Source organism: Rhinoderma darwinii, chromosome 4 (assembly GCF_050947455.1).
Source record: "Rhinoderma darwinii isolate aRhiDar2 chromosome 4, aRhiDar2.hap1, whole genome shotgun sequence".
Lineage (NCBI taxonomy): Eukaryota > Metazoa > Chordata > Amphibia > Anura > Rhinodermatidae > Rhinoderma > Rhinoderma darwinii.
In genome coordinates this window covers 142,038,023-142,110,111 of record NC_134690.1, presented here as the reverse complement: position 1 = coordinate 142,110,111, position 72,089 = coordinate 142,038,023, and positions in this window count along the sequence as shown.

Sequence of the window (72,089 nt, the reverse complement as noted above, 5' to 3'; positions counted from 1 at the left end):
GAACAAATATCCGTTGCCACTAATTTCTGAACTATTTGGCCGCATATGAGGAGCCAAGATTTTTTCTAAACTAGACCTGCGTGGAGAACACAATTTGATCCAGATCTACCAGGGTGACGAATTGAAGACGGCATTCAACACTCGAGACTATGAATACCTGGTAATGCCCTTCGGTCTGTGTTACGCTCCCGCGGTCTTCCAAGAGTTTGTCAATGATATCTTCCGAAATCTCCTCTACATCTGTGTTGTGGTCTATCTCAATGACATTTTTTTTTTCCAGATCCGACGACTCATCGGAGACATGTCCATCAAGTTCTGCTGCAATTAAGGGAGAATCATCTGTATGCCAAGCTGGAGAAATGCGTTTTTGAGAGGAATTCTCTGCCCCTCCTGGGCTACAACATCTCGGATTAAGGCCTCAAGATGGATCCTGAGAAAGTAAAGAGATCCATACAGCGTTTTTTGGAATTCGACAACTTCTACTGGCAGTTTAACCCAAACTTCTCTTCACTGGCGGCTCCCATCTCTACCCTCATCAAGAAAGGTATGAACGCCAAGGTGTGGACTCCAGAGCCCTAATCTGCAGTTAATAGCCTTTAGAGTGCCTTCACGTCAGCCTCAACCCTCCATCATCCTGACGTATCTCAACAGTTTTAATTGGAGATGGACGCCTCGCCTATTGATTCAGGTGCACTTCTGTTCCAGAGAAATGTAAAAGGGAAGGCAGTGGTATGTGGCTATTTTTCTAGACTTTTTTTTCTCCCGCAGAGCGCAATTACCCTATTGGGGATCGGGAGTTACTGGCCATCAAATTGGCTCTGGAGGAGCAGAGACATCTACTAAAGGGCGCAGCTCACCGCATCCTGATATATACCGACCACAAGAACCTCACCTACCTCCAGTTAGCCCAATGGCTGAATTCCCGTCAAGCCAGTTGGGCGCTGTTTTTCACCCGGTTCCAGTTTGTCCTCCACTACTGTCCTGCTGACAAAAATGTGAGAGCTGATGCCCTGTCCAGGTCATTTGAAACAGGGGACACCGAGGAGTCTGTGCAAATTATCATTGATCCGTCCTGTATTATTACTGTTAATCCTCTGCAAGTTAGAGACATCCCTCCGGGGAGGACTTTTGTGCGTTTGGCAGACAGGAGGAGAATCCTTCGCTGGGGGCACATCTCCAACTGGCTGGGCATGCCAGTGTTCGTAAAACCCCAGATCTGATCGTCTGTCATTTCTGGTGGCTCACGTTGCCCAAAGATATAGTGGAATTTGTCTCGTCTTGCACTGTGTGCGCTTCCAACAAACTTGCTCAATCCAAGCCTGCTTGTCTGCTCCAACCTCTGCCTGTGCCCAATGCTCCCTGGCAGCATATAGCAATGGACTTTGTCACAGACCTTCCAACCTCTGCTGGATACAATACCGTCTGGGTGGTGGTGGACCGGTTCTCAAAGATGACTCATTTTGCTCCACTGACCGGCCTACATTCTGCCTGGCTAAACCCTTCCTCCAACACATCTTTCGCTTGCATGGCTTGCCTCTTAATATCGTGTCTGATCGGGTGGTTCATTTCACCTTAACCCCTTAAGGACGCAGCCTAGTTTGGGCCTTAAGGCTCAGAGCCCATTTTTCAAATCTGACATATTTCACTTTATGTGGTAATAACGTCGGAATGCTTAAACCTATCCAAGCGATTCTGAGATTGTTTTCTCGTGACACTTTGGGCTTCATGTTCGTGGTAAAATTTGGTCGATATATTCAGTCTTTATTTGTGAAAAATTGCAAAATTTAGAGAAAATTTACAAAAAATAGCATTTTTCAGAATTTAAATGCATCTGCTTGAAAAACAGACGGTTATACCACCCAAAATAGTCACTAGTTCACATTTCCCATATGTCTACTTTAGATTGGCATCGTTTTTTGAACATTATTTTATTTTTCTTGGACGTTACAACGTTTAGAACATAAACAGCAATTTCTCATATTCTTAAGAAAATTTCAAAAGCCTTTTTTTGAAGGTGCCAGTTCAGTTCTGAAGTGGATTTGAGGGGCCTATGTATTAGAAACCCCCATAAAACACCCCATTTTAAAAACTAGACCCCTCAAAGTATTCAAAACAGCATATAGAAAGTTTTTTAACCCTTCAGGCATTTCACAGGAATTAAAGCAAAGTGGAAATGAAATTTGCAAATTTCATTTTTTCTGCTGAATTTCAATTTTATTCAATTTTTTTTTAGTAACAGAGAAGGTTTTACCAGAGAAACACTACTAAATATGTATTGTCCAGATTCTGCAGTTTTTAGAAATGTCCCACATGTGGCCCTACTGCGCTCGTGGACTAAAACACAAGCCCTAGAAGCAAAGAAGCACCTAGTGCATTTTGAGGCCTCTTTTTTATTAGAATATATTTTAGGCAGCATGCCAGGTTTGAAGAGGCGTTGAGGTATCAAAACAATGGAAACCCACCAGAAGTGACCCCATTTTGGAAATTACACCCCTCAAGGAATTCATTTATGGTTTTTGTTATCATTTTGACCGCACAGTTTTTTCACAGCACCTATTTGAATTGGGCTGTGAAATGAAAAAAATGATATTTTTTCCAATAAAATGTCATTTTTGATCAAATTTTCTTATTTTCACAGGGAACAACATACCCCATTTTGTTGCCCAATTTGTCCTTAGTGCGGCAATACCCCATTTGTGGTGATAAACTGCCGTTTGGGCCCATGGGAGGGCTCAGAAGGAAAGGAGCGCTATGTGTTTGTTGGAGTCCAGATTTTGCTGGATTGGTTTTCGGGTGCCATGTCGCATTTGCAGAGCCCCAGAGGTATCAAAGCAATGGAAACCCACCAGAAGTAACCCCATTTTGGAAACTACACCCCTCAAGGAATTCATTTATGGTTTTTGTTATCATTTTGACCGCACAGTTTTTTCACAGCACCTATTTGAATTGGGCTGTGAAATGAAAAAAATGATATTTTTTCCAATAAGATGTCATTTTTGATCAAAATTTCTTATTTTCACAAGGAACAACATACCCCATTTTGTTGCCCAATTTGTCCTTAGTGCGGCAATACCCCATTTGTGGTGATAAACTGCCCTTTGGGCCCATGGGAGGGCTCAGAAGGAAAGGACCACCATTTGGCCTACTGGAGCTTTTCTGGTGCTAAGTCATGTGTGCAGAAGCCCCTGAGGTACCAGTACAGTTGAAACCCCCGAGAAGTGACCCCATTTTAAAAACTACACCCCTTAAGACATTCATCTAGAGGTGTAGTGAGCATTTTGACCCCACAGGTACTGTGTAAAAGATAATGCGCAGCAGATGGTGCAGTGTGAGATTTGCAATTTTATATATGTATATGCCATTTCAGTGTCCAATATATTGTGCCCAGCATGCGCCACCGGAGATATACACCCCTTAAATTGTAATGTGGGTTCTCCTGGGTACGACAATACCCTACATGTGGCTGTTATCAGCTGCCTGGGCATACGGCAGGGCTCAGAAGGGAAAGATGAGGGGGGTAAGCTGTGCGGAGTGCATCAGGGTAAATTAAAAATCAAGGGATGTATGATACATTTTAAAACAATCTTTTATACAGAGCCCTGGTTTTTCGGGACACGTGTCACATTGGTATATTGTGTTCTTCCTTATCCCCCTCTTATAGCAGACTCTGCACCACTTTTGACTCTTTCCCTTTCCACCGGTTTGGGGACCTTCTCCTGGAAAGTGTTGCCCTGGTACGATGAGTGTGGCCTCGCTTCCAGAAGTACTGGGTGCCCCCCCTTCCTGGTCCCTAAAGATTAGATCTTGAAATTCCAGGAAAGTTCCCCTCTGGCCTGCACATCGACGTAGCACATACGCATTGTACAAAGCCATCTGTATGATGTGCCCGGCCAGCTTCTTCTACCACACCGCATGGCGCTGTAGGGCTTCAGGACTTGATTTGACAAGTCCATCCCTCCCATGTACCTATTGTAGTCCAGGATGCAGTCTGGTTTGGGGGTGGCCTTTCCTTCATATATCCTAAACCTGTAGGTATACCCTGATGCACTCTCGCACAGCTTATACATCTTCACGCCATACCTTGCCCTCTTACCTGGCAGGTACTGGCGGAATTGAACCCTCCCTTTAAAATGTACCAGGGACTCATCAATAGAAAAACACTTCTCGGGGGTGTATGCTTGTGAAAACCGGGCACTGGAACGGTCTAATAGGGGTCTCCGTTTATACAAACGGTCAAAACTGGGGTCATCTCGGAGTGGGCACGGCTCATTATCAGTATAATGTAAGAAGCGAAGTATTGCCTCATTTATTTATTTTTTTAGGTTCCAGTTCATTTCTGAAGTTGCTTTGAGGGGCCCATATATTAGAAACCCCTATCAAACACCCCATTTTAGAAACTAGACCCCTCAAAGTATTCACAACAGCATTTAGAAAGTTTATGAACCCTTTAGGTGTTTCACAGAAATTTAGAGCAAAGTAGAGGTGAAATTTACTCTTTTTATACCATTTTTTTTATAACACAAAAGGATTTAACAGAGAAACGCAACTCAATACTTATTGCCCAGATTCTGCATTTTTGAGAAATATCCCACATGTTGCCCTCGGGCGGTAATGGACTGAAGCACCGGCCTCCGAAGCAAAGGAGCACCTAGCGGATTTTGAGCCCTCTTTTTTATTAGGCACCATGTCCGGTTTGAAGAGGTCTTGTGGTGCCAAAACATTGGAAACCCCCCAAAAGTGACCCCAATTTGGAAACTAGACCCCTTGAGGAATCCATTGTAGTTTTCTTGGGGTGCATGCGGCTTTTTGATCAGTTTTTATTCCATTTTTAGGTGGCGTGGTGACTAATAAACAGCAATTCTACTATTGTTTTTGTATACTTTTTTTTTTTACAGCGTTCACCGTGCGCTATAAATGATATATTAACTTTATTCTGCGGGGCGATACGATCACGGCGATACCAGATGTTTATAGTTTTTTTTTATGTCTTATGGCGTTTGCACAATAAAATACGTTTTGTAAACAATCATTCACTTTTTGTGTTACCTTATTCTAAGAGCCAGAACGTTTTTATTTTTCAATCAATAAAGCCGTGCGAGGACTTATTTTTTGCGTAACGAACTGTATTTTCCATCAGTACCATTTTTAGGTACATGCGACTTTTTGATCTCTTTTTATTCCATTTTTTGGGAGGTGAAGTGACCAAACAATTGTGATTGTGGTACGGTTTATTAATATTTTTTTTTACGGCGTTCACCGTGCGGGATAAATAACAAAATAATTTTGTAGTTCAGGCCGTTACGGACGCGGCGATACCAATTATGTATAGTTTATTTGTTTGTTTATATATTTTTATTAATAATAAAGGACTGATAAGGGAAAAAGTGGGACTTTTACTTTTATTACTTTTAAAACTTTTATTTTCTTATTTTTACACATCTTTTTTTAACTTTTTTTTTACTTTATTACTTTGTCCCACTAGGGGACTTGAGGGCTGGAGGCCCTGATCGCTATTCTAATACACTGCACTACATGCGTAGTGCAGTGTATTAGAACTGTCAGCTACTCACTGACAGCAAGCATAGTGGGTCCTGACGTTGTCAGGACCCACTAGGCTTCCGTCTATGGCATAGCCGGACGCCATTGTTTGGTGTCCGGTTGCCATAGTCACCATCGCCGGCCGCTATCGCGTAGCAGGCCGGCGATGGCAGCTTAACCCCTAAAAAGCCGCGATCTCTATAGAACGCGGCTTTTAAGGGGTTAATCAGCGGGGACACAGCGATCGGTCCCCGCTGTAGGAGCTGTGACAGCTGCTGAACAAGACAGCAGCGTCACAGCTCCTGTATGTGTCGGGAGGACGGCCGAAACGGCCGTTACTCCCGAGACGTACTATTACGGCATGGAGCGCGAACGATACAGCTGCCATGACGTAATAGTACGTCAAGGAGCGGGAAGGGGTTAAAGTTCTGGAGAGCCCTCTGTAAACTCTTAGACGTGAAGTTGGACTTTTCTTCAGGCTACCATCCCCAGCCCAAAGGCCATGTCGAGAGGATTAACCAAATCATGGAGAATTATCTTCGCCATTTCATCTCAACACGGCATGATGACTAGGTACAGCTTCTTCCACGGGCCGAGTTCTCATACAACAACCACACAAGTGAGTCCACTGCTTCTACACCATTCTACATTGCTTACAGCCAACATCCACTAATTCCTCTTACTGTTCCGGCTACATCCCAGGTACCCACAGCTGACTCTTTATTTGGAGAATTTCTACAGGACTGGCAGCAAAACCGGTCCTCTATTCTGCAGGCAGTCGATCGCATGAAGCGAAAGGCGGATACTAGGAGAAGAGTGCCACCTCAGTATCTGCCGGGTACCAAAGTCTGACTGTCCTCTAGGAATATTCCTCTTATGGTGCCTTCTAACAAGTTTGCTCCCAGGTTCATCAGACCCTTTGAGATACTACAAAAATAAACCCTGTCTCCTATAAGCTTCGGCTGCCTCCTACCTTCAGAAGCCCAACTCCTTTCATGTGTCCCTCATGAAGCCTGTGATCCTGAACCGCTATAGTAAGACTCGTGGTCCCGCAGTGGACCCAGTGGTTCATTTCACGTGTTCGAGGTAAAGGAGATCGTGGACGTCAAAAAAGTAGGAGGAATAACTTTTTATTTGGTGGATTGGAAGGGGTTTGATCCAGAGGAGAGGTCCTGGGAGCCAGAAGAGAGCCTCAATGCTCCTACCCTCATTAAGAAGTTCCTCTCTCACTCTGGTCCCAAGAAGAGGGGGCGTAAGAGGGGGATAATGTAACGTCCACAGCCACAGACCGTTGTGCTTACCATCCCCCTGACAGCCACGGCCATGAACAAGTGAGTACTAGGCGGCATCTCCCTCCTTAGAGACGCCTGCAGTCACTTCCACATCGCTGCACTAGTTCCCGTAGGGTTCACGTGCTCGCGCCGGGCCTTAAAGGGTGAGTGCACACATATGAGGAAAATATGTACCTGAGCGTTGTTGTGTTTATCCATGTTAGACTTGAAAATGGTCCCTTAGTGTTTTCCTGTTCCCAGTGTTTCCTGTACTCTGCTACCTGTATCCTGTATCCCTTACTTGTACTTAGCTAAGATAAGGTAACTAGCCACTGTTTATTTAATGCGTTAAAAGTTAAGGTAAAGACGGCTACATCTATATATGTGTAGCATTATCTACAGGGGGCTATATGTCTTAGGGCTATATGTGTGAGGGACTATATGTGGAGCATTATCTACAGGGGGCTATATTCGTGAGGGCTATATATGTGAGGGGCAATATGTGTGAGGAGCTATATGTGGAGCACTATCTACAGGGGGGCCATATGTTGAGCACTATCTTCAGGGAGGCTATATGTTAAGCACGATCTACAGGGGGGCTATATGTTGTTCACTATCTGTAGGGGGGCCATCTGTGGAGCACTCTCTACAGAAGGGCTATATGTGGAGCACTATTTACAGGAGACTATATGTGGGCACTATCTACAGGGGGATCTCTGGGAGCCAATATCTAAAGGGGGCTCTATGGAAAACACTATGTATATGGGGAACTGTCTACAGGGGGCTCTATGGGGGCACTGTCTAAAGGGGGCTCTATGGGGGGCACTATCTACAGGGGCTCTTTGGGGGGCACTATCTACATGGAGCAGAAAATTGCAGAAATGGGCTGTGGCCCATGAAGCTATTGTGCCTCTAATCAGTACTGTAGTCACTGTACGATTTGCAGCGAGATAATGTATGGTATGATTTTTTTTTTGTGGAACAGCAACTCCCAGCATATCCTTACCATTGTTCAGGCCATGCTGGGAGCATTAGTTTTACGCCGTACAAACCTATACGGGAGGGGTTTTGCTAAAATGAGCTGTATTTGTGCTGGTGCTGTATATATGTACTGAACTTTGTTCTGGTGCTGTATTTATGTACTGGGCTTGGATCTGGGCTGTATATATGTACTAAGCTTTGTTCTTGTGCTGTATAAATGTACTTCGCTTTGTTCTAGTGCTGTATATATGTACTGAGCTTTGTTCTGGTGCTGAATTTATGTACTGAGCTTGGTTCTGGAGTGGTATATTTGTACTGAGCTTTGTTCTGCAGCTGTATATATGAACCACCACCTTGTAGTAATACATGACCTGACAATATTTTCAAACATTCCCTCTGAATGTTTTTTTTCAGATGCAGCAAAATCTATGAAATCAACTTTTAAACGGCGCACAATATATGCTAATTACTCTTTAAAAGGTCATGGGGTGGTGCTGCTATCCTGAAGAGTCACATAGTTCTGCCCCCGAACCCACCTTTTCATGCTTGATTGACATCCCCCTGGCTGTTATACATTAATACCAGTCTCCTCCAACTTTCTTGGATGCACCATTGCCTTGTACTCCATGGACACGCACCATGCAACGAGGTGTACCCTGCCGGCTTCATCGCTGCATCATGCATGCCAGGGGAGTACAAGGCAACTGCGCATCCGCAAGAGTTAGAGGTGGCTGCTAGTGATGTAGAACTGCCAGGGGGACGACAATCAAAATCGGGGAGGGCGCCATTTCAATTTTCGCCTCAGGGAACAGAAAAGCTAGAATATGCCCTGCTCCCATGCTCAGAAGCCACACTGTTGGCAGCTGGTGTGAACTGTATATTTGAAAACTCCACTCCCAGTCAAATATTACATAACTTCGTACCTAGTTGTTGTTTTTTTTCCCATTTGCCCCACCAAAAATTTTTATTCAATTTAATAAGTTTGTTTTTCAATATATTTCATGTACCCCAAAATGGTATCATTTAAAAATACAACTCATCCTGTTAAAACAATCCCGTATTCAGCTATGTTAATGGGAAAGTAAAAAGTTATGGCTCTTGAAGGACCAAACTGGCTGTGGTACCAAGGGGTTAAAGCAGGGGATTTATGTGTCTGAAATCTGTGTCTTTCGTAGAGAACGTTTTTTTTACTGGTAGCAATAAATCAGGACATTTTTGTACAACTGCTGCAACCCAGTATTTTGTTTACCAAACTTCACACAATCCTTACATATAATAAAACGATAAACTTTGCGTGTCTGTACATTGAAAATATTTGCGAAAAAAAATAATTGGCGGGATAGGATGAAGGATAAGTGATAGAATGCATTAAGATAAGTTTTGGAATTTTTGTCTGGCAGTTCTGTTTGTTTGTGCACGCATCACGTAAAAACTACTGACCCAATTCGGATGGAGTTTTTAGAAAAACATAGTGTAATGTCAGGGTAGGGAGATGGACAGGTGAGCCCTAATCTACCCGCCACTCAGTCCCTGCCTACTTGCACAGTCCGTCCTAGGAGACTGCGTACAACTGGGCGACGGTCCCTACGCTCACTATGTGAACGACAAACAAAACAGACAAGGGAACACAGAAGCAAGGGAAGAGGGGAAGTTGCCCACGGAAACACCGTGAGCTATAGAGTAGTGAACGAGCCGAGTCAAACCTGGAGAGTACGCGGTAACAAAAGCAGAACAGGAGAATAGTCAGTCAAGCAGGGTCAATAAGAAGCAGAGCCAGGAAACACACAAATCACAGGCAAAGGACAGACAGCAAATGAAGGTATAAATAGACCAAGGGCGGGAGCTAGAACCGTCTGGCCAGGCTGTGATAGGTTCTCCCACTCCTCAGCCTACCAGCCTGAGTGGTAGCAGATCGAGTCACTCTATCAGACCTAGGGACAGATGCAGACTGATTAACCACGGGCGTCGACACAGAAGCTATGTCTGGCAGATCCTTTACACATAGGGGTCAACTTGAAGTAACATTGAGATTATTTCATCGCAATCGGTTCACTCAATCAGAAGATATGCGAATTTAATGTTTTAAAAATTTATTTACATTGCATTAGTACAACAACAACAACAACAACAACAAACACATGGAAACCATGGCAACCAATCACATTTTTACTTTCATTTTGTATTGTCTTGGAAAAATAGACGCCAGTAGGTTGCTATGGGCAATGTCTCCAAATTTCATCTATACTGATTGTTATATAAGGGAGAGGTTGCAATCAATCATATTGCTGCAATTTTTTCAAGCTACCTCAGACAAATTACAGCTGTGATCTGATTGGTTGCTAAGGACAACAACTCCAACTTTCGTCTTTATTGCTTTTTTATGCATCGGACACATCTATAACTACCAATCAGGTTTCTGCTTTCATTGTTCAAGCTGCTTTTAGAAAAAACACAACTGTAATCTGATTGGTTGTTATGGACAACATCTCCAACATTTGTCTACATTGCTATATCTCCTTACTGTGTGTAACAATCAATCAATCAATCAATCAATCAATCAATCAATCAATCAACCAATAAATCAATCAGAATGCTGCTTTCATTCACCTGCTGCCTCACAAGAATGTAAACTACAATCTGATTGGTTGCTATGGACAAAAGTTCTAACATTTGTTTAAGAACCAAAATAAACCTAAATGCACAAGAGTTTTCAGATTTATTACAAAAAATTGATGACGGCACGTATCCGCAAGAAGAAGGGATATTTTGCCTGATAATTTATGTTGTACTGTTCCATCACTGCAAGACCTCATTTCTTCTGTGTATGGTGACCCAACGCAAATAACAAATCATGAAAACTCTTAGCTATGCAAAAGACCTATTTTGACCCCTCGCAATGACCAAGCAGCAGAAATAAACGCTGAAATATTGACGTGTGTTCTTGGGGAAAGCGCAGAATATATCTCTATCAACAGAGTCATTGAACAAGAAGACGCTACCAACAATCCGGTGGAATTTTTTAATTCCCTAAGCACACCTGGTCTTCCGTCACACAAAATTAATTTAAAAGTCGGCATCCCCATAATTCTCCTTAGAAATTAAAGCCCACCAAAACTATGTAACGTCACCCGACTAAAAATAACAAATCTACAACAAAACGTGATAGAAGCTGAGATTTTAACATAATGCGGCGCAGGTGATAGCGTTTTTATACCCAAAATCCTCCTCATTCCAAATAATTTTTCCTTCAGTTTTAAACGTGTACAGTTTCCGGTCAACTTCTGTTACGCTATGACCATTAACAAAGCGCAGGGCCAAATGCGGGCGTAGACCTCAGTCTCAACTGCTTTGCGCATGGCCAGCTCTATGTGGCTCTCTCCCGTGTAAGCAACTCCACAAATCTTTATACATCCCTGGTGGTTCTACTGCTAACATTGTTTACAGGGAAGCGTTGTCGTAGTGAACCTGACTACTGAAAGAAAACTATTTTTAATTGAATTTTTTTATTGTCTTTGGTTTTTTTTCACTTTGTTTTGAGTATGGTCCAAGGCTAGGAGTATACTTATAAAAAGCGGCATCGGTATGTTTTTCAGTAGTACGAAGTCGCGAGCACTGCTAGTTGGTAATACATTTTCTAGACTCTTCCCAGTCGGCTTTTTTTGCTCTCATTTGTGACATTTGAGTTTTGCAACATATTAAATGAAGTGGTTTATTTATTAACCCTTTAGAAACCAAGCAATTTCTTTATCTTGTCCATTGTCGTATTCAAAGACCTATACTTTTTTGTTTTTTTTTACGCCATAGCTGTTTAAGGACTTGTTTTTTTGCAGGAGGCGTTGTATTTTACAATAACATCATTTTGAGGTACATATCATTTTTTTATTAACTTTGATTAACATTTTTTTGTGGCGAAATAGAAAAAAAAAGTCCACAATTGTTCTATGTGTTTTAAATTTACACAGTGTAAATAACATGCTCCTTTATTCTATGAGTCGGTATGATACCAAATATGTATCTTTTTTTATGCTTATGTTTTTTTGCACAATAAAAACACTATGTAACTAAAATTATTTGTTTTCGCATCGATGCATTTCAAGATAACTTTTGCATTTTTCCGCCGATGTTACCATATGTGAGCTTTTTTTTTTTTTGCGAGATGAGCTGTAGTTTTGATTGGCACCATTTTGGGGTACATTGGGCTTATTGATTCACTTTTGTTAAAAATTTGTTTGGATGTAATGGAAAAAATGTAAATTCCGCTATTGCTTTTTTGAACTGAAAAAAATGTTTTTTGTTTTTTTACTGTTCACCTTTTCTAATACTTTATATTTGACATTAATTAATTAATGTTTTTTTCAGTCACACTAGGAGACTTCACCATGCGATCTTTTGATCACTGATATAATGCTTTAATATACTTAGTATACCAAAGTATTATTGTCAGTCAGTGTAAAACTGACACGAAATCTATTAGGCCATGCCTATGGCACAGCCTAATAGGCATATAGCCATGGTAGGCCTGGCGGCCATTGTTAGGACCCTGCCTGCCATGACAGCCCACTGTCGGCCATAGATCACATTTGTAAAACCTAAAACCTTAAAGAGGTTCGAAGCTCTATTTTTTTGATACAGAGATCCAAATCCCCTGCATAGACATAGGTTTCAACGATAACATGCTGGTCGCCTGCATCTACCATTAGTGGGAGCTTACTGCATACTATTGTACATAGAACTCACAGTATGCAGAAACTGCCCCTAGTGGCGACTGTAGGTAGCTAGCATGTTATCTTTAAAATCTCTGTCTGTGCGGGGGGATTTTAAGCTCCGTATCAGTAAACCAGTTGTGACTGATTCAAATATATGTGAAGACGTTAGTTTACGCTAAATTTTGAATCTAAAAACTAAATGGTTATAAATGGTGTAGATTCACTTCAAGGCATTTTCAGGTTCTTACTTCTGTAGTACTGTAGATTTGCTTAGGGATAATAACTGTGTTAAAAGTTCCTACGACATGCTGAATACTGGTAAAAATTCCAAAAAACCTAGGAAATAGCATGGTTAAAACCACAACTAGCCCTGCTATCATTCCTGAACATAGAGCATATATAAATCAGATTATTTTTAAACTGAAACTACGCATTGGTGCATATTTATCAATGCAAATACTTTATGCCTGGTGTAATTTTTTAACAAAAATAATAGTTTTTTCATTGAACTGCATATTCATCAAGCCCCTAGACATTTTCTCTGGCAATTTACAAATGTTAGTAAAAAGGAGGGAATAGCTTTCAAGTCACACATTGTGCAATTTATTTTCAAAAGGATTTCCCACAAGTAGCTTAGTAGCTGTGCGATATTCTTCACTCAGCATGCGCCATGTTGAGTAATATTATACATGCTACAATTCGATACTGGTGTACAACTTGAAGTAATGTCCCAAAGTCCTTTTGCCAATCTGTTTAAAGTTTTACAGTTCTTAAGCCCTTTAGGACGCAGCCTGTTTTGACCTTGTGGCACAGCCGAATTTTTCAAATCTGACATTTGTCACTTTATGTGGTAATAACTCCGGAATGCTTTTACCTATCCAAGCGATTCTGAAATCGTTTTCTCGTGACATATTGTACTTTATGATAGTGGAAAAAAATTGGTCGATAAATTCAATATTTATTCGTGAAAAACACCAAAATGTAGAGAAAATTTGCAAAAATGTGCATTTTTCTAAATGTAAATGTATCTCCTTGTAAAACAGATAGTAATACCACACAAAATAGTCACTAGTTACCATTTCCCATATGTCTACTTTATATTTGCATCATTTTTTGAACATCCTTTTATTTTTCTAGGACGTTACAAGGCTTAGAACTTTAGCAGCAATTTCTCACATTTTCAAGAAAAATTCAAAAGGCTATTTTTACAGGGACCAGTTTAGATCTGAAGTGGTTTTGAGGGCCATATATATTAGAATCCCCCAGTAAATCACCCCATTTTAAAAACTGCACTCCTCAAAGTATTCAAAACAGCATTCAGAAAGTTTCTTAACCCTTTAGGCGTTTCACAGGAAATTAAGCAAGTAGAGGGGAAATTTACAAATTTCTCTTTTTTTTGCCGAAATTCATTTGTAATAAAAAAAATTGTGTAACACAGAAGATTTTACCAGAGAAATACAACTCAATATTTATTGCACAGGTCCTGCAGTTTTTAGGAATATCCCACATGTGGCCCTAGTGTCCCAAAGGACCGAAACACCGGCCTCAGAAGCAAAGGAGCACCTAGTGGATTTTGTGGCCTGCTTATTTTTAGATTATATTTTAGGCACCATGTCAGGTTTGAAGGGCTCTTGCAGTGCCAAAACAGTGGAAACTCCACAAAAGTGACCCCATTTTGGAAACTAGACCCCTCAAGGAATTTATCTAGGGGTATAGTTAGCACTTTGACTCCCACAGGTATTTTGCTATATTTATTGGAGTTAGTCTGTGAAAATGAAAATCTCCTTTTTTTCTGAAAGAAACTAGAAATGTTTAATATTTACAAAGAATAAAGAAGAAAATGCCCCCCAACATTTGTGAAGCATCTTCTCCCGATTACAGAAATACCCCATATGTGGCAATAAACTGCTGGCTGGACCCAGCGCTCAGAAGTGAGGGAGCGCCATTTGGAATTTGGAGCGCAGATTTTGCTGGATTGGTTTTTAGTGCCATGTCGCGATTGCAACGCCCTGGAGGGAACAAAACATTGGAAACACCCCAAAAGTGACAACATTTGGAAAACTACACCCCTCAAGGAATTTTTCTAGGGGTATAGTAAGCATTTATACCACACAGGTTTTTTGCAGAATTTAGTGGAATTAGGCCGTGAAAATGAATATAAACATTTTTGTCCACTAAAATGTTGTTTTTTCATTTTCACAAGGGAGAAAAAGTCACCCTAAATTTGTAACGCAATCTCTCCCGAGTATGACAATACCCCACATGTAGTAATAATTAATTTTTTTAATAGAAATTAATTAACCTTTGCAGGACTGATACTTTTTTTTGCTTTTCCATTTAAATTTTTCACTCCCCGCCTTCCAAACACCATAACTTTTTTATTTTTCCATGAATTGAGTGTGAGGGCTTATTTTTGGCAGGACAAGCTGTACAATTTTTTGGTACATGTAACTTTTTGATCACTTTCTATTACATTTTATTTAGAGCTTTGGTGACCAAAAACAGTGATTTTGGTGTTTTCAATTCTTTATTTCTTACGGCGTTCATCATGCGCTATAAATGACAATTTTACTTTATTCTGCGGGTCGGTACGATTACGGCGATACCATATGTATATAGTTTTTTATGTTTTGCAGCGTTTGCACCATAAAATCACTTCTTTATAAAATAATTTATTTTCTGTGTCCCCATGTTCTGAGAGCCGTAACTTTTTTATTTTTCAGTGAAAAAAGTGGTGTAAGGGCTTGTTTTTTGTGGGATGGGTTGTAGTTTTTATTGGTACTATTTTCGGATAAATTCGAATTTCTGATCACTTTTTATTATATATTTTGGGAGGGGTGGTGACCAAAAAATAGTGATTCTGGCATTGTTTTTAGTTAGTTTTTTTTGTGGCGTTCACCGTGCGGTAAAAATAACATTATAGTTTTATAGATTGGGTCGTTACGAATGCGGTGATACCAAATATGTGTACTGTTTTTTAACGGTTTAATTTTTTCCCTATAATAGGAGACTTATTATAAAAAAAAATAATCTTTTATTTTTACACTTTTGTAAAACATTTTTATTAACTTTTTTTTAACTTTTTTCTTTATTTTTTACACTTACTTTTTTTTACCTGCAGCTTTGATCGCTGCTAGAATACATTACACTACCTAGGTATTGTAATGTATTCCAACTGTCAGTGTGACGTCACAGTCACTATATCGTTTTCCCGTTTTGCCGTTTTTTTCTATTTTTGATTGCTAATTAGATTTTTCTTTAATAAGAATAAACAGTGGATGCATTATTATCTATATTCCCTATTTTACCCTTAGCTATAAATTACGAGATCAGTACGTTTTGACTGCATGATTTCAGCGATATTGTGTTTTTAATACGGCTCACACTCCAAACACCAACTGAAATGGACTGTTTAGTAGTATCTGTTGTCTTTTTACACAATTGTCCCATATTTTAAATCCATTTTAAATTTATCACATATGTCTCTTTTATCAAATTTATATATATTGTATTCATCAAATTTGGTTGTCTTTTTAGCGGGATTTCGTCCGTTCCTCTTTGTAGGAGTTCCCCGTGTCCCCTCCCTGTCTCCTTTCTGTGATTGGTTGATATTTTATTACCTACTTGTATATATATATGATGTTTCTTTTATGTGTTCATGGCCTGATGAAGACGCAATTTCTGCATCGAAATGCGTAGCCTATCATCAACACTTCAATAAAAACCTACATTGGTTTAGCAGCGCCTTTTATTGGTCCTTTTTTTCCTATCTCCTATCTTACAATGACAGTTAGTCTACTAGGAGCAGCAGCTAGCCCTCATAGGCTTCCGTACATGGCAGACCCGGAGGCCGTTGTCTGGCCTCCGGGTGCCATCACAAGCTTCAGCAGCCCCCACAATTGCATGGGGGCTGCTGATGTGCTACAAACCCCCTACATGCGGAGATCGCAATCGAGACCCGCATGTAACAGGTTAATTGCCGAAATCAGCGGCAATGAGCCGCTGATCGGCAACAGTGGACTGTCAGCTGTCAGCTGACCTCCCGGTTCCCGATGCACACTGTCACCGACACTGTCACAGACACTGTCATCGACAGTGTGCATCGCGAACAGCACTGACGTCCTGTCACTTTGACAGGAGTCTATCAGGAGGCTGGTCCTGATAGGCTTCCGTACATGGCAGACACGGAGGCCATTACTTGGCCTCCGATCGCCATGCTAGCCATCTTGCAAACCTCACGGTTTTATTGGGAGGTCTGCCGATGTGCTAGAAACCCCTCAATTCGGTGATTGCAATCGATCACCGCAATTAAGGGGTTAATTGCCAAAATCAGCCACTGATCGGCATACAGTGGAGTGTCAGCTGTCAGGGACAGCTGACCTCCCAGTTCCCGGTGCACACTGTTGCCGACAGTGTGCACCGGGAACCACACAATAACTGTACGTCCCTGTGCGCTGACACTGGCCACATGGACGTATAGTTGCGTCGTGGTGCGCCTAGGGGTTAAAATTGAGACTGTGTCTGAATTCCAGTGAATGCCAGTAGGGAGTCAGAAAGGAACTTTCTAAACTATGGAAAATTTATCTATTTGTTGAGTGTTTTTTTGTCTTTTTTTTTGTATTAATGTAAGTATAAAGGGTTGAACTTGATGTCTTGTCCCATCATTAACTATGCAACTATTTCATACAGTTAGGCCCAGAATTATTTGGACAGTGACACAATCTTCATGGTTTGGGCGCTGCATGCCACCACATTGGATTTTAAATGAAAAAACTGAGATGAAATTGAAGTGTAGACTTTCAGGTTTAATTCAAGGGGTAAATAAAAATATCCTGTGAAACTATTAGGAATTGCAACCATTTTTCTACACAGCCTCCTCATTTCATGGTCTCAAAAGTAATTGGACAAGTTAACATTACCATGAATAAAATGTAGAATGGAATGAAGAAAAAAAAATCCTATATGTGGCGAACCCATTGGTGATATCTGCACAATCACGATAATGGAGAATGGGTTTCTTTGTTTGTTTGTTTGTTTGTTTGATTTATTAAAAAGCCTGATGAAGACCTAGGTCCTAGGTTGAAACAGGCAGCAATTCTTTTTATTAGTTTTTGTTATATCTCAAGTTCGTTCAGAATAAATAAGAAAAAAAGAAAGCCAATCTCCATTATCGTAATTGCACTTATCACCGACGGGAGCGCCCCATATAGGAGCTTTATCTCTTTCTTCATTCCATTCTACATTTGTTGGAGGCTGGGAGGATCACTATATCCAGGGAACAGACACCCAATGTCAGCTCCGGAGGCCAGCAAACCACGGTGTATAGAGGCCTTTCATGACCCGATATGTAAAAAATTTGAGTTGTGCCGACCACCCAGCACAACCCCATCACGTAAGCCTTCATGTTTCACCATTCAACAATTGTACCCATGTTTAAAACGTTAATACCCTAGGGGAGGACCGTATTTCTCTAATTTTTTGTCTCTACTAAGCAAAAATAATATGGTTTATTTTAATACTTTGTAGAGAATCCTTTGCATGCAATGACTGCCTAAAGAGCGGAACACATGGACATCACAAAAACACTGGGTTTCCTCCTTTGTGATGCTTTGCCAGGCCTTTACTGCAGCTGTCTTCAGATGTTGCTTGTTTGTGGGTCTTTCTGCCTTAAGTTTTGTCTTAAGTAAGTGAAATGCATGCTCGATCGGGTTGAGATCTGGTGATTGACTTGGCCATTGCAGAATATTTCACTTCTTTGCTTTAAAAAACTCATGGGTTGCTTTCGAAGTATGTTTTGTCCATCTGTACTGTGAAGCGACATCCAATCAACCTTGCTGCATTTGGTTTAGTCTGAGCAGAATGTATATCCTTGAACACTTCAGAATTCATCCGGCTGCTTCTGTCTTCAGTCACATCATCAATAAACACTAGTGACCCAGTGCCTTTGGCAGCCATGCATGCCCAAACCATCACACTGCCTCCACCATGTTTTACAGGGGATTTGGTGTGCTTTGGATCATGAGCCGTTCCAAGTCTTCTCCATACTTTCTTATTCCGATCATTCTGGTACAGGTTGATCTTAGTTTCATCTGTTCAAAGAATGCTGTTCCAGAACTGGGCTTGCTTCTTTAGATGTTTGGCAAAGTCTAATCTGGTCTTTCTATTTTTGAGACTGATTAATGGTTTGCACCTTGTCGTGAACCCTCTGTATTTGCTCTCATGAAGTCTTCTCTTTATGGTAAACTTAGGTACTGATACACCTACTTCCAGGAGCATGTTCTTAACTTGGGTAAATGTTGTGACGGGCTTTTTCTTTACTCTGCGATCATCCACCACTGTTGTCTTCTGATGGATTTCTACATTTTTTTCAGCCTAACGTTGGTCTGTTTCACTTGCATTGAGAGCTCCTTTGACCTCATGTTGTGGGTTCACAGCTACAGCTTTCAAATGCAAATGCCACACCTGGAATCAACTCCAGATCTTTTACCGGCTTAATTGATGATGGATTAATGAGGGAATAGCCCATGCAGCCCATTAAATAGCTTTTGAGATAATTGTCCAATTACCTTTGGTACCTTGAAAAAGAGGCAGCTACATATTAAAGAGCTGTAATTCCTAAACCTTTCCTCAAATTAGGATGTGAATACCCTCAAATAAAAGCTGAGAGTCAATATTGATTATAGAACTGTATATTCAATATGTTTTGGTAAACAGCTAAAACACCAAAACTTGTGTCACTGTCCAAATAATTCTGGACCTAACTGTATAGTCATTATTAGTAAAAGCTGCAGTTCTTCAAAACCTCTTATGCAGCCCCCAATATTCTCCATATGCTGTTATATTTTTGGTTTAAAAAGTTCCAATTCATATGGTTATCTACTCTATCTGTCTTGTTTCACATGCCTGTAAAGTAAAAAAAAAAGTCTGTTATATACATGCTCCGAATACTGGTGCTGATACAAATTAATTCTACTGTTTCATGTTATATCCTGAGATATTTAATTGGTCAAGTGCAACACCTACATACTCACTCAGAACTTTCTCATCGGGTAGAATGTAAAACTAGCAGCGAATAAATGTTATTGAAAATGTAATAAAAGATCCCAGTCAATGAGCTGTCCTTAGGTCAAAGGATACGTTCTGGATCATCAAAGCTGTTTTCAATGTCCAAAAACAAAATGTGAAAAGCAGAATAATATAGACAGTTTGTGACAAAGCTGACACCCAGTACTCCAAAAGGAATGGAATCAATTGTGACATTTTTCATTTATTTGTAAATGCCTCTTTGGCAGTACACTCACTCAAAACGACAATTGCCTCTTGCAGAATAAGGGAGGTGATGGCAAAATAGAGGAATCCTGACAGTTGTTTTAATGAGATTCTGCATTAGGGCCACTTTCTTACACTTTCCCCCGACAAGGAGCATGCCCTTCACTTTCAATCTCACATCCTAGTAATTTAAAAAACGTTAACCCTATGAAAAACTAAACTAACCTCTCTTTAATCTGCATGACGGGTCCATTTTTTCATCACATCATGCAATTATATATGAAAGTTAGGAAGCTCAATATGTTTTTTGGGCATTTGTTTGCATATACAATATGAGGAGGATGCAGTTGCCTGCAGTTTTAATCTATTGCTGGATTCACTTCCATTCTTTTAGATTTCATATTGATTCAGGAAAAGAAAAACACTTATCACAGTTGCAGTGATGTGTAAGTACACTTTTTTGTGGCATTTACCATTTGCATGGGTTTTGGAAAAGGATAAACAAATAATATGTATGCCACTTTTACATGGCAGTATTTCACATTAGTATTTATAAGCTAAAACCAGGAGTGTAACATAAACAAAAAGATATAATGGAAAGTTTTCACCTCTTTCATGTTTTGGACCTACTCTCAGTTTTGGCTTACAAATACTAATGGAAAATAGTGTAGTATTGGAGTTTAAAAAAAAAAGTTTAAAAAAGTTAACAAAGTTTATAATAAATAAGTAAAAAATCCAAGTAAAAAAAATTAAAAACCCAGTTTATCCTCTTCAAATCCTGCCTTCAAATATTTTTTATAAAAAGTGATCAAAAATTCGTATGTACTCCAAAATTGTACTAATAAAAATGCAGAAAAACTCAGGAAAAAAAGCCTTAATACAGCTATGTCAGCAGAAAATGAAAAAAGTTATAGCTCTTAAAATATGGCGACACAAAAACAAATAATAAAAAAAAAAAATGGTTTTTAACTATGTAAAAGTAGTAAAACATAAAAAATGATACAAATTTAGTATTTTTGCAATCGTAACAAACTGCTGAATAAAGTTATGCTATTTACACCACATGATAGGCGGCGTAAAATGAAAGAGGCAAAAAAAAGTATGCTGAAATTGCTGTCTTTTTTAAATTCCCCACCAAAAAGTTTTTAAAAATGAATCAATAAATTATATGTAACCCAAAATGGTGCTAGTAAAAAATAGAACTTGTCCTGCAAAAAAAAAGTCCTTATACAGCTATGTCAAAGGAAAAATAAAAAAGTTATAGCTCTTTGAATGTCATGATGGAAAAACGTTAAAAAATTGCTTGGTCATTAAAGAGGATCTGTCTCTAGTTTATTAATTCCCTATCTCCTAACTAATCTAATAGGCGTTATGATGTTGATAACTTTAGTGTGATTTGATTTAAAAAACTTTTATTATTTACAAAGTTATGAGCATTTTTCTAAATATGATAATTTGGCTATACTTGCCAAATGGGAGGTTACTCTTTCTTTTCAATCTGTGCTGTGTCATTTTTTCTGTATGACGCTGTCCAATCAGCTTAATACAATTCTCCTCTTCCCAGCCCAGCGACACAGTGTAATGATATAGTATACAGCTTCCATTCCCGACTGTTTTCATCTGGTGATATCTCCGGTTGTTTCAAAGCTAGATCCTGGTGTCATATGAAAGATTAGAATCTCCTCTTTCATATGCCACAACCGCTGTTCTAGGTGGTCCACAGCCGGAGAAATGGTTATTTGAAGTGATCCCCTTCCCTCCAGCATCAGTCTCTCAGACTGTGTGAAGCAGCTTCATGCTGATAGGACAGCGTCAGATGTAGCTCCACCTCAGGAGAATCACTGCTGTTACTTGTCTAATAAAGGCTCATTTAAATATTTTGAAAAAAGCTCATAACTTTTAAAATAATAAACGTTTTGGGACATCACTAGCATTATCTGTGTGACAGCGCCTATTAGATTAGCTAGGAGATTGGACATTACTAAACTAGTGACAGACCCACTTTAAAGCCTAAAATAGGCTGGTCGCTAAGGGGTTAAAAGACATATTCCAGGTAAAGCAAATATAAATTATATTAAGCAGCACCCATGAGACCTACCTAACCAACTCTCCTTATTTATGTCAGTTGCATTACTTCTATTTTTAACTTGCAAGGCTATGCTAGTAAGGCCTTAGCCCTTATGCACATGACAGGATTCAACAAATGGCCATCACACGGTTGCAGTAGGAACAATAGACCCCTAATGGGGCTACTCACATGACCGATTTTATGACGGCCTGGGAAACCCAGCCGTCAAAAAATGGGACATGCCCTATTTTCGCACGTTCTCCCGGCCCCCTTAGAAGTCTATGGGGCTGGGCAATACACGGTCATCACTTGAATGTGCTCCAAGTGACGGCCGTGTCTTCCGTCGCTCGCGCTCTCTCCTTCTCCTCCCCACAGTGCGAAGTGCATGTGAGGAGGAGGGTATTTTTTTGCTCCCTGTAGGAGCGGAATCCCCGGCCACAGCTTCGGCAATGCTGTGGCTGAGGATTGGGGATTCCACTCCAGCAGAAGTCCCTGACTTCACTGTGTCCATATATGGACACAATGAAGTCAGGGACTTCTGAAGTGGAATCCCCAGCGATGTGGCCGGGGATTCTGTTCCAGGAGAAGTCCCTGACTTCACTGTGTCCATATATGGACACAGTGACATCAGGCACTTCTGAAGTGGAATCCTCGAGCCTGTGGCCGGTGTCTCCGCTCCAGGAGAAGTCCCTGCATTCACTGTGTCCATATATGGACACAGTGACATCAGGCACTTCTAAAGCGGAATCCCCGACCCTGTGGCCGGTGTCTCCACTCCAGGAAAAGTCCCTGACTTCACTGTCCATATATGGACATTGAAGTCAGGGACTTCTGAAGCAGAATCCCCAGCGATGTGGCCGTGGTTTCTGCTCCAGAAGAAGTCCCTAACTTCACTGTGTCCATATATGGACACAATGACGTCAGGCACTTCTGAAGTGGAATCCCCGACTCTGTGGCCGGTGTCAGGGACTTCTCCTGGAACGGTGGCACTATGTACAGACAGGTGCGGGGTGCCATCTATGGGGGGGGGTGCTGTGTAGAACTACCTGCAGGGGGCTGTGTGTCATTACCTACAGGGGACTGTGTGGCACTACCTACAGGGGGCTGTGTGGCACTACCTACAGGGGGCTGTGTGGCATTACCTACAGGGGGCTGTGTGGCACAACTTACAGGGGGCTGTGTGGCATTACAGGGGGCTGTGTGATATTACCTACAGGGATCTGTGTGGCACTACCTACAGGAGACTGTGTAGCACTACCTACAGGGGACTGTGTAGCACTACCTACAGGGGGGCTGTGGCAGTTTCTACAGAGGGCAGTGTGTGGCATTATCTACAGAGGGAAATGTGTGGCAAAAATTTACAAATGATATTCATCCGATTTTAAAACGGACAGGGGAAAAAACGGATGCAAAACGGGACAAAATCGGCCATTAAAAACGGCAACATGGCCCGGAACGGAATCAGTGAAGTCGGGGACTTCTCCTGGAATGGTGGCGCTATCTACAGACAGGTAGGGGGTGCCATCTACGGGGGGGGGGGGGTTGCTGTGTAGAGCAGGGAAAAAAACTGATGAAAAATGGGTCAAAATCGGGCGTTAAAAATGGCAACACGGCCCGGAACGGAATCGGAATGGATGCAAAACGGATGCAAATCGGCCGGGAAAAACGTCCGACACTTAGACCCTGTCGTGTGAATAATGCCTGAGGCCGTTTTTCCCGGCCGTTTTGCATCTGTTTTGCATCCGTTCTAATTCCGTTCCGGGCCGTTTTTAACGGCCGATTTTGACCAGTTTTGCATCTGCTTTTTTCCCTGTCTGTTTTAAAATCGGATGAATTGCATTTGTACATTTTTTGCCACACACTTCCCTCTGTAGATAATGCCACACACCGCCCCCTGTAGATACTGCAACAACACCCCTGTAGGTAGTGCCACACAGCCCCCTGTGATGCCACACAGCCTCCTGTAATGCGACACAGCCTCCTGTAGGTAGTGCCACACAGCCCCTGTAGGTAGTGCCACAAAGCCGCCTGTAGGTAGTGCCACACAGCCCCCAGTAATGACATACAGCCCCCTGTAGGTAGTGCCACACAGACCCCAGTAGGTAGTGGCACACAGCCTCCTGTAGGTAGTGGCACACAGCCCCCTGTAGGTAATGCCACACAGCCCCTGTAGGTAATGCCACACAGCCCCCTGTAGGTAATGCCACACAGCCCCCGTAGGTAATGCCACACAGCCCCCCATAGGTAATGCCACACAGCCCCACATAGGTAATGCCACACAGCCCCCTGTAGGTAGTTCTACACAGAACTCCCCCATAGATGGCACCCCCACCTGTCTGTAGATAGCGCCACCGTTCCAGGAGAAGTCCCTGACTTCACTGTCCATATATGGGACTTCTCCTGGAATGGAAACACAAGCCACAGGGTCAGGGATTCCTCTTCAGAAGTGCCTGATGTCACTGTGTCCATAAATGGACACAGTGAAGTCAGGGACTTCTCCTGGAGCGGAGACACCGGCCACAGGTTCGGGGATTCCGCTTCAGAAGTGCCTGACCTCACCGTGTCCATATATGGACACAGTGAAGTCAAGGACTTCTCCTTGAGCGGAAACACCGGCCACAGGTTTGGGGATTCCGCTTCAGAAGTGCCTGACGTCAGGCACTTCTGAAGCGGAATCCCTGACCCTGTGGCCGGTGTTTCCACTACAAGAGAAGTCCCTGACTTCACTGTGTCCATGTATGGAAACAGTGACGTCAGGCACTTCTAAAGCAGAATCCTCAATCCCCGGCCGCAGCGTTGCTGAAGCTGTGGCCGGGGATTGGGGATTCCGCTCCTACAGGGAGCAAAAAAAGACCCTCCTCCTCCTCCCATGCACTTCGCACTGTGAGGAGGAGAAGGAGAGAGAGCGAGCGACAGAAGACATGACCGTCACTCGGGACACATTCCAGTGATGGCCGTGTATTACCTGGCCCCATAGACTTCTATGAGAGCCGGGCGGCGGCGAGAACGGATGAAAATAGCTCATGTCCCATTTTTGATGGCCGTGTTTCCCGGGCCGTCGTGTGAATAGCCCCATTAGGGGTCTATTTTTCCTACTATGGCCGTGTGACGGCCGTTTTATGAACGGCCGTCACAAAGCCGGGAAACCCTGTCGTGTGAATAAGATCTTCTAGTGGCCTATAGAGCTCTGTGTGTCATGTCCATATCTAGATTATTTCCACAACTCTTCTCCTGATATACTTATTCATGCTATTAGCCAAATGTAATGCAGCAGTAGTAAAGTGTCTGTTAGAGAACTTGCTGGTCCTGTGTCCTGCTTCTACATAATCATTTAAGTTCATGGTTGCATGACAGCTTATACAGGGTTTTCTAGGGTCAGGAATAGGCAGATGAGCAAGATGGACACCCGCAGGCAAAGACTAACGTCACATCTGCATCAGCGGTTAGGTTATCACATTTGATGGCAAAAATAAAGTTTTACACTGACAGGCAATAATACACTGCAATACAGAAGTATTGCAGTGTTTTATAAAAGCGATCAAACGATCGCATAGTAAAGTCCCCTAGTGGGACTAATTAAAAAGTAAAAAAAAGTTTAATAAAGTTAAATAATTAAATAAATAAAAACCCCAAAGAAAAAAAAAATTAAAAACCTAGTTTTTCCCTTACAAAATGCTTATGAAAAAAAAAAGTTAAAAAGTTACACACATTTGGTATCACCGCGTCTGTAATGACCCCAACTATAAAGCTATTATGTTATTTAACCCGCTTGGTGAACGCTGTAAAAAATAAAATAAAAAACAATGCCAGAATTGCTGTATTCTATGCATCCTGCCTTCAAAAAGATTTGATAAAAAGTGATCAAAAAGTCGCATAAACTCAAAAATGGTACCGATGAAAGCTACAAGTCATCCCACGATAAAAAAAAAGCCCTCATACAGCTGCATTGGCAAAAAAGAAAAAATTCTGGCTCTTCAAATATGGAGACACAAAAACAAAAAATTTTAAAAAACTGGGGTTTTTACTGTGTAAAAGTAGTAAAACATAAGAAATCTATATAAATTTTATATTGACGCAATCGTAAACAGTGTAAATTAGGGACGCAAAAAAGAGTTTCGAAATTGCTGTTTTTTTTCTATTACCCCCCAAAAAAAAGTTAATCAAGGTTAATTAATAAATTATATGTACCCCAAAATGGTGCTATTAAAAAAAAAAACTTGTCCCACTTAGAACAAGTCTTTATACAGCTATGTCGACGCAAAAATAAAAAAGTTATAGCTCTTGGAATGCGACGATGGAAAAACTTAAAAAAAAGCTTTGTCATTAAGGTTTAAAATAGGCTGGTCATTAAGGGGTTAAACGAATTAAAATTACCCAGGGCAAAATATATATATTACTTGTACAACACTGCAAACTTTAATTGTGATAATAAAATATTAGACAACAAATGTAGTTTAATTCAAGGGATTTGTGTATTCCTACACCTGACAACTCCCCCTGACAACAGTCCCTCTTATTACTACACTCCATGACCTGATATTAGGTCACGCTAACTAGAGAGTTCACGCTCTGTGACCTAGAAGTAGGTCATGGGAATAACTGCCCTTCCGCCCTCCCTCCCGGCACTTTTATGAGCAGTGACAACTGCTGTCTCGTACAGCAGTTTCCGCAGCTCCTTCAGCAGGGACGGATCACAGTGTACCTGCCAATTAACCCCTTAGAAGCCGTGTTCAATAGCGATCGCGGCTTCTTAGGTGTTAAAGCACCATTGATGTCCCGTGACATTATCGTGGGCGGTGATGGTTGTTATGGCATCCAGAGGCCTAACAATGGCCTCAGGCTATGCCATCCATGGAAGCCTAGTGGGTCCTGACAAAGTCAGGAGCCACTGTGCTTGCTGTCAGCGAGTAGCTGACAGCTCTAATACACTGCACTACGCATGTAGTGCAGTGTATTAGAATTGTGATAAGGGCATCCTGGCCCCATGTCCCCTAGTGGGACAAAGTAAAAAAGTAAAAATAAGTTGTATAAAAATAAAAAAATAAAAGTTTTAAAGTAATAAACGTTGAAATCCCGCTTTTCCCTTAGCAGTCCCTTTTTATTAAAAATATAAATAAAATAAATAAATAAACTATACATAATTGGTACCACTGCATCCATAACAACCTGAACTACAAAAGTATTTCATTATTTAACCCGCACGGTGAACACCGTGAAATAATAAACCATACCAGAATCACAATTTTTTTGGTCACTTCACCTTCCAAAAAATGGAAAGAAAGGAGATAAAAAAGTCGCATGTACATAAAAATGGTGCTGATCGAAACTACAAATTGTTACGCAAAAAAACAAGGCCTCACATGGCTTTCTTGATGAAAAAATTAAAACGTTATGGCTCTTAGAATATGGCAACACCAAAAGCAAATGATATTTTATAAAAAAGTATTTTATCGTGCAAACGCAGTAAGACATAAAAAAAACTATAAACATATGGTATCGCCGTAATTGTATCGTCATGCAGAATAAAAGGAATATGTCATTTATAGTGCACGGTGAACGCTGTAAAAAAAGGAATAAAAAACAATAGTAGAATTGCTATTTTTTAGTCACCACGCCTCTATAAAAATAAAATAAATGCTCATCAAAAAGTCGCATGCACCCCATAAAAACTAGAATGAATTCCTCAAGAGGTTTAGTTTCCAAAATGAGGTCACTTTTAAGGGGTTTCCCCCTTACTGGTACTTCAGAAGCTCTGCAAATGTGACATGGCGCCCAGAAACCAATCCAGCAAAATCTACATGCCAAATAGCGCTCCTACCTTTCTGAGCCCTGCCGTTTGTCCAACCAGCAGTTTATGACCACATGTGGGGTATTGCCGTAATTGGGAGAAATTGCTTTTCAAATGTTTTGGGGTGTTTTTTCTCCTGTATTCCTTGTAAAAATTTAAGTTTTGTAACTTTTATCAGAAAAATATGTGATTTTCAATTTCACAGCCTAATTCCACAAAGTGCAGCAAAAAAAAACGCATAGTCTAAATGCTCACTATGCCCCTCGATAAATTCCTTAAGGGGTGTAGTTTGCTAAATGGGGTCACTTTTGGGGGTTTCCACTGTTTTTGCACCACAAGACCTCTTCAAACCTGACATGGTGCCTAAAATATAATCTAAAAAAAGGGGGCTTCAAAATGCACTAGGTGCTCCTTTGCTTTGGAGGCCGGTGCTTCAGTCCATAAGCACACTAGGGCCATATGTGGGATATTTCTAAAAACAGAAAAATCTGGGCAATAAGTATTGAGTTGCGTTTCTCTGTTAAACCCTTCTGTTTTACAGAAAAAAAATAAGATAAAAAGGATTTTCTGTAATAAAAAGAAAGTTTCTTGACCCTTTAAGCGTTTCATAGGAATTAAAGCAAAGCGGAGGTAAAATGTATACAGATTTTGCTGGAACGTTTTTTTGGGTGCCATTTGCAAAGCCCTGAGGGAGCAAAACAGTGGAGACCAAAAGTAACTCCATTAGTGAAACTAGACCCCTCAAGGACTCTAACTAGGAATATAGTGAGCATTTAGACCCCACATGTTTTTTACAAAATGTATTGGAATTAGGCTGTGAAAATGAAAATATATATTTTTTTCCACTAAAACGTAGAATTTTTTTATTTTCACAAAGGATAATAGAGAAAAAGCACCCCAATATTTGTAATACAATTTATCCTGCATATGTGGTTATAAACTGCTGTTTGGACACAGAATGGCAGGAGAAGTATTTGCCATGCAGATTTTGCTGGATTGGTTTTTGGGTGCAGAGCCCTTGTGGTACCAGTACAGTTAAAACCCATGAAAATTACTCAATTTTGGAAAATAATCCCCTCAGGGTAATAATTTATGGGTGTTGTGAACATTTTCATCCCACAGGGGTTTTATAGACTCTATTAAAACTAGGCAGTGAAAATTAAAAATTCAATTTTTTTCAAAAGATTTACCTCCTAATTTTGTATTTTCGAAAGGGGTAATAGGAGAAAAAACACAACACAGTTTGTTACTTAATTTCTCCCAAGTATGGCAATACTCCATATGTTGTCCTAAACTGCTGTTTGAACACATGGCGGGGCTTAGAAGGAAAGAAGGAAAGGAGCACCATTTGGAGTTTGGAGCTCAGATTTTGCCAGATTGGTGTTCGGGCCCTGTGTCGCATTTTCAAAACCCCTGTCGTACCGGAGTATAGTGGAAGCCCTCGAGAAGTGACCCTATTTTGGAAACTACACCCTTCAAGGCATTTATGATTTGCCTGGAGATATGATAGGGCTTATGACTGGTGTCATATATATATGACACCAGTCAACGCATTACCTAAGGGATGCACTGAGTATTATAACCCAAAAGGCGTTTTTTACTAGAAATTATTGTTTCGTGGATTTTCCACTGATCTTCCATTTTAATGCACAATATGTTGTGCCCAGCTTGTGTCACCGAAGACAAATACCTCATAAACTGTTGGGCGGATGCTCCCGGATATGGTTATAACATATATGTGGGCATTTACTGCTGTTTGGACACACTATAGTGTTTAGCAGGGAGGGAGCGCCGTTTGGCTTTTGGAGCACAGATTTTGCTTGGTGGTAGTTCTGTTTGGGGTTTTACTGGTATTTCAGTTTATACTGTGGAGGCATATTTAAGCTGTGCGGAGAAGATGAGGGTATAATAAGGTGGTATAATAATACGGTAAATAAATAATAATCCACAGACGTTCGGCCAGTGTCGCACTGATATATTGTGCCCAATCTTATGCCCGTTTTGGAACACACTGCACATTTTGTGTTGCCATATTCTGAGAGCCATAATTATTATTTTTTTTCGACTGAGCTGTGAGAGGGCATGTTTTTTTGCGGGACAATCTGTAATTTTCATTGGTACCATTTTGGGGTACATGCAACTTTTTGATCAGTTTTTATTCTATTTTTTTGAGAGGCATGGTGACCAAAAAAGCACAATTCTGCTATTGTTTTTTTTCTTATTTTTACTGCGTTCACCGAATACATAAATTACATATTTACTTTATTCTGCATGTTGATACAATTGCGGCGATACCAAATGTATATATTTCTTTGTTCCATTGTTAGACCTGGTTGTCATTACAAACATTGGCGACCTGTGATCGCATCACAGGGGCGCTGATGGTGTTCTAACCCCTTAGATGCCAAAGTCCCTATTAAATGCAGCATCTAAGGGGTTAATCGGTCCCTGGGGAATGACCTGTGATGACTTTGATCCCAACCAAACTCCGTGTACATCACCTTTTGCTAAATGTATATCACTGTCAGGAAGTAATCCTATTTATTACAGACACAAAAAAAAACATGGTTTCTCTGTTATAGTGTTGTGATAATAGTATTTTTCTGTACTTAAACAATAGAGAACCCGTGTCTAGTCTTTTGTCAGAGACAGTAGCGACCTTGAGTTTGTTACCTTCCAATTTCCATGATCTTACTTGACCATGAAAAGAAGTAAAGCATCTTTATCTTTAAATTACTAGAAATAGTCAGCTACTTAAAGTGACCTTCGTCAAGGCAATGCTAAATTGGGCAGCACTATTATAGAGGTGTCACTATTATTAACTGCTGTGTAACTGTTCTGTTTCTTCTTACTGCTTATGTTTGACAAGCTATATACCTTTTAATATACTCAATCCATAGATAATTTTTGGATTTTTAAAGGTCAAATAAACAAACAAATAAACTCAGTTAAAAATGATGTATTATTACAATACGTACAAATTAATGGTCATAAAAAAAATGTATTATAATCTATAGAGTGAATCTAACTATTTTGACAAACTGAAAAAAATACAATAGGAAAAAAGATTAAAACTAAGCAACTAGAGGTAAAAAAGCAGAAAATAAAGAAAACTGTAAGGCTGGGTTCACACGTGGCGGAATTTCACTTAAATTCCGCTGCGGACACTCCGCAGCGTTAATCCGTTTGTCCATTGACTTACACTTTAATTTAGCAGTGTTCGTTTAGACGAGGCATAAAATTCCGCTGCGGAGCATAGGCTGCGGAGCGGAATTTGGTGTCCGCAGCATGCTCTGTCTGTTGCGGAGCAGTGGCGGACTCATGGCGGAATTTCTCCATTGACTTCAATGGAGATTCTAATTTCCGCAATGAAGTCCGCAGCTGTCATGCACATGTTATGTGTGCTGCGGATCCGTCTTGCTTTTTTAACTTGACATTTCTTCATTCTGGCTGGACCTATGTATTTCTAGGTCTACAGCCAGACTGAGGAAGTCAATGGGGCTCCCGTAATGACGGGAGCGTTGCTAGGAGACGTCTGTAAATAGTCACTGTCCAGGGTGCTGAAAGAGTTAAGCGATCGGCAGTAACTGTTTCTGCACCCGGGACAGTGACTACCGATCCCAATATACAGCAACCTGTAAAAAAAATAGAAGTTCATACTTACCGAGAACTCCCTGCTTCTGTCTCCAGTCCGGCTTCCCAGGATGACGTTTCAGTCTAAGTGACGGCTGCAGCCAATCACAGGCTAATAACAGGCTGCAGCGGTCACATGGACTGCCGCGTCATCCAGGGAGATCGGGCTGGATGCCGAAGGAGGGACGCGTCACCAAGACAACGGGCGGTAAGTATGAATTTCTTTGACTTTCACAAGGGAAAGTGCTGTCCCTTCTCTCTATCCTGCACTGATAGGGAGAAGGGAAGTACTTTTCCCGCAGTCCGCAGCAGCTAGTCCGCATCAATTTACTGCACATTTTGTGCAGATCCGCAGCAGAATCTGCAACGCAGATTCTGTGCGGCATTGATGCGGACAGTTGCGGAGGAAATCCGCCACGTGTGGTCATGCCCTAAAACCTCCTAAACCAAGATGTGTAATAGAGATGTGTCCTTCCTTATTATTTATTTTATCTCAACATATCATGAGATATGTGGCATGAGATGACGAGCATTGTGATACTCTGTCAAGAGATTTCTATGATATATGCAGAGGCGTAGCTAGATTCTCCTGCATCAGGGGCAAAGATTCAGATTGGCGCCCCCCCCACCCCCAACTTCTTTTCCAACATCTCCTTCTCCCTTGACATGTTTGCTTTCTCTACCAATCAATGAGGTGCAATTTTTTTCCATTTTTTTTAAATGTAACTCGAGCATAAAACCATTTCTACATGTTACAAGTGATAGGCTGGGTTCACACAACCTATTTTCAGACGTAAACGAGGCGTATTATGCCTCGTTTTACGTCTGAAAATAGGGCTCCAATACGTCGGCAAACATCTGCCCATTCATTTGAATGGGTTTGCCGACGTACTGTGCAGACAACCTGTCATTTACGTGTCGTCGTTTGACAGCTGTCAAACGACGACGCGTAAAAATACAGCCTCGTCAAAAGAAGTGCAGGACACTTCTTTGGACGTTTTTGGAGCTGTTTTCTCATAGACTCCAATGAAAACAGCTCCAAAAACGGATGTAAAAAACGCCGCGAAAATGGCGCGAAAAACGCCGCGAAAAACGCAAGTTGCTCAAAAAACGTCTGAAAATCAGGGGCTGTTTTCCCTTGAAAATAGCTCTGTATTTTCAGACGTTTTTGGTCACTACGTGTGCACATACCCATATAGTTCTATAAGGTAGTTTATCATAACAATTAGTTAAATGAAAATAAATAGGCGCCACAGACAGCCAACTTGTAAATAGCGCCTGACACAGCCCCCTTGTAGATAGCGCCAAACACAGCCCCCTTGTAGATTGCACCACACACAGCTCCTCTCTTGTATATAATGCCAGACACAGCCCCCTGTAGATCGCTCCACACAGCCCTCCTTTTAGATAGCTCCACACAGCCCCCTGTAGATAGCGCCACACACAGCACCCTCTTGTAGATAGTGCCACGCACAATCCCCTGTAGATATCACCACAAACAGCCCCAACTTGTGGATAGTGCCACATACAGCCCCCTTTTGTACATAGTGCCACACTGCCCCCCTTATACATAGTGCCACACAGCTCCCCTTGTACTTAGTGCCATATAGCCCCCATTGTTCGTAGTGCCACACTGCCCCCTTGTCCTTAGTGCCAAACAATCCCCTACCCCTTGTACTTAGTGCCATGCTGCCGCCGGAGTGGAGAGTGGTAGCGGTGGCCTACTGCTACTACTCTCCGCTCTGCCTGTCATGACTCATCGTTAGGAAGAGTCAGGAGGTCTTGGGGCGGTGTTCTGACTGGGGTCAGTGCCGGCCCGCGAGTGGTCCAGTCACCTGACCTCATGTCACTGACATATGTTATAGGTCAGGTCCACTCCCGGGCCGGCACCAACCACAGTCAGAACGCCGCTGTATGAGCTCCTGGCTCCTCCTAACGCTGATCGCTGCTGCAGGCGTCCGGCATACAGGGCGCCTGTCAACAGCGATCAGCTGTTTTGATACGGCTGCTCTGCGGCGCCGCCCTTCCCTACATCGTTGTTTCACCCAGGGCACATCCCCCGTCTGCCTATCCCTAGCTACGCCCCTGATATATGTGTCTATTTTTAATATGTATAATGTTAATTGATGCTGAGCATCTGTACAATGTATATAGTGAACATGCTTCTCTGTTTCATGTACAGGTTATCTATAAACAGATAATGCTGAGTATTTATACTGTTGCGGCCAACATGTGAGGAGCTCATCGCTGTCAATCAGTATACAATGAGATTTTTTATGCGAAATGAAGCGACCAAGAAAACAGTGATTCTAGCAGTTTAAATTTTTACCCGTGTTCATCGTGCAGACTAAATAATGATATATTGTAATAGCTCAGTCCCAGTTATGTTAATTTTTTTTATTTTTTTATTTTTTTTACATTGTGCTTAGGGGAAATTGGAAAAGTTTTTTTTCTAACTTTAATATTTTTATTATTTTTATATATTAAAAAAACTTTATTTGACTGTATTTAACTTTTTTTACTTGTCAACATAGGGAACTTGAACCAGTGATCGTTGGATATACTGATACTCTGCTATGAAGCCCTGCCAAAGGCTTCATAGGAGTACAAAGATGCCAACCATCTGCACCCGGCGATCACATTGCGAGGGGTACATTGCAATGTTACAGGGGCCGCTGTTTCGAAACCATTTAAAAGCCGCGGTTGCTATTAACCGTGGTATTTAACGGGTTAAACGAGCGTGATCACACTCTAGCGGGATCGCATTTGTTACACTGGAGTGTTAGCTGTAAGATACAGCCGGCACGCTTGTTCTATGAAGCTGGCTCAGCATGTGAGCCCGCTCCATACTCCCCCACCCGACGTGCGCCGTATATATAAGGAGGATGTCTGGAAGGGGTTCAAAAAATCTCTGTGTGTGGTAGACATTGTCTTAGAACTTTATGTTTCCATATTTGATTTTTCCTTTCTTTTTTTTAATTTTTTAAAAAAAAAAATCCTAAGATATAAGGTCAATCAATGCAGTATTCTTTGCTATTTAAAGAAATGACAAACATGTCAAATTATATTTTATTTCAAAGGGACAGAAATCGGAAAGAAAAAATTACATTCCAAAGTCGTTTTCTAAACTAGTTATTATTTTGTCATAGAATTACTTTTCTTTACTACATTTTTATATTCTTGCTCTATAAGAGTATACAGTATCTGTAAGTTTTCAGACTTTGAAAGGGAGACCACCCTGTAGACTAATAAGCCAAAAGGGAGAAAGGATTTTAGTCATTAAATAAAGTTATGCGGAATCTTTTCCTTTAAATCTATATACACATCTGGTCAGCTCCTCCTGCTCTACAACATGCTGTCAGCGGATAAAAAAAAATAGAAGCAATAAGTAAACAGCTCTTTCAAGAACTGTATCATGATGCAATGAAAAGAACATATTTGACCCAAAGAATGATGCATTTTGTCTGTAGTTCATAGGTAATATAGCAGATAATGGAGGTCTCTCTCTCCTCTGGCAATAAACTCATATATATCCCCAAAAAATAATAATTCAAAATTTAAAAAAAACTCCTCTTTCCCATTTTTCCCCAATGCAATGTAAAAAAAGTAAATAAACATAACTGGTATTGCCACGTCTGTAAATCTCCAAACTGTTACAATACACATATGTAACAATGTTTAACCCCTTAATGACCAAGCTTGTTTGGACCTTAATGACCAAGCCAGATTTTTCAAATCTGGTATGTCTGACTTTATCAGAGAATAACTCTGCGAAAGTTTTGAATATCCAAGTAATTGTGACATTGTTTTTTCGTCACATGTTGTACTTTATTTTAGTGGTAAAAGTAGACTGATACGATTTGCGGAAATTAATAAAAAAATAGAAAAATTGAAGAAATTTTGTACAAATTAACATTTTTCCCTATTTTTAACAGCAATTTGTCACACATGTACACACATGTACAATTTTTTAATTAAATATATATTTCCATCTCTTTACTCATTGGCAGCACTTTAGAAAAATTAAATACATTTTCAGCAATTTAGAGGACTTTACAAATTGAATAATAATTTTATACATTTTGAAGTACATTTTGTTTTCCTGCACCAAGCCAAGTTTCATAAGGTTCATAGGTCTCAGAATTATGGAAACCCCCACAAATGACCTCATTTAGAAAACTAGACCCTTTAAAGTATTTATTTAGGGGTATAGTAAGTATTTTGATCCCACAATTGAATGCATAGCCGGTGCAAACTTTTTTTTTTTACTTTTTTCATAAAAGTATCAGTTTGAAGACCGATTTCTTTTAAAGCGAATATGAAAATGAAGAAACACACCACACAATCTATTACCCTGTTTCTTCTGTTTTCAAAAATACCCACATTGTGGCCCTAATGCGTTGCCTGGACACACGACAGGGCCCAAATGGAAGGGAGCACCCGGAGGCTTTCAGGATATTTTGCTTGAAAATGTTTTAGGCCCAACTGTACATTTGGAGAGGCTTTGAGCTGCCAGAACGATAGAAACTCCCCATAAACTACCCCATGTAGAAAACTAGACCCCCTTAAGGTATTTATCTAGGGGTATAGTAAGTATTTTGACCCCACAGTTTTTTTGCTAAATTTAATGCATAGCAAGTGAGAAAAAATTTAATTTCACTTTTTTCATAAAAGTATCAGTTTGAAGACCGATTTCTTTGTAAAGCGAACATGAAAATGAAGAAACACACCACAAAATCTATCACCCTGTTTCTCCGGTTTTTAAAAATACTCCTATTGTTGCCCCAATCTGCTTATTAGACGTGTGGCTGGGCCAAAAAAAAAGGGAGCACCCTTTGGCTTTCAGGGCGCAATTGAATAAATTCTAGGCCCCATATCATGCATTTAGAGGCATTGAGCTGCCTGAACAAAAAAAAAAACACACAGAAATGACCCCATTTTAAAAATTAAACCCCTAAATGTATTCATCTAGTGGTGTAGTGAGCATGTGGACCAAAACATTTTTAAAGGAGTATTATTTCAGACACTATGGGTATATAATGTTTTCTTCAAATTCTTATTACATTTCCAGATAAAATAGAGGAGACGTGGTAGAAGGTTATTTTGTTAGAAATATGCCACATTAATAATTTTGTGCGGCATACAGAAGAGAAGTGAAGCCGTGTGTTCATAACGGATACATGTTGCTATAGACGTATTTGCCTGTACTTATGACTATGTCTTGCTGAAGAAGCAATTGGTGTCATTATGATATCATTGTGGACAGAATTCTGTCCTAATATAAAATCAGTCAGAGAGGAAAAAATAAACTGTACTGGAGTGACGGGCAATATCTTCAAACAAACGGAGGAAAATGTATCCAACTATGTTGCAAACTCGAGTCTGTTCACTAGATAGAAGAATACCTGCAGGGCTGTCATAACAAGCTTTTTTTTTTCCAGTAACTGGTTGTACAACGTCTCTTTAGCTCCATCAATCCTTATGAGGGACGAATGTGCCAAGTGACGCAGTACACCATAACAGACTCCTGCCTGGCAAGGTAGGAACCGTTATGTGCACAAAACAACCAATCGGTTAAAGAGGCTCTGTCACCAGATTTTGCAACTCCTATCTCCTATTGCAGCAGATCGGCGCTGCAATGTAGATAACAGTAACGTTTTGTTTTTTTAAAAATGAGCATTTTTGGCCAAGTTATGACCATTTTTATATTTATGCAAATGCGGCTTTCTAAAGTACAACTGGGCGTGTTTAAAGTTAAAGTACAACTGGGCGTGTATTGTGTATGTACATCTGGGCGTTTTTACTTCTTTTACTAGCTTGTTTTACAACGCCCAGCTAGTAAAACAAGTAAAAACGCCCAGATGTACATGCACAATACACGCCCAGTTGTACTTTAACTTTAAACACGCCCAGTTGTACTTTAGAAAGTCTCATTTGCATAAATATAAAAATGGTCATAACTTGGCCAAAAATGCTCATTTAAAAAAAAAAAAACCTGTTACTCTTATCTACATTGCAGCGCCGATCTGCTGCAATAGGAGATAGGGGTTGCAAAAGCTGGTGACAGAGCCTCTTTAAAGTATATATAAAGGGGCAGTGTCCAAAACCATCTATAGGAACAGTAAAGGATCATTAACCCCTTCCCGCTCCTGGACGTACTATTAGGTCATGGTAACAATAGCGTTCGCGCTCCATGACCTAATAGTACGTCTCGGAAGTAACGGCCATTTCGGCCGTCCTCCCGACACATACAGGAGCTGTGACAGCTGCTGTCTCATACAGCAGCTGTCACAGCTCCTACAGCGGGGACCGATCGCTGTGTCCCCGCTGATTTACCCCTGAAAAGCCGTGTTCAATAGCGATCACGGCTTTTTAGGGGTTAAGCTGCCATCGCCGGCCTGCTACACGATGACGGCCGGCGATGGTGACTATGGCAACCGGACACCAAACAATGGCATCCGGCTATGCCATAGACGGAAGCCTAGTGGGTCCTGACAAAGTCAGGACCCACTATGCTTGCTGTCAGTGAGTAGCTGACAGCTCTGATACACTGCACTACGCATGTAGTGCAGTGTATTAGAATAGTGATCAGGGCCTCCTGCCCTCAAGTCCCCTAGTGGGACAAAGTAATAAAGTAATAAAAAAGTTAAAAAAAGATGTGTAAAAATAAGATTTAAAAGTAATAAAAGTAAAAATCCCCCCTTTTCCCTTATGAGTCCTTTATTATTAATAAAAATATATAAACAAACAAATAAACTATCCATAATTGGTATCGCCGCGTCCGTAACGGCCTGAACTACAAAATTATTTCGTTATTTATCCCGCGCGGTGAAAGCAGTAAAAGAAAATAATAATAAACCGCACAATCACAATTGTTTGGTCACTTCACCTCCCAAAAAATGGAATAAAAAGAGATCAAAAAGTGGCATGTACCTAAAAATGGTACTGATCGAAACTACAGTTTGTTACGAAAAAAATAAGTGCTCGCACGGCTTTATTGATTAAAAAATAAAAAAGGTATGGCTCTTAGAATAAGGTAACACAAAAAGTTAATGATTTTTTACAAAACGTATTTTATTGTGCAAACGCCATAAGACATAAAAAAAAACTATAAACATATGGTATCGCTATAATCGTATCGCCCCGCAGAATAAAGTGAGCATGTCATTTATAGCGCACGGTGAACGCTGTAAAAAAATTGAATAAAAAAACAATAGTAGTATTGCTGTTTTTTAGTCACCGCGCCACTTAAAAATTGAATAAAAACTGATCAAAAAGCCGCATGCACCCCATTAAAACTACAATGAATTCCTCAAGGGGTCTAGTTTCCAAAATGTCACTTTAGGGGGGTTTCCACTGTTTTGGCACCGCAAGACCTCTTCAAACCGGACATGGTAGCTAATAAAAAGGAGGCCTCAAAATCCACTAGGTGCTACTTTGCTTCGGAGGCCGGTGCTTCAGTCCATTACCGCACTAGGGCCACATGTGGGATATTTCTCAAAACTGCAGAATCTGGACAATACGTATTAAGTTGCGTTTCTCTGATAAAACTTTTTGTGTTATCAAAAAAATGGTATAAAGAGGATTTACTGACAAAAAAAATATGTGCATTTCACCTCTACTTTTCTCTAAATTTCAGTGAAACACCTAAAGGGTTCATAAACTTTCTAAATGCTGTTGTGAATACTTTGAGGGGTCTAGTTTCTAAAAGGGGGTATTTAATAGGGGTTTCTAATATATGGGCCCCTCACAGCAACTTCAGAACTGAACTGTAACCTAAAAAAATAAATAAATTAGCCAGTACTTCTCTTCTTACATTATACTGATAATGAGCCGTGCCCACCCCGTGATGACCCCAGTTTTGACCGTTTGTATAAACGGAAACCCCTATTAGACCGTTTCAGTGCCCGGTTTTACCAAGCATACACCCCCGAGAAGTGTATTTCTATTGATGAGTCCTTGGTACATTTTAAAGGGAGGGTTCAATTCCGCGAGTACCTGCCGGGAAGAGGGCAAGGTATGGTGTGAAGATGTATAAGCTGTGCGAGAGTGCGTCAGAGTATACCTACAGGTTTAGGATATATGAAGGGAAGGACACCAGTATTAAGCCCCCAGAATGCCCCCCCCTTACTGGGAGTTAATGCAAAAATTGTGTGGGATTTGGTGCACCCACTGCTGGACCAGGGTCACCACCTCTACCTGGATAATTTTTATACCAGCGTCCTGCTCTTCAACTGCCTCGCTTCCAGAAGTCCTGCGGCATGCGGCACTGCTAGAAGAAACCTGAGAGGCCTCCCTAAGACTCTGCTTGGGCAAACAAGAAGGGGTGAGAGCAGGGCACAATCTAGCAGCAACATATTGTGTGTCAAGTACAAGGACAAGAGGGATGTCCTTGTATTGACAACAATACATGGCCACACCAGTACCCATGTACCAGTAAGAGGTACCAGTACAGAGACCCCCAAACCAGACTGCATCCTGGACTACAATAGGTACATGGGAGGGGTGGACTTGTCAGATCAAATCCTGAAGCCCTACAGCGCCATGTGGTGTGGTATAAGAAGTTGGCCGTGCACATCATACAGATGGCATTGTACAATGTGTATGTGCTACATCGATGTGCAGGCCAGAGGGGAACTTTCCTGGAATTTCAAGAGGTGATTTTCAAGAACCTAATCTTTATGGACCAAGAAGGGGGGGGCACCCAGTACTTCTGGAAGCGAGGCCACACGCTTCGTACCAGGGCAACACTTTCCAGGAGAAGTTCCCCAAACTGGCAAGAAGGGAAAAAGTCAAAAGAGGTGCAAAGTCTGCTATAAGAGGGGGATAAGGGAGGACACAATATATCAATCTGACACGTATCCCGAAAAACCAGAGCTCTGTATGAAAGAGTGTTTTAAAATTTATCTTACATCCCTTGGTTTATAATTTACCCCAATTTTACTTACCCTGATGTTCTCCGCACAGCTTATCCCCCCTCGTCTTTCCCCTCTGGGCCCTGCTGCATGCACAGGCAGCTGATAACAGCCACATTGAGGGTGTTGCCGTTCCCAGGAGAACCCACATTACAGTTTATGAGGTGTATGTGTCCGGTCAAAATGCTCACTACACCTCTAGATGAATGCCTTAAGGGGTGTAGTTTTTAAAAAGAGGTTACTTCTTGCGGGCTTCAACTGTACTGGTACCTCAGGGGCTTCTGCATACATGACTTCGCACCATAAAATCCCCAGTAGGCCAAATGGTGGTCCTTTCCTTCTGAGCCCTCCCATGGGCCCAAACCGCAGTTTATCATCACAAATGGGGTATTGCGGCACTCAGAACAAATTGCGCAACAGAATGGGGTATTTTAAATTCCCAGCCCAATTCAAATAAGTTCTGTGAAAAAACTATGGGGTCAAAATGGTCACAACACCCATAAATTAATTCCTTGAGGGGTGTAGTTTCCAAAATGGGGTCACTTCTGGTGGGTTTCCATTGCTTTGATACCTCTGGGGCTCTGCAAATGCGACATGGCACCCGAAAACCAATCCAGCTAATCTGGACTCCAACAAACACATAGCGCTCCTTTCCTTCTGAGCCCTCCCATGGGCCCAAACGGCAGTTTATCACCACGAATGGGGTATTGCCGCACTAAGGACAATTTGGGCAACAAAATGGGGTATTTTGTTCCCTGTGAAAATAAGAAATTTTGATCACAAATGACATCTTATTGGAAAAAATATATTTTTTTAAATTTCACAGCCCAATTCAAATAGGTGCTGTGAAAAAAACTGTGCGGTCAAAATGGTAACAACAACCATAAATGAATTCCTTGAGGGGTGTAGTTTCCAAAATGGGGTCACTCTTGGGGGATTCCTACTGTTTTGGCACCTCAGCACCTTTTCAAATCTGGCCTCAAAATGCACTAGGTGCTTCCCTTGCTTCTAGGGCTTGTGTTTTCTTCCACGAGCACAGTAGAGCCACATGCGGGACATTTCTAAAAACTGCAGAATCTGGACAATACATATTTAGTAGTGTTTCTCTAGTAAAACCTTCTGTGTTACAGAAAAAAATTGAATAAAATTGAAATTCAGCAAGAAAAATGAAATTTGCAAATTTCACCTCCACTTTGCTTTAATTCCTGTGAAATGCCTGAAGGGTTAAAAAACTTTCTAAATGCTGTTTTGAATAGTTTGAGGGGTCTAGTTTTTAAAGTGTTTTTTTTAAAATCAGGGTTTCTAATACAGAGACCCCTCAAAGCCACTTCAGAACTAAAGAGGTACCTTAAAAAAAAGGCTTTTGAAATTTTCTTAAAAATATGAGAAGTTGCTGTTTATGTTCTAAGCCTTGTAACGTCCAAGAAAACGTCCAAGAAAAATAAAAGAATGTTCAAAAAACGATGCCAATCTAAGAAGACATATGGGAAATGTGAACTAGTAACTATTTTGGGTGGTATAACCGTCTGTTTTACAAGCAGATGCATTTAAATTCTGAAAAATGCTATTTTTTCAAAATTTTCTCTCAATTTTGCAATTTTTCACCAATAAACACTGAATATATCGATCAAAATTTACCACGAACATGAAGCCCAATGTGTCACGAGAAAACAATCTCAGAATCGCTTGGATAGGTTTAAGCATTCCGACGTTATTACCACATAAAGTGAAATATGTCAGATTTGAAAAATGGGCTCTGAGCCTTAAGGCCCAAACTAAGCTGCGTACTTAAGGGGTTAATCCCCAAAATTATGTCAGTATTTCCAGAAGAACTGTAACAAAGCCCATAGTGTGTTGATAAGGAACAGCTAGATTATTAGAGATCCTCCAAAAAAAAAAATAGCATGCCCATATCACGGTACAGAATTAGGAAATACATCCCCAATTTATTCTTGTAATCACTGCTAAAATGCACGAGTTCCACTAATTCAAAGGTGGCTTAGGCCGCAGGTGTTGGATATATCTACTAATAAATGCAACGCCCACATTTATTTTTTCAAGAACACTTGTGGGGGTCCATGTTCTGAATGGACAGATGTGGGCTCCTGCACAATAAACGGTATTCATTTGTGAGTGATCATGTCCAGGATTTAATTGTCCAAGAAATGTATAAAAAAAAAAACAAAAAGGGGAAAATTAGTTTTACAGTCTGAAATAAATACACTTTACTACCTCCCTGTGAGAATCCCTCCCTCCCTTGGAAAGCCAAGAAACTAAACAAAAAATATGAATAAATGAAATTGGACTCTCTAAAATTAATCCCCCACCCCACCCTTTTTGGTGTTCCCTAAATTATATATAACATCAATAATTAGAAACTGTGTGATATGTCTCAAAACAGGGAAAGTTGCACAGGCCTGGATTTGAAGGGCACATGGGGCAGTAAAACCAGATATCCCTCCTCCTTCCATGTTTACTACACACCCGGCATCTCCTTTGGGGGTATTCCTTATTTTCAGTGGCAGGGAAGGGGGGAAGGAAGTGGCGCTCAGTGAGCCTTTTGATTTCCTCTGACTCAAAGGATTCTCCAGGTGCGGGGGAGTCAAACAGGAGGCGCTCTATAATGTTCTCCTGATATTGGAGGAAACTGAGCATTCCCTGGGTCTTGTAGAGCACATAGCTGTTATAAGTAGCCATCTGGATGACGTAGATCGCTACCTTTTTATAGCAGGCCCTAGTTTTGCGCTTGACAAGGTACGGTTGTAGGACCTGGTCAGATAGATCGACTCCCCCTATGAACTTATTATAGTCCACCACGCAGACCGGTTTCCTCTTATCAGAGGTAGCTCCCCTCTCCCTCACTGCCACTGTGGTATCTTCATGCACGGTGGTCAGCATGTACACCTCCTTTTTATCACTCCATTTGATAGCGAGCAACTGGTCGCTTGCAAATGAGAGTGTCGCACCCCTTTCTATTCGCCTGGACACCAGCTGTTGAGGGAAGCCGACTCTATTTTTGCATACCGTCCCACAGGCCCCTGTATTAGGAGCATGGAGGGACTTATACAGGGGGACACTGGTGTAATAATTGTCGGTGTACACATGGTACCCTTTCTGTAGGAATGGCACCATGAGTTCCCAGACAATTTTCCCACTAATGCCAACATCCTTTGGGCATCCTGGGGGATTAAGGTGGCGGTCCCTGCCCTCATAAATAAAAAAGCCACAGGTGTAGGCCGTTGTGCTCTCGCACACCTTATAAAGCTTCACACCGTATCTGGCTCTTTTGGAGGGGATACACACAACCAATGCGGTGGACAACCTAGATACCCCTTTAGAATCATGCAAAATGTATTGCTTCAAATAATATATAGTATATAGGGGAAGGGCATAAAACACAATGAATGCCCATGACTACTAGTAACCCTAGCGGTGACTCATACAGTACATTAGAACAACAACCTAAAAAATGAGTCAAAACCAAACTATAATGAAAAAAATTTAATTTTTATTTTTATTAACACATAACAAGACAAAAATAATAAGTATGATTGCTCACATGTTAAAAAGACATGGATGACTACCACAGTGTGGGAGAAAAGGAGGCCAGACACATATATATATTGGGGCTAGTATTGTAGCATATGCATGTAATGGATGGTACAAGGGTGCATAAATAAATAAATAAATAAATAAATAGATAAGTTACTAGCGCCTGAAAACCCTCAAAAGGTATATATATGCATATCAAAAAGACTATGCTAAATCCCAGTTAAATGGTATATGACTTATAACTGTTGGTGCAAATGGGCACCTATTTAGCATAAGTCATTAATACGAAATACACATGCAGCTAGATGAAAGTGGCTTACCCATGCAGTGTCAAACTGTTGTCCAGCGTCACACCCGACGCGCGTTTCGGCGCCCGGACGAAGGCGTTTTTCGCCGAAACGTGCATCGTGTGTGACGCCAGACAACGGTTTGATACTGCATGTGTAAGCCACTTTCATCTAGCTGCATGTGTATTTCGTATTAATGACTTATGCTAAATAGGTGCCCATTTGCACCAACAGTTATGTCATATACCATTTAACTGGGATTTTGCATAGTCTTTTTGATATGCATATACCTTTTGAGGGTTTTCAGGTGCTAGTAACTTATCTATTTATTTATTTATGCACCCTTGTACCATCCATTACATGCATATGCTACAATACTAGCCCCAATATATATATATATATATATATATATATATATATATATATATATATATATATATATATATATATATATATATATATGTGTGTGTGTGTGTGTCTGGCCTCCTTTTCTCCCACACTGTGGTAGTCATCCTTTTCTTTTTAACATGTGAGCAATCATACTTATTATTTTTGTCTTGTTATGTGTTAATAAAAATAAAAATAATTTTTTTTTCATCATAGTTCGGTTTGACTCATTTTTTAGGTTGTTGTACTTTTGGAGGGGATGTATTGGCGAAGGTTGTGGGGATCCATCCTCTGGCATAGTAAGACCTTGGATTTTGGGTGGCAAATTGCCTGGTGTATAAATTTGTCAGCTGGACAATTAGTTCCAGGACCTAATCGCCTATAAACAAATTAAAAAAATTATAGGGGGTAAAATTTGCGACATCAGTGTTGATGCCCGGAGTCGCTGTAAATGGCGGAATTTGGGGGGAGAAAGAAACTGCAGGATCCCACATTGCGGGAGGGACTGCATTATTAGGCCCTGCTCCTGACCCTTCACCGGTGACAGCTGCGTCCACCACCATAGGGCTGCGGGGTCCAGTGGCAGAAGCAGAATTTGTGTCGCTTTCTGAGCCAAGTTCTGCTTCTGACGCAGTATCCGTACCACTGCCGGAACTGCTAGAGCAGAGCATGGTGTACGCCTGCTCTGCAGTGAACACTCTGCGGCTTCTGCAATTCATTTTTTTGCTACACTAAACTAACAAATAAATTTTTTTATTTTGTATTTTAATTTTTTTTAGTATATATTTATAAATATATTTTTATATATATATATAACACTAACAAAAAAAAATACGGTAAACCGCAGTTAGTAACAGCAATTAAACCGAAATCAGCGGGAAAAAAAGGATTACGGAGATCACAAGTAATTGCGGGTGATCTGTGGCAGCGGGGGCCTAACAAGTAGTTTTTTTTATCTCCTCTCACCTAACATACATGGTGAGAGGAGATAAAAAACTTGTTTACATTTGCACATACATTGTAACGGCGGTCGCCGGTATTCGTTGAATACCGGCGATCGCCGGTATGGGGATCGCAAACAGTAGTCCCCAGTCACTGCTCAAAGCCCTCAGCTACCTCTGGTAGCTGAGAGCAGGGAGCTAACCCTCCCCCCACTGATCTGCAGTGAAATGGCAGATCAGTGGAAAAATTGAAATTTTCACTTTACATCATCCACTGCGTATTAATTTCTGAAAACACCTGTGGGGTCAAAATGCTCGCAACACCTCTTGATAAATGCCTTAAGGGGTGTAGTTTTTAAAATGGGGTCACTTTTGTTTAGGTACATAAGGGGTTTTGCAAAAGCAACATGGCATCCGCAAACCTTTCCTGCAGTTTATGACCACATCTGGGGTATTGCCGTACTCGGGAGAAATTGCTTTATGAATGTTGGGGTGCTTTTTCTCCTTTATTCTTTGTGAAATCGAAACATTTTGATCTAAAACTATATCCTATTGGGAAAAATTAAATTTTTCATTTTCACGGCTTAATTCGAATTAATTCAGAAAAAAACTTGTGGGTTCAAATTGCTCACTATACTCCTAAATGAATTACTCAAGGGTTGCAGTTTCCCAAATGGAGTCACTTTTTAGGGGTTTCCATTATACTGGTACCTCAGGAGCTCTGTAAATGTGACATGGCGCCCAGAAACCAATCCACGAATATCTGCACTCCAAAAGCCAAATGGTGCTCCTATCCTTCTGAAACCTGCCTTGTGTCCAAACAGCAGTTTATAACCACATATGGGGTATTTCTGTACTCTAAAGAGATTACTTTACAAATGTTGGGGTGCTTTTTCTCCATTATTCCTTGTGGAAATGAAAAAAAATTCAGCTAAATCTTATTGGAAAAAAATATATTTTTACATTTTCTTTGCCCAATTCTAATAAAATTTATGACACACCTATAGTGTCAAAATGCTCACTGCACCCCGATAAGAATGCCTTGGGGGCTGTACAGATGTAGCCGTATTTTTCTTGACTTTTAACGCATTAAATACACAGGGGCAAGATCCTTTATCTTTACTTTTTCAATGACTTTTCAATGGCTTTTGTTGTTCAAACCTGACATGGTATATTTTATTATATTCTAATAAAAAGAAGGCCTCAAAATCCACAAGGTTCTTCATAATTTCTGTGGCCTTTGTTGCATTACAGTGAAATGCCTAAAGGGTAAAGAAACTTTCTAAATGCTGTTTTAAATACTTTGAGGAGTGCAGTTTTTAAAATAGGGGTGATTTATGGGGGTTTTCTAATATTTTGGCACGTCAAAGCCACTTCAGAAATGAACTGGTCCCTAAAAAATAAGACATTTGAAATTTTCTTGAAAATGTGAGAAATTGCTGCTAAACTTATAAGCCTTGTAATGTCCAAGAAAAATATCTGTATTGTATATAGGTAGGACCACACAAGCCCTACGTAATAGAATCAACAAGCATCGTTCTATCGTTAAAAAATGTTTTCTCAAAGTGTTTCACGCCATTTTACACATATACATAATTACAATTTTGATTCTAAGGGTATGTGCACACGATGAGAGGCTTTTACGGCTGAAATGACAGACTGTTTTCAGGAGAAAACAGCTGCCTCGTTTCAGCCGTAATTCCTCCTCCTCGCATTTTGCGAGGCTTCTCTGACAGCCGTAAATTTTGAGCTGTGCTTCATTGAGTTCAATGAAGTACGGCTCAAATTACGTCTGAAAGAAGTGTCCTGCACTTCTTTTGATGAGGCTGTATTTTTACGCGTCGTCGTTTGACAGCTGTCAAACGACGACACGTAAATGACAGGTTGTCTGCACAGTACGTCGGCAAACCCATTCAAATGAATGGGCAGATGTTTGCCGACGTATTGTAGCACTATTTTCAGACGTAAAACGAGGCATAATACGCCTCGTTTACGTCTGAAAATAGGTCGCGTGAACCCAGCCTATCACTATCACGCCCATTGAACAAATTCCCCCAGAGACTACCAATAGGTTCATCAAACTTAAACAACGTGAAAACGACTGGATCTTCAAATTATCTTGTTTACATCCAGGGGGACTAAATGCTATAACAGAATCCTCCTTAGACTAATTACATGTACAATATTTATTTAATTTTGGATACTAAATATTTATTTCTCATTATGATTATATCTATTTATTCATTATTCTTCACTGTTTATTTTATAACAATTTTATGTTTTTATTTATATATGTAATAACTATATAATATTCTATACCTGAGAACCCCTTTACCACAATAATGCTTGTTATTAGCTTCATACATTGATCCCCATTTTAAATTCTATATATTTATTATTTTTTTAATATCGTAGCTGTTGGTCCGCTTCCTTTTTCCTTCCATTACCTGCAGGATCCAATTCACCCAATTCCTTTAAGTACATGTACCTGCTTTTCATCGTAATCTTATACCCACAAGCATAATGTTTTATGGCAGTAATTTTTATGTTCTTTTTAATTATTTTCTTTTACATTATATATATTTTCTGATATGTTATTGATCCCTCTGTCAGCCAGATGATCAACTTATAGTTGGTCACCTAACAACATTATATTCATCTAATCCGTCTTATTTTCGTATGAGACTGATAGTTTCCTTTTTTGTTTAGTATAGACCAAGCACGATCACTTGCTAAATACTTCTATCCGTTGCTCCCGTTGCTCCCATTTTGTTCATATTTTGTAATATATGCCCTAGTGTAACTTCCTAACATGATTTTTCTTTATCTTCTTTATCTAACGTTAGTATTAATTAATTATCTGCCTACTCACCAATCCCGCAGACATTCTATATTTGAGTCGGCTTGACTCCTCTCGGCTACCATAGTTGTTCGTTGCCTTGACTCCAGGGACGCTTCTTCTCCCGATCGCCTGTGTACTCGTGCATCTGCCTACGGTATATGTGTTCTTTGCATTTTTCTTCATCGTTCTTTTCCCCTTCTTTGGATTGTATTGCTAAACTCCGTGCTGATAATATGCTGACAATATGTGAGTAACTTTAACGGTTCTCACCGTTTGTTTGTGGATCCTCTGTATCGTCTCGGAGATGGTGCTTGTAACCCAGGGCAACGCTTGGCACAGCAGGTTTAGAGGCAGTCAGATGAATAGGTCAGAAGTCAGGACAGACAGCTACCCCCCCCCCCCTCTGTAGGTAATGCCATGCAGACCCCAACAAAAAACGGCCTATAGTTTTTCCTACAAAAGACATGCATCCCCTATCCACAGGATAGGGGATACATGTGTGAACGCTGGCAGCGATAAGGAGAACGGGGGACCGAAAGTCCCCCGAAGTTCTCCATGACAAACCTTGGACTTCCGGCATCTGCGCAGTTCAATAAAAATGAAAGGCGTGCTGGTCACGCATGCGCACAAGCGTGACCGGCGCACAAGTCATTTCTATGGAGCTGCAGACAGACCCCGGAAGTCCCCCATTCTCCTTATCGCTGCCTATCCTGTGGATAGGGGATGCTTGTCTTTTGTAGAAACAACCCCCTCAGTGGCGTCGCGCTGTAGCAGCCAGAGCGGCTGCTAGCGGAGCCTCCGGCCATGGGAGGGGGGCCCGTGCTGGCGGGCAAAGTGGGCCCCCTCATGCTGCGAGCCCCGTAGCAGCCTCTACGGCTGCTACTGCGGTAGTTACGCCACTGCTCCATCGACACTGAATCTATTGAAATCCCCAAAAAACAAATGGACGACGTAGGCCCTTCTGTCTTCTCAGCCGCCAAAGGGACTCCAAACTCCTGTGACACCCATGTAACCATCTTCAGCAAGTTCGTGCATACTCCAGAACCCGCCGGACCGATGCACAAAAAGTCGTTGAGATAGTGTATAACCAAATTCACCCCAGCGATACTTCTAACAACCTACTCAAAAAATGAACTAAAAACTTCGAAATACGCACACGACAGAGGACAGCCCATAGGCAGGCAACGATCAACAAAATATCCCCCGTTCCAGTAACACCCTAACAGCCGGTGGCTGTCCGGATGCACCGGCAGTAAACGAAAAGCTGCCTCGATGTCAGTCTTTGTCATCAAAGCCCCTTTTCCATAACCGCGTACCAGTGCTACCACAGCATCAAACGATGTATAGACAACGGAACACAATTCAGGATCTATACCATCATTAACCGACACAGCTTTGGGAAACGACAAGTGGTGTATAAGACGACTTGTTCGGCTCCCGTTTTGGAACCATGCCCAGGGGCGATACTACCAAATCCGGCACCGGAACTGACGTGAAAGGGCCCGCCATTCTACCCAGCGCCACCTCCTTCTGAAGTTTTTATGACACTACACCCGCATGTTGATAAGCAGACCACAGGTTGTACTGCGTAAAAGGGACCGCATGAGGTGGCGGCGGAGTAATAAAACCCGAACCAAAACCAGAACTAATCAGCAGCGCTCCCTCCCTGTTGGGGTATCTAATTAGAAAGGGGGCCATCTTTGTGAGCCTCACTGGCATCACCCCCATGACCAGAGGTACCACTGGCTCTCCCTTGTCGTCGCCATTTTTTAAAGCATTTTGACGCCCCGTGTGACTGACCATTACAATGGGAACAGACATGTTTAAACTTACAAGTAGGTCCGAATTTATATTGGCCCTCATTAAATAGCCAACATGTTCCAAGCTTGGAGCCCGAGGCCTGCCCTGCCAGATTAGATGTTCCCGCCCCTCTCCCGGGAAAGGACTGACCCTGCTTGAACAGCGCAGTTACCTTCAACCACAAGGCTATGTCCTTATGGTCCCACCGTATGTTTGGCCGTATCGCTTTTCGTTGACGAAATTTTTCGTTATACCGGAGCCACGTTTGACCCCCATAAGCCCTGTGTGCCTCCCCCACCGCATCCAAGTAACAAAAGAGAGCCTAGCAATTGTCCGGCGCCTTTTCCACAATAACACTCGCCAATATAGCAAAAGCCTGCAACCAATTGACGAATGTTTTTGGGATCAACCGATACCTTCTTTTTCTTCCTCGTCCTTCTTAGTTTTGTCACGCTTAACCTTATCCAAAATAAACTTTTCCAAAGGCAGAAGGGAAAATATTTCAACATACTCATCCTTCCAAATACGCTCTTTAACTTCCTGTTTCAAATGGGCCCCCAACGGGCCCTCATAACACACATAAACCTACTCCCGTGCACGACCATCTAAACGCACTCTGTCTACCTACTTTGGCGACTCAGTCTGCACCGAAACCGCTACGGCGTCCCCTGCGCCCCCGTGTGACATTACTCCAGTATTACTCCAGTATTAAGAATTGATTTGAGAACCCGCCCAAACCGCAACTGGTGACGCAACCGCCTGCCCAGGGGATGGGGACCCCCCAACCGCCCCACTAACTCTTTTAAGCAACCCACTAAATCCGCCAGATTATCCCAATCCCCATGTGCTTGCGACGCGGGAACCCCTGAACACCCTGCGACCACCCCCCCCCCCACGCGACTAAGTCTGAACCGACACCCGACATCAATAAAGCAGGAAAAGGTAAAGTAGGCGTCAACTCACCAGGCTGCCCAGGGGCTGTGATCCCATCAGCCGGATCCGCATGTCCGCATGTAGAGGCCCGCAGCTCACCATCATCCAATGCTCTGGTCCCGCTGTGGCGTTGTCCGCATTGGCAATGGGTGCATGGGGAATTCCAGCTCCTGGATGGGACTTGGGAAAGGGGCATCACATCATCCTGTCTGCTCCTTAGCTATGCTGAAGCACCAGCCACCTAGTGCTCGTGCCTGGCACCCACACCACTGACCGCAGTCTGTGGCCTCCGACACCATACCCGACCGTCATCGGCGTGGCTAGTCCAGCCGGCCCTCTGGCTGGCACCTCACCATGCAGGGCCGTCGACAACCTTCCGCCCCTGCTGGAATAAGGAGGAGGGGTGGCCGGAAACGCAGGCCGCATACTTGTGGACGTGGCCGCCGGGCGCCGCCGGGCACCGCCGCGTTCTGGGATTCCTCCTAGGACCGGACCGTGGAGCAGCAGATGTCCGCCCGGCCTGAAGTGTCCACCGAGGGGCTCCTCCTGCAGCGTCGTGCCCGCGGGATCACCTACGGACTCAGCCGGGTAGGAGGTCGCGAGCGCCTCGTGGTGCGTGTCGCACCGGAAGTGCCGGCCGCATCCGGCGTCGCCGGGGTGACAGGCTCTCTCCGCCTGACACCTGTCCCCCGAGAGCGCCGTGTTCTTACCTCCGGCATCTCCTGCACCGAAGGAGCCGACGCTGCGGGGGAGCACTACAGGCCTGCGCACTGAGCCTCCGATGACTCTTGGCCATGAGCTGAAGCTGGGCCCGCAATCAGCGACGCTATCTGCCTATTGAGCCAACAAGGCTCCCTGGAAGCAGCAGCGGTCAGCAGCAGCTGTAGCATTTCTTCATCAGACGCCACGGATGAAGAGGAGAGGAAGGACATGTTCCTGCTTCAGTGTTCTGGCGAAAAGAGGGAGAGAAAGCACACTGAAAAGGTACTTCCCCCTATTACCCCCAGCCCTTTCCCTACTAGCCCTCCTACTGGCCTTATCCCAAATTCCCATAGGCCAAACTAACTCGTTACCCCTCCCATCTATTTTAGTCATGGAGGCCTCCCCTTAATCTATTTTTTGTCTGTAGTACGGCCTCTTCTGAGTCTGATGTGAAGGTGCAGGAAGGTATGTTTTTTATATTGTAAAATGAAAAGTAAGAGATAAGTTACAGCATCAGCGTATATGCAACCACACTTTTCTTCGGGAATCTATATAGACTGTCCGAATTTTTGAGTGATAAAGGGGAAGTGGCACAAATAGTAATTGGGGATTTGAATAACATTATGAGTGTTGGTTTAGATAAGTGTGTTGTATATGGAGGTTCACAGAATAGGGGGTAGGGAAAAATTTAAGGCACTTATTTAAGAACTTGGATGATTTGATATATGGAGAAAGATGGACCCCAAACTGCTTGATTATACTTATTACTCATAGACAGACTTGGTATTTTCTCAAATTGATTTGTGTTTTGGTAATATTAACACGTTAAATTTTAATAATGGGATAACTTATGAAACAAAATGTCTGTCAGACCATGCACCGGTGTTAGTTAAGTGTGCATTTGGGAGTAGTTCACTGAAAACAGCATTTAGAATAAATCCCTCTTGGATTCAATTAATTGAATCATGGGATAATGTGGAAAATGGATTAAAAGAGTGTATGTTGTAAAATAAAAAGTTACAATTTATTATATGGGATGCTTTAACCCCTTAATGACCAGTCTATTTTAGATGTTAATGACCAAGCCATTTTTTACGTTTTTCCATCGTCTCATTCAAAGAGCTATACACTTTTTATTTTTGCGTCGCCATAGCTGTATAAGGTCATGTTTTTTGCGGGACAAGTTGTACTTTTTAATAGCACAATTTTGGGGTACATAGAATTCATTGATTAATTTTTATTAACTTTTTTGGGGGGGGGATAGAAAAAAAACCAGCAATTTTGTCACACTTTTTCGCGTCCTAAATTTACGCCGTTTACCGTGTGGTATAAATAACACAATAACTTTATTCAGCGGGTTGTTGCGATTGCAACAATACCAAATTTGTATAGTTTTTGTATGTTTTACTACTTTTACACAGTGAAAACAATTATTTGTTTTTGTGTCTCCATATTTAAAGAGCCATAACGTTTTTATTTTTTTGCCGATGCAATTGTAGGAGGCCTTTTTTTTTGCAGGACGACTTGTCGTTTTTATCGGTACCATTTTGGAGTAGATGCGACTTTTTGATCACTTTTTATCACATTTTTTTTTAAGGCTTGATTCAAAGAAAACAGCAATTTTTGCATGTTTTTTTATTTTAATTTTTCCGACGTTCACCGTGCGGGTTAAATGATGTAATAACTTTATAGTTGGGGTCGTTACGGACGCGGCAGTACCAAATGTGTAACTTTTTTACTTGATTTTGTTTGTTAATAGTAAAGCAGTTTGTAAGGGGAAAAAGTGGGTTTTTCATTTCTTTTTTTTTTCGGTTTTTTTTTTTCACTTTTTATTAAACTTTTTTTTTCACTTTTTTACTAGTCCCACTAGGGGACTTCACTATGCGATCCTCCGATCACATTTGTAATACACTGCAATAATTCTGTATTGCAGTGTATTATGCCTGCCCGTGTAAAACGGACAGGCATTTGCTAGGTCATGCCAGAGGCATGATTTAGCAGGCATTCACGACAGGCAGACCTGGGGGCCTTTATTAGGCCCCCGGCTGCCATAGAAGACACAGACACTCGGCGATCTTATCGCCGGGTGTCAGTGAGATGAGAGGGAGCTCCCTCCCTCTCTCCAAAACCACTCAGATGCGGTGCACGCTATTGTTCACCGCATCTGAGGGGTTAAACTGGTGAGATCGATACTAATATCGATCTCATCCGGCAGAGCAGGGACGCCCCCAGCCCTCAGCTGCCTCTGGCAGCTGAGAGCAGGGAGATTTGACAGCTCCCTGCTCTGTTTACTTATTCCGATTCCGCAACGTAAAAAGTCTATGGCATCGGAATAAGGCCCGTTAGTGACCGACGTAGAAACACTATGGGCCGGTCGCTAACGGGTTAAAGGGAACCTGTCACCAGCATTTCTCCTAAACTCCTCCTCCGACCATAAATAACGGTCTGCAAACACTTTGCATCTTTTTTTTGTAATAATCGGTCAGTCTCGTTCGTTCCTCTTCTTATGCCTGCCCACTGCCGAAAACTTGCCTACTCTGATGGTCGAAAGATAGCGTGCAAGCGCCCGTCATGTATGGAGGCAGGGTTAACTCAGAAAAGGCTTGAGGGATAAAGATATGACTCTTTTGGCCTGCAGATATGATTCTTTGCTGCTCAATTAGAATACAGCACAGGAACACTAAAAAACTGAATACTAAAGTTACATAGCTGACTTAGAAGATAATTATAGTTTACATAAAAAATATTTTTCACCCACTACCACCAGGTATTGCTGGTTTAATAGGTGAAATGCTTGTGACAGGTTCCCTTTAAAGACATATTAAAGTGGGTTGTTAATTAAAAAAATTCATCATTCTAACCCATTACTTCATACTAACGTATTGCAGTATATCGTGAAACTACATCAGGACCCTAGGCTGCCATGCCAACCAACGGCACCCTGTGATCGCGTTGCGGGGGGGCCATTGAAACATTACTATTTCTAGTCATTTAAATGCCCCGGTTGCTATTGACCGTAACATTGAAGGCTTTAAACAAGCGGGATTCCGCTCGTTATCCTGAAGTGTCGACTGTAACACACAGCCAACACGCTCATTCTGTTGAGCGGGCTCAGCCCGTGAGCCTGCTCCATACTGCCCCAACCAACGTTCACCGTAAATACACAGCGTATGTCGGGAAGGGGTTAAGTTAAAGGGTAAACGGCAAGAAGATCTTCTAAAAAATAATTTCTCAGTAAGAGAAAAATAAACCAGATAAACCAAATAAATATCAGATCACCATCCAAGGAAAAAACAATGAGTTGCCAATAAGCTATTACAGAGTTTGAGAGTTATATGTTATTAAAAGGCACAGCAATTTATAAATTATGTGGAAATTGGTAGACCAGGAAAAATATTAGCTATATTTTTTAGAAGTCAGCAACAGAGGAATTTATAACCTTCATTGAAAATAGTGAAGAAGAGGTAGCTGTAGAATCTAAGGATAATCTTAAGGTATTTTTGAATTATTATAAAAATATTTACTCCTCTCAGTCATGTGGGTCTCCTTAGAGATGTACAAATTCTTGGTAAGGTAGGGATAACCCTTGCTGTCTGAAGAAAAAAAGGATAAATTAGAGGCCTAAAGCACTGGAGGTAGGGTATCTGTCTGAGTCCATGAGGTAGGCCCTGATTGTCCTTCTTAAAGAGGGAAAGGATGCTCTGATTGTGGACTCATACAGGTCGATCTCATTAATAAACACAGATACCAAGATCTTGGAGAAAAAAATTGGCCACTAGGCAAAGAGTTGTTCTGGAAGATCTGATAAATAAAGATCAAGCTGGATTTATATCTGGAAGATCTACGTCAGACAATCTGAATAGGCTATACAGAAATATTCAATGTAGCCTGATAACACTGGAGAAAGGGTGTTACTTTCCTTGAATGCAGTTTGAGTGGGGTTTCTTATTGGAAACGGTTAAATTTATGAGCTTTTGGGTAAAAATATTTAAATTTAATAAAATTATTAAATGTTGAACCAAACACAAGGCTGTTAATATATGGTAATGTCTCAGATTCCTTTGGGATTAAAAGGGGGACCAGAAAAGGTTGTCCTTTTTCACTATTGTTGTTTGGTTTGATCATCGAGCTGCCGGCGAACTATATAAGTGCAAGACCAGGACTAGTGGAATCGAATAATGGTTGTGTAGAGGAAAAAATAGCATTATTTGCTGATGACATCTGACCGTTCCTAGGCTTTTATAGATCTATTGGTAGAGTATTTGAAATATTTGAACAGTTTGGAAATTTGTCCAGATTAAGGATTAACGGGGGAACATTGTTTATGATAACAATTGATGAGAATTATGTTCTTCCGTGGTTTCATCAAGAAACATAGAAAGAGGGAAATCTTTCAAGTACTTAGGAATTAATGTTTTAGTGAACCTACAGTATTTTGGAGGGTTGAATGTTTCCCCTATTGTAGATTATTAGATCGAAGGTTTGTATTTGGAAAAATAATAATTTTGGAATGACAGCGGGGTTTGCCCTCATTAAAATGGGCAAATAGGCCGGTGTGGTTAACACATAAGGTGTCCAGAACAATAAAACGTTTGTTATAGTATTTATGAGATATTGACATCTGGATTGGAGAAATATTGCAAAGAGCTTCCCTGTTTATAGTCATATACACAATGTATGGAATACATTGGTTAAAATATTTAATGTCCAGTGGTACCTATTTGGGATAATATTAAATTGAGACATATTATTTCCTTAAGAAATTTAAATTCTGGAAATGAATTAGGCTTTGCAAATTTAGCCAAGTATATTAAGAGGGTCAGCTTAACCCTTTCCCATCGCTAATATGACTATTTACGTCAGGAAAGGTTTTTTAAAAATGGTGCCCGCTCCGAAGCCGAGCGGGCGCCAAAGTCGCCGGGTCTCTGCTGTGTTGCACAGCAGGAACCCAGCGGCAATGCTTGCGATCAGAAAAAAATCTGATTGCATTTAAGGGGCGTGGTCTGCACGTTGGAAAGGATGGACACATTTTAGGAGAGCTCTACCGAGCGGTGACTAGTCTGCCATAATCTGCCCTTCTGGGATATTGAGCAACCTTACATTCACCTTCCCCGGATTCCCGCTACATTGGGGATCACTTTGATACCAGCCTTGACCAGATTACAGTGTTCTAGCGGTGTGGGTCTAGAGTAGGCGCTGGATCCCTGGCCCCAATTTTGAGCGGAAGTGTGCGGGCCGTACTCCCACCGGACTGGAAGACATATTATTACGCCGGGAGACGCAGAACACACGTTGGCAGCATAAGGGGCTGGGAGCTAACCCTCAGGACTGTGGGGACCAGTGACGGCTGGAATCCCAATAGGGAAGGAGTTTAAGGATGCGGCCGCCATCTTGGGCAGGTCTGGGTGCTGTAAGGCCCGACCTGCACCACTTATATAAAGATATATATAAAGAAGAAAAATGAGTTTGTATGTATCACTTCGAGTTACTGCTCAATGTGAATGTTTAATGTAAAGATGTTATTTGTTGATGCTTTTCTTCAAATTAATTAAAATACAGATATTGTGAGACACGGGGTCTTGAAAATGTATGTGCCCCCACTGTTCCCTATTCTTATGTATAGTTTGTTGGTTTGCAATAATTAATATTACCAGATATATTATTTTCTGTTTTATTTGAATAACTAATTACAATTGTTTTGTTTTTGTTTTCACACATGAGGCACGTGCTATAGTGCTGCGTAAATTTTATTTTTTTAAATGTGAGATGTTTTACAGGTAAATGGTTGCAAGTCATTTTAAAGATAAAATGTATTTTTTGTCAGGAGAAAGTCATTTTTGTTCCAGGCTATTGTGTATTACAGGGGGCCAAACTAGTGCCCCCCCAGATAGAGTGCCCAACCTTATTATGTTGAGATATGTCATTACTGATCAGGTACAAATTTGTTTTGTTTTGTGTTCTATTTTGTTTTTGTATTAATCACGTATTTACAGGACCTGATGGTGTCCTGGATCATCAGATGAATGTGGAAAAATAAAACTCCATCCTTTTGAAATATTCTATCTATATGTGACATGGGTTTCCAATTTTAGTATATGTGCTCAATATGAATGTTTAATGTAAAGATGTTATTTGTTGATGTTTTTCTTCAAATTAATTATTTCATTAAGATCAATTAATGATTATACAATGAAAAAGCTTGTTGTCCACAGGAAGAGTCCAACTGGGAGCGGAAGGCGTGTGTAATGACAGGGTAGGGAGACAGACAGGTGAGCCCTAATCTACCCGCCACTCAGTCCCTGCCTACTTGCAACGACCCGTCCTAAGCGACGGGGTACAACTGGGCGACGGTCCCTACGCTCAGTAAGTGCAACACAGACAAACAGACAAGGGTACACAGAAGCTAGGGAAATGGGGCAGCTGCCCACGGAGACACCGTGTGCAACAAGAGTAGTGAAAGAGCCGAGTCAAACCAGGAGAGAACGAGGTACCAAACGCTGAGCAGGAGAGTGGTCAGAAAACAAAGGTCAATAACAAGCAGCGGATGAGTAGTACGAGCAGCAGCAGCAAGCCAGGAAACAAGCATAGAAGAATCACACTCAAAGGAGGAACAGGAAAGGCAGGTATAAATAGACAGTGGGCGGGAGCTAGCTCCGTCTGGCCAGGCTGTGATAGGCTCTCCCACTCCTAAGCCTGCCATCCTGAGTGGTGGAAGATGGAGTCAGTCTCACAGACATAGGAGCAGATGCAGACTGATTGCCCACGGGCGTCGACACAGAAGCTGTGTCTGGCAAATCCTTTACAGTGTGAGAACCAGATTCTAACAGAATGTGGACAGATAAAGGAAGGTAAACCGGTAGCACCCAAGGCATTCTTGATGGTACTTGCATTGATGGTGTATGACCTCACATATGCCCCAAGACTGCAAGGATCCATGTGGTAAGATCTAATTGGTAGGTCCCAGGCTTTACAGCTGTTGCTGCTAAATTCTGTTAGAGCTGTTTGATTTGCCTACAGAACAGTCCTGCCACCGGTGCCAACCTTATCATACCCGCCTCTAACGAAGAGAAGAGACCTTGAGAGGCCTTCCCAGGTAAAACGAACCAGAGTAGGGGGAGAAAAATTGGTTTGAGACACTTGTCAGATAAACATGTGGAATCTGTGTATATTTTTGTGAGTTGGAGATGTTCCAGGCAATCAGCTCAGAACAAGGTCCAAATCTTGCTGAAAAGTGAAACACCAAGTGCAAATGAAATGTACCCAGTAATTATACATTTTCTAGGTGCAATGTCCATTGTAACAGAGAAGTTTTTCTTATAAAAAGGTGTTTGTTTGATTTTGTTTAAGGGCCTGCCATTGTTATTGTATATACTTAGAACAACTTTTATATTACACAGATGATATCACCAGATTAGCATATATTTTAACAATTGATAAGGGTTGGGGGTCCCCAGCAAGTGCCAGTAAACATGAACTAAAAGACTTTTAATATGATGAACTCCATCACTGAGATGCGGCAGGCGCAGCCTGAGCCAATACAACGCGTTTGTCATGAACTGACGGCAGTGTCACAATTCTAAGCAGCCGCCCAGACAAGTAACTTACCGGAGGAAGAGAACAGATACGGAGGGTTTGTGGTAGTCATGATAAAACTCCACTACTCCGTCTACGTGGGATCTCACCCCAGGCTCACAGCATGAGGTGCTGTGTACAGCCCGGTGACGTATACTAAAAGAGATGGTGTCTGACAGATGAGAAGGACCAAACCAAATCCTGATGACATCAGCAAAATTCAAAGTAAAGACCAAAGACCTGAGTGAACCCGTTAGCAGCATCCAAGTGTTTTAATAAGTAAGTGACTAGGAGGGGGTAATCATAAATCCCCCATTGGACACCACTGTGCAGTCTGACACCATAATTGTGTGGGTTACCCTGAGGGTGACAGTCAGTGAAGAGCAGAAGACAGGAGAAGAAGAGGACGATGATGTACAGGACTTGTCAATACACTGGTGGGACCCCATACCCAAACCGGACATTGGTGATGGCATCATATTAGTTGTGGCTCGATTGATATATTATTTGAGTTTTATAATCATAATATATCATTTCTGTAACGTAATATAAGAAAAAGGGGGGTTTGTGAAGGACGTTTATTTGCTTATATTTTCTGTATGAAATTACATTATAAATGATCAAGCAGGATGCCGAATTACTAAGATATGTATTATGTGAAAGTGATTATAATAATGTTTAAATGATTTCATTTTATGCAGCAGCCATCTTGTCTGGAGTTCCCATCTTGGTTCTTTTGTAGTGAATAAGAAAGTCATTATTCCTTTAACACAAGTAATGCTGATTTTGTATGTTTTATCTTTGACCTTGGATTCACTTTATTTCAAAGATACATTCAATTGTGCTCCCACAACATAACAATTTTAAAGGATTCACTGGTGTGATATATGAGTAAAATATAACATTTATTTATAACTCTCTAAAAACAGGGGTACAATCACCACTGTGAAAAAGCCCCACCGTGTGTATAAAAACGTTCTAATTCAATTGTGAACCTACTATAGCTCAGTGTTCAACAAGAATATCAATACGGAATCAGCATTTGAAAAATGGGCATAACAATAGTCTTGACCCTAATTCACACTAGAGTCCGTGATAACCGCACCGGAAGCTCCTAGTGTTGAGGTATACAAACAATGCTAATGTTCCCAATGCTAAAAAATTCCTATTCACAACCGACCCAACGCGTTTCAATACTCATCATCAGGGGTCTGTAGCTTGGTCACTCTGGCCAGGGATGCCAGCGATATTTAGTTCAGCAGCAGGTATTCTGCTGTACTCCACGGAAGCATGCTCGCATAGATGTCAGCGGCATGCTTCATTCTGGGACTCTGAGTTATTTAAAGCATCTGACTCCTCCCCCTGTCCTCGGCACCGCCAATCGAAACAGCCAAACACACTCACCAATCGAATTCGTGACACCTGTCCATGTGACTCCCGGCCATCAGCTGACAGCCAGGAACCAACATCGACTGCATCAAAAGCCGAACGCGCAGGTGCAGTAGAGGCCACAATCGAGTCGCTCATGCTGCCGGGAACTCACCACTGCAAAGAAGGAGTATATCGATATTTAAGAGTTTGGGTAAGTGTTGCGGATCAGCTCAAAACCCGCAGCTGGACTGCCATTGATAAAACAACTACACTGATAATACATATTGTGTAGATAAATGAATGTCTACCCCACTACAAGGTGTCATTGGAACACCTACTGAATAAGGAACCATAGCCAGACTGCCCACATGATGATCATTGATAATAAAGAGACCACCTGTCATGACGACCATGTGGGTCTCTTACTATCCTGAAGGGAAAACTGGCCATGGAAATGCATGTTTAAATGAATGTTCAAATAAAACATGCATAATTTGTCTGCTCATTTAAACCCCCTGGTTGTGTGCACGCCAATCTATAGCTCCACTGGGCTTCCTTTCGTAGTATGAGGTTATCCCAGTCACCTCCCCGTTTGGGAGGCCTAATGAGTTCAATTGCTTGAAATTTAAGACATTCTGCACGACCCTGATGTGTAGCGTGTACATGTTTGGATATAGGAGTATCTCTAGAATTCGCAATATCGCCAACATGTTCTCTGATCCGGCGCCGAAACTGCCGCACCGTTTTGCCCACATAATTCAGTGGACATGGACATGTTATCAGATATACCACCCCTGCTGTTTTACAATTGACAAAATCACGAATGTCATATTCCAATTGCGTAACGACACCCCTAAACTTGTCACCTTTTTGAATAAAATCACAAGCCTTGCACCTGCCACATCTGTGTGTGCCTGGTATTTGTCTGTCCATCCATGTTCCTTTAGGTGCTATGGGGTCAAAACAACTATGCATAACTCTGTCCCTGATGTTTTACCCTCTCCGGAATGTGACTGAAGGCCATTGCGTAATCTGATCTATCAAATCTGCATCAGTACTAAGAATACGCCAATATCTCTTCAGGATCTGCATAATTTCACATTGTTTAGAATCATAAGTGCCTATAAGTCTCGTAACTCTCTCTTCCCTTCGTTGTCTAGGAACAAGAAGACTCTGCCTGTCCGCATCTCTCGCTCCCACATAGGCCTTTCTGATTACTCCCTTAGGGAAACCTCTATCCTTCAATCTGGTTGTAAGTTCCTTTGCCTGTCTCTCGAAGTCGTCCATGGAGCTGCAATTCCGGCGTACTCTCATGAACTGACCCTTGGGAATACCGCGTTTAAGGGGATAAGGATGACAACTGTTCCATTGCAGGAAACTATTGGTTGCTGTTTCCTTACGATGTACTTGAGTAAGGATTGTACCCTCTGATGTTTTTATAATTTTAAGGTCTAAGAAAGTCAGTTCCTGATTGTTGAACCTTAGCCCTAGATCGTTCTGGTTAAGGGCAGCCACAAAACTATTGAATTCTTCCACTGTTGAATTCCAGAACAGCAGCACGTCATCAATATATCTGATCCAGATCCCTATTGACGAAGTCCACTTGGAAAAACTCTCCCCAAAAACAATTGTCTCCTCCCACCAGCCAAGAAATAAATTTGCATAGGTGGGAGCAGTTGGACTTCCCATTGCAGTACCACATTGCTGGTGAAAAATCCTGTCTTCAAAGATAAATACATTTTTCTCCAGCACAAAATGTAATAACTGCAAAACTAGCTGGTTATGAGCCACAAATTGAGTACCTCTAGATCTCAAGAAGTACTCTACCGCTTCACAGCCAAGTTTGTGTGGAATGGAGGAATACAATGCCTCTACATCCAGGCTAGCCAGAAAAGTACTGCGTTCCAAAGTGATACCTTCAATTTGTTTCAAAACATCCATGGTATCACGTACATATGATGTTAAACCCAGTACAAACGGACGCAGCACCTGATCAATATGTGCTTACATTTTGAGTTAGATTGTTTATGCCTGAAACAATGGGTCTGCCACGTAAGGGGGGGGGGTACCCTTTGTGGATTTTGGGCAGACTATAAAAACATGCCATGATGGGAAATTGTGGAAATAGGAAATTCAATTCACTAGCACTGATCAAGGACCTGCTTTTTGCATCACCCAGAATGCCCAAAAGCTCCTTTTTGAACAGTGCTGTGGGATTATCCTTTAAGATGGTATAACAGTCAGGATTGAGCAAAATGTCCTCACACATTTTTTTGTAGTCTTCCCTGCTCATAACCACGATGTTCCCACCCTTATCGGATGCTTTCAGAACAATATTTTGTTTTTTCTCCAATGTGGTTAGGGCTAGCCGTTCAGACCTAGACAAATTGTTGTCAATACCCCTCATATCCTGACTCAATAGTTTAATCTCCTCTCCCACCATGTCAACAAATAAGTCTACATTAGTGAAATCTCCTATTGGTGGCAGCTTCCTACTCTTAGTCTTTAAATTAGTAAACGGGCCTTGTCCAGGGGCTCTACTTGACTTCTCCAATAGCCCCTCCAAGGCCTCAAGGCCTTCCAGGTCGGATATCTCTAAACCCATCTCCATAAAAAAATTTCTATTATGATGTTTAAAAAATTTAATCCATTTGAGTTTACGAGCAAACAAATTTAAGTCCTTTATCCAGGTGAATGAATCAAACCTCACTGTGGGGACAAATGAAAGCCCCTTCTCTAATAACATAGTCTCGGATGCGCTAAGATTATGCTCAGATAAATTGATGATAAACTCAAATGGATTAAGTGTAGTTGTTTTATCAATTTCAGTCCAGCTGCGGGTTTTGAGCTGATCCGCAACACTTACCCAAACTCTTAAATATCGATATACTCCTTCTTTGCAGTGGTGAGTTCCCGGCAGCATGGGCGACTCGATTGTGGCCTCTACTGCACCTGCGCGTTCGGCTTTTGATGCGGTCGATGTTGGTTCCTGGCTGTCAGCTGATGGCCGGGAGTCACATGGACAGGTGTCACGAATTCGATTGGTGAGTGTGTTTGGCTGTTTCGATTGGCGGTGCCGAGGACAGGGGGAGGAGTCAGATGCTTTAAATAACTCAGAGTCCCAGAATGAAGCATGCCGCTGACATCTATACGAGCATGCTTCCGTGGAGTACAGCAGAATACCTGCTGCTGAACTAAATATCGCTGGCATCCCTGGCCAGAGTGACCAAGCTACAGACCCCTGATGATGAGTATTGAAACGCGTTGGGTCGGTTTTGAATAGGAATTTTTTAGCATTGGGAACATTAGCATTGTTTGTATACCTCAACACTAGGAGCTTCCGGTGCGGTTATCACGGACTCTAGTGTGAATTAGGGTCAAGACTATTGTTATGCCCATTTTTCAAATGCTGATTCCGTATTGATATTCTTGTTGAACACTGAACTATAGTAGGTTCACAATTGAATTAGGACTCAGAGTTTATTATTTAATACGTTTTTATACACACGGTGGGGCTTTTTCACAGTGGTGATTGTACCCCTGTTTTTAGAGAGTTATAAATAAATGTTATATTTTACTCATATATCACACCAGTGAATCTTTGACCTTGGCTCACATATGAAGCTTGCAGTGAAGGCACAGGGAGTGAGATGGGAGGGTGGTAAATATGCTTGTGGGAATGTCTCCCCCATCTTACAGGAACATTTTTGTATATAGAGATAAAACCACACAGTGTATGTATGGTTACGGATGACCAAACACACTAAAACCTTTTTATTACAGGTACCCTTTTCTGGATGTATATTTAATGTTAGTCATATAGAATGGAAGAACCAGACTATTGTATTTTTCCCGGATTTGGATGAGATTGTAAGCACAGTATGGGTACCGGACCCATTGCCAACACCTAATATTAGTCTCCCCTCAGATGAGTTGAACAAAGTTCTAAAAGACGCAGAAGAGGTAAAAGAGATGGTTAGGAGACATAATGTTACACTACAAACAGTCAAAATGAATGCTGTTATAAGTGGGAAAACATTTAGGATCCCATATTAAGGATGACACGGCTCACCACTGGTATGATATATTTACAGGTTTTTCACCGATTGCCAGTTCAGTATTAAGCTACTTATTCCAACCACTAATATGTATTATGATTGTCTTTGTCATTATGACTTGTTTTAATTGTTATGTGTTTTATAAGATACGGAGAGCTTTCACAGCGAGGCCTCTGGAAATAAGTGACAGGTTGTTGGGAAATTAGAGGCAGGTAATGATTACCAGACCTATAAAATCACAAAAGGGGGGAAATGTGAAAGGAAATGTATTTTTTCCAAACTGTTTTATACCTACTGTATACCTTATATACTTATATCCTTATATGTTTGTACAAGTTAGTTATATTAGAAGGTAGGTGCTCCGGGACTTTAAGGCATAGTGCCGTGTGCAAAACACTACGCAGCCATAATAATAATTAAAATGGAGAATCATAGTGCCGTGTGCAAAGCACTACGCAGCAATTATAGGGAAGATGAGGGAACGGCCCCTCTAAGAGCCAATTGAGTTGTGGAACTATATCTAAACTTTCTGACTCATTTGTTATTGTCATTTTGTTATTGTCTGACTATAAATATCCGCTGCTGAATAAAGTAGAAGCATTTTCATACAGTAACGTGTCTGTGTGTTTTTGCTACTCCGAGCTGCTCGTATTCATAAATTGATTTTTAAAAGCTAATTTGGAGCTGGATGGAACTCAAGGCGTAGTGGGATGCTAGATTGCACTCACAATACCTTCTCATCGGACGTGGTTTCAATTGGCCTGGAGCAAAGGGCCTGGAAGGCGGTGACACGCCTAGAATAAACACGGCATGCTACCACAAGGCAGAGGTAAGACTGCGGCCTCTGGCCTTCCTCCCCTCCTGCATATCATATCTCGGGGCCCAGTACTGCAGCCTGCAGATCCTGTGCTGAAGTGGCTTGCATTTGAGCAGCTTCCAAGTAGTTTGTGCTTGTGAAGTGCATCTCCCCTGACTAGTCGTGTGTGTGCTTGCAACTGACATTAACCTGACCTTGCGGGGCGACATACTGCAATCCTGAGGTGCTATGTCCAACATGACAGATGATACTCTACTATCTATGTGATAACAATACGGTGATTGCGCTCTGCCGATAATGGGGACAAAAGCGGCACTATGCATATCAACTATTTTCAAGGCTCTGTGGCCTGTTTTTAAGGTGAGAGATATGGGAAGAACAAGTAAAGTCAAGGAGCCTAAAAAGCTTACAGAATTCATTCACCCTCCTGAGGGACATACAACTCCACATAGCATGCGTTCCAAAACTACTATGGCTTGTTCTTCACCAGCTGAAAGCGGCAGCAGTGGTGGTCCACCTAGCCCGGTTCAGAACTCAGCATGTTCCATAACAGAAGAAACTATGGCATGTATGCTAACTTCATTGCGCAAATCTCTTCAGGAAGACTTTCAAGTCATGCTTCACACTTTACAGACTGATATACAAAGCATTGGTGACCATACGGATCACTTGAAATCTAAGATGGCAGAGCTGACTGGTTCTCATAACGATCTTATTGACAAAGTAAGCAGTCTGGAAGATAAGTTGGAGAGACAGGGTTTGAAACTCGCTGACACAAGGGATCGCTCAAGGAGAAACAACATGAGGATACGGGGCATCCAAGAATCCATTAATAATGACGAGCTGTACAAGTATGTAGTGGACATTGTCTCTGTCTTATTACCAGATATATCTGAAATGGAGAAGGTGCTTGATCGCATTCATCGCTTACCAAAACCTAAATCGGTGGCGCACTCTCTACCCAGAGATGTTATCTCTAGATTTAATTTCTTACACATAAAAGAAGCCTTCATCAAATGCTTCAAACATCCTTCTCTCCTACTGGATGCTTGTAAAGATTTTACGGTCTTCACTGATTTATCCTCTGCCACTCTTGCCAAACGGAGGGAATTTGCAGCATCCACCAAAATACTTTGTGATCATGGCATTCCATACCGTTGGGAATTTCCGGTTAAACTTCTGGTTCATAAGGATGGGACTCTCCATGTTATTTCCTCCCCAGCTCAGATGACCAAAGCCATCAAAGATTGGAACTTGATTTATTCCTCCTCTTCTCCTCGACCATCTGCCCACTCGACTCCTCCTCGTGGTCCTGCTAGGATTGCGGAAGAATGGCGTGAGATACCTGCCGTGTGATTCCTACATGGTGCATTCTCTTCTCCTCAGGTAGTATCTCCTGTTGAGACTTGCCAGCTGTTTTCCAAGACAAGATGACAAAGAAAGTTGGGTGATGTCACTAATCCTTCTCTTGTACTAAGTTTTGTAATAGCCTTGATGTTGTTGTAAGTTGATACTTGAAATGTAAGTCCCTATACTGGTGGAGTGACTTCTCCGCTCTTGCACTTCTAGTGCTTTTTTGTGCTTACCCCCCCCCCCCCATCAAACTCTGATTGTGAGGCTCGTAAGTATCTATATTGGGCTTTTCACATATACTTCAGAACAATGACCTCACTCCTCTGGCTCACGTAACTTATGTGTGGCCTTGTTGTGAATTGTTTTTATGTTATTTGTTGTGGTGGTGTTAAGCCCTGAATCTTCATGGGCTTAATAGTCCCTTTAACCCCTTAAGGACGCAGCCTAGTTTGGGCCTTAAGGCTCAGAGCCCATTTTTTAAATCTGACGTATTTCACTTTATGTGGTAATAACGTCAGAATGCTTAAACCTATCCAAGCGATTCTGAGATTATTTTCTCGTGACACATTGGGCTTCATGTTCGTGGTAAAATTTGGTTGATATATTCAGTGTTTATTGGTGAAGAATTGCAAAATTTAGAGAAAATTTTGAAAAAATTGCATTTTTCAGAATTTAAATGCATCTGCTTGTAAAATAGATGGTTATACCACCCAAAATAGTTACTAGTTAACATTTTTCATATGTCTACTTTAGATTGCCATCTTTTTTTGAACATTATTTTATTTTTCTTGGACGTTACAAGGCTTAAAACATAAACAGCAATTTCTCTTTTTTTTAAGAAAATTTCAAAAGCCTTTTTTTTTAAGGTACCTGTTCAGTTCTGAAGTGGCTTTGAGGGGCCTATGTATTAGAAACCCAGATAAAACACCCCATTTTAAAAACTAGACCCCTCAAAGTATTCAAAACAGCATTTAGAAAGTTTTTTAACTATTTAGGCATTTCATAGGAATTAAAGCAAAGTGGAGGTGAAATTTGCAAATTAAATTTTTCTTGCTGAACTTCAATTTTATTCAAATTTTTTTGTGTAACACAGAAGGTTTTACAAGAGAAACACTACTAAATATGTATTGTCCAGATTCTGCAGTTTTTAGAAATGTCCCACATGTGGCTCTAGTGCGCTCGTGGACTAAAACACAAGCCCTAGAAGCAAAGAAGCACCTAGTGCATTTTGAGGACTCTTTTTTATTAGAATATATTTTAGGCAGCATGCCAGGTTTGAAGAGGTGTTGAGGTGCCAAAACAGTAGGAATACCCCAATAGTGACCCCATTTTGGAAACTACACCCCTCAAGGAATTCATTTATGGTTGTTGTTATCATTTTCACCACACAGTTTTTTCACAGCACCTATTTTAATTGGGCTGTGAAATAAAAAAATGTAATTTTTTCCAATAATATGTAGTTTTAGCTCAAAATCTCTTCTTTTCACAAGAAATAAAATACTCCATTTTGTTGTCCAATTTGTCCTGAGTGCAGCAATACCCCATTTGTGGTGATAAACTGCCGTTTGGGCCCATGGGAGGGCTCAGAAAGAAAGGAGCGCTATTTGTTCTTTGGAGTCCAGATTTTGCTTGAAGTGACCCCATTTTGAAAACTACACCCCTAAAGGAATTTATTTGTGGGTGTTGTGACCATTTTGACCCCACAGTTTTTTCACAGAACTTATTTGAATTGGGCTGGGAATTAACACAAAATTATTATTTTCCAATAATATGTAGTTTTGACTGAAAATGTCTTATTTTCTCAAGAAATAAAATACCCCATTCTGTTGCCCAATTTGTCCTGAGTGCAGCAGGACCCCATTTGTGGTGATAAACTGCCGTTTGGGCCCATGAGAGGGCTCAGAAGGAAAGGACCACCATTTGGCCTACTGGGGATTTTTTGGTGCGAAGTCATGTATGCAGAAGCCCCTGAGGTACCAGTACAGTTGAAACCCACAAGAAGTGACCCCGTTTTAAAAACTACACCCTTGAAGCATTCATCTAGAGGTGCAGTGAGCATTTTGACCGGAGACATACACCGCATAAACTGTAATGTGGGTTCTCACGGGTACGTCAATACCCTACATGTGGCTGCTATCAGCTGCCTAGGCATGCAGCAGGGCTCAGAAGGGAAAGACGAGGGGGGATAAGCTGTGCGGAGTGCATCAGGGTAAGTAAAACTGGGGTAGATTAAAAATCAATGGATGTATGATACATTTTGAAGAACTCTTTCATATGGAGCCTTAGTTTTTTGGGACACGTGTCACATTGATATATTGTGTCGTTCATTATCCCCCTCTTATAGCAGACTTTGTACCTCTTTTGACTTTTTCCCTTCTTGTCAGTTTGGGGGACTTCTCCTGGAAAGTGTTGCCCTGGTACGATGCGTGTGGCCTCGCTTCCAGAAGTACTGGGTGCCCCCCCTTTTTGGCCCCTTAAGATTAGTTTCTTGATAATTCTCGAAGAATATATTAAAATGCAAACTTGTTCCAATTTTATTAAATGACAGAATAAAAAACGGGAATCAATATCCCACGGAGGAAAGGTGGATGTATGAAAAAATATATATATGCTGCCTACGCGTTTCAGACGATCTCCTCGTCCTTAGTCATGGCTGAAATTAATGTTCTGACAGCAGGTTCAGGGTTTATATCTGGTCCAACACAGGTGATATTTAATTGCGGTTCAACAGAATTGAAATGGAACGCAAGAATGTAACTGGACAGTTGTCAACACGTGTCACATGGCAAGAAACAACCATGTGTGCAGCTCAGCGCCGAAGATCGTGGAGCTTGTTTGGTAAATAAAAACCATTTTAATATATTTGTTATTAGCGATTGGTTGTTGAATAACATTAACGTTATTGGAAAGTGTGCTATTTTTCAAACAAACTAATAGTTTGCTATTGGGATCGGAGATAAGCCCTGAGATAATAAGAACCTGTACGTCAGAGATGATACTCAGGAATGGAAAGTTGTGTAAATACAATATGTTGGGGAATGTTTAAAATTTGTTAGAGGATATAAGATAAAAAGTGACTAACATTGACACATATGCTGAAATCTTGAATGTAAATGTGATACCAAAGCAGAGGAGAAATAACTGCCGTAAGCTATTAATTATAAGTCAGATAGTACAAAAAGATCAATATTATGGAGAAAACAAACATCTGTAATTTGTCTTTTTTGTATATTTTTATTTATATTTTTGTAGAGTACTGACGTCTAAAATGTATCATTTTTAGTCAGAATTTTGTCATAAGCTAGAATAACTTAATATACTTACAAGAGATATTTCATTATATTTGAATAATCCCAGAGGTTCATTTGTTTATAAGCTTATTTTTTATATTGCTCTTTCATGCTTAAGGATTTCTGGTTTTGAAAGGGAGCCTGTTGACATGAAGGTGGATATACCGGCCATATATTTATTATTCTTAATGAATAGTTCTAATAATGGAACATAAGTTCTTTCTTTAAAGAGGCTCTGTCACCAGATTTTGCAGCCCCTATCTGCTATTGCAGCAGATAGGCGCTGCAATGTAGATTACAGTAACGTTTTTATTTTTAAAAAACGAGCATTTTTGGCCAAGTTATGACCATTTTCGTATTTATGCAAATGAGGCTTGCAAAAGTACAACTGGGCGTGTTGAAAAGTAAAAGTACAACTGGGCGTGTATTATGTGCGTACATCGGGGTGTGTTTACTACTATTACTAGCTGGGCGTTGTGTATAGAAGTGTCATCCACTTCTCTTCACAACGCCCAGCTTCTGGCAGTGCAGCACTGTGACGTCACTCACAGGTCCTGCATCGTGTCGGCACCAGAGGCTACACTTGATTCTGCAGCAACATCAGCATTTGCAGGTAAGTAGCTACATCGACTTACCTGCAAACGCCGATGCTGCTGCAGAATCATCTGTAGCCTCTGGTGCCGACACGATGCAGGACCTGTGAGTGACGTCACAGTGCTGCACTGCCAGAAGCTGGGCGTTGTGAAGAGAAGTGGATGACACTTCTATACACAACGCCCAGCTAGTAAAAGTAGTAAACACGCCCCGATGTACGCACATAATACACGCCCAGTTGTACTTTTACTTTTCAACACGCCCAGTTGTACTTTTGCAAGCCTCATTTGCATAAATACGAAAATGGTCATAACTTGGCCAAAAATGCTCGTTTTTAAAAAATAAAAACGTTACTGTAATCTACATTGCAGCGCCTATCTGCTGCAATAGCAGATAGGGGTTGCAAAATCTGGTGACAGAGCCTCTTTAAATTTAATCCGTGAGGATGTTTCGTTTTTAGATGAAAGATCCAAAAGGCTTCCCGTCCCAATGTTTTGTGTTTCAAATTTCCTCCTCGTTTAGGTGAATGTACTTTCTCAATGGCATAACATTTTAGTGAGTTAGTGGATCTATTGTGGCACTGGATGAAATGTTTGGCTGCACTTGATGTATTCGTAATATTAGGATTACTGATATAACTTAGGTGTTCCAAAATTCTCAGTTTAAATTTACGATTAGTGCAGCCTATGTCTTTTAGATTGCATGTTGTACATTCCAGAACATAAATCTTCTATTCTATTTCAAACCAACGTGTGCCCACACTAGGATCCGAGCGCAGCAGGCAGTGGACTTTCTGCCTTAAGGTGAGCTGGAGGTTCTCTCCTACATACTTTCTACATTAGTTTCTTGATAACCACCTCTTGAAATTCCAGGAAAGTTCCCGTCTGGTCTGCACATCGACGTAGCACGTACACATTGTACAATGCCATCTGTATGATGTGCACGGCCAGCTTCTTATACCACACCACATGGTGCTGTAGGGCTTCAGGGCTTGATCTGACAAGGCCACCCCTCACATGTACCTATTGTAGTCCAGGATGCAGTCTGGTTTGGGGGTCTCTGTACTGGTACCTCGTACTGGTACATGGGTACTGGTGTGAGCATCTCTCTTGTCCTTGTACTTGACACACAATATGTTGCTGCTAGATTGTGCCCTGCTCTCGCCCCTTCTGAGTGTTTGCCCAAGCAGTGTATTAGGGAGGCCTCTCAGATTTTTTCTAGCAGTGCCGCATGCCGCAGGACTTCTGGAAGCGAGGCAGTTGAAGAGTGGGACGCTGGTATAAAAATTATCCAGGTATAGGTGGTAACCCTGGTCCAGCAGTGGGTGCACCAAATCCCACACAATTTTTGCATTAACTCCCAGTAAGGGGGGGCATTCTGGGGGCTGAATACTGGTGTCCTTACCTTCATATATCCTAAAT